We start from the raw sequence: 72,089 nt of genomic DNA on the forward strand, positions 1-72,089 counted from the left end.
CTGAGGCAGCAGAATCACTTGAACTGGGGAGACGGAGGTTGCAGTGAGCCGAGATGGTACCACTGCACTCCAGCCCGGGTGACAGAGTGAGACTCCATCTCAAAAAAAAAAAAAGACATAAGTAAATGAAAGCATATCTTAAATTCATGGACTGGAAGACTTAATATTGTTAAGATGTCAATGGTACCCAAAGTGATCCACAAATTCACTGCATTCTCTATCCAAATCCTTGTGAGGTTTTTGCAGAAATAGAAAGTTCCATTCTAAAATTCATATGGAATCTGAAGGGACTCTGAATAGCCAAAACAATTTTGAGGAAAAAAAAAAAAAAGCTGGAGGACTCATACTTCCTGATTTCAAAACATACTACAAAACAACAGTAACCAAAATAGCATAATACTGGCATAAAGACAGACATATACACCAAAGGAATAGAATGGAGAGCCCAGAAATAAACCCTCTCACATACAGCCAAATTATTTTTGACATAGATGCCAATATTATTCAACAGGGAAAGCACAGTCTTTTTAACAAATAGTGCTAGGAAAACTGGATATCCAGATGTGAAAGAATGAAGTTGGACCCTTATCTAACACCATATAAAAAAGTTAACTCAAATTTGATCAAACACCTGAATATAAGACCTAACACTATAAATCTCTTAGAAGAAAGCCAAAAGCTACATGACATTGGATCTGGCAACAACTTTTTTGGATATGACTCCAAAGGCACAGGCAACAAAAGAAAAAAAACAGACAAATTGAACTTCATGAAAATGTTAAATATGTGTGCATCAAAAGACAGTATTAACAGAGCAAAAAGGCAACCCACAGAATGGGAGAAAATATTTGCAAATCATATATCTGATAAGGGATTAATATCTAAAATATATACAGAATTTCCAAAACTTAACAACAACAAACAACCTGATTTAAAAATTGGGCAAAAAGGCTGGGCACGCCTGTAAAGGTGGCTCATGCCTGTAATCCCACCCCTTTGGGAGAGATCACTTGAGGCCAATGGATCACTTAAGCCAGGAGTTCATGACCAGCCTGGGCAACATGGGAAAACCCCATCTCTAAAAAAAATAGGAAAATGAGCCAGGTGTGTTGGTGCATGCCTATAGTCCCAGCTACCTGGGAGGCTGAGGTAGGAGGATCGCTTGAGCCCAGGAGGTAGAGGCTACAATGAGCAGAGATCAAACCACTGCACTCCAGCCTGAGGAACAGAGTGAGACCCTGTCTCAAAAAAAAAAAGAAAGAAAAAAGAGAAAATGATTTGAATAGACATTTCTCCAAAGAACATATACAAATGGCCAATAAGCACAGGAAAAGATGCTCAACAACACTAATCATTAGGGAAATGAAAATCAAAACTACAAGATACCACCACCTCACACCCATTACAATGACTACTATCAAAAAAAATTGAAAATAACAAGTGTTGGTGATGACATGGAGAAACTGGAAGCCTTGTACACTGGTGGTGGGAATGTATTAGGTTGGCACAAAAGTAATTGCAGTTTTGCCACTGAATGTAATGGCAAAAACTGCAATTACTTTTAATAAAATGGTACAGTGACTAAGTAAAACAGTGTGGTGGTTCCCCTAAAAGTAGAATCACTATGTGATCCAGCAATTCCACTTCTGGGTATATACCCAAAAGAATTGAGTGCAGGATCTCAAAGAGATATTTATACAACCATGTCTATAGCAGCAATATTTGCAATAACTAAAACACGACAGTAACCTGGGTGTCTATCAATGGGTTAACAGATAAACAAAATAGGTTATAGCCATAAAATGGAATATTATTCAGCCTTAAAAAAGAATGAAATTCGGGAGGCTGAGGCAGGAGAATGGCGTAAACCTGGGAGGCGGAGCTTGCAGTGAGCTGAGATCCGGCCACTGCACTCCAGCCTGGGCGAGACTCCGTCTCAAAAAAAAAAAAAAAAAAAAAAAGAAATTCTGACATATACCACACCACAGATGAACTTTGAGGACATTATGCTAAGTAAAGTAATCCTGTCACAAAATGACAAATACTGTATAATTCCACTTATATGAGACACTTAGAGTAGTCAAAATCAGAGAGACAAAGTGAAATGGTGATTGCCAGGGACTGGGGAGAGGGAGGAATGGTGAGCTATTCCTTTTTCTTTTTTTTTTTTTTTTTTTAGACAGTGTCTCACTCTGTCACCCAAGCTGGACTGCAATGACTCAATCACGGCTCACTGCAGCCTCAACCTCCTGGCTCAAGCAATCCTCCCACCTTGGCCTCCCAAAGTGCTGGAATTACAAGCATGAGCCACCATGCCCAGAATATTTTTTAATGAGTATAGAGTTTCAGTTTTACAAGATGAAAAGGGTTCTGAAGATGGATGTTGGTGATGGATATACAATATTATGAATGTATTCAATACCACTGAACTGTACAATTTAAAATGGTTACGATGGTAAATTTTGTGTTATGTGTATTTCAATTGAAAAAGTTGAAAAAAAGAAAACTTTCCTTTTTGTGTGTGAGACAGGGTCTCACTCTGCAGCCCAGGCTGGAGCGCAATGGCACGATCTCAGCTGAATGCAAACTCCATCTCCCAGGCTCAAGAGAAAAGAAACATTTCTTAGACCATAGAGCTTAGTGGTTAAGAGAAAACTTTGGTGTCAGCAGACCTGGGTTTAAATCCTGCTTCTGTGTGACCTCAGGGCCTCTTTAGGGCTCCTTTTCTCTATGCAGAATGAAGATAGCAATTACTATAACATAAGGTTGCGATGAAGACTCAGTGAAACTATGTATGTAAAGTACTTCTGCATGCCCAGAAAAAGAATGATGGCTATGGCAATTATTAATATTATCGTGCCTCTCATTGTTACCCTATTCAGTAGGCAGCCAGCATTTTGTTTTTGTTTTTGTTTGCTTTTCGGTTTTTTTTTTTTTTTAGATGGAGTCTAGATCTGTCGCCCAGGCTGGAGGGCAATGGCACAATCTAGGCTCAGTGCAACCTCTGCCTCCCTGGTTCAAGCGATTCTCCTGCCTCAGCCTCCCTAGTAGCTAGGATTACAGGCACTGCTAATTTTTGTATTTTTGTAGACAGAGTTTTACCATGTTGGTCAGGCTGGCCTTGAACTCCTGCCCTCAGGTGATCTGCCCACCTCGGCCTCCCAAAGTGCTGGGATTACAGGCGTAGCCACCGTGCCCAGCCAGCCGCCAGTATTTTGAATGGAAAGAGAGCATCTTGTTCCCAACACCACAGAGTGGTGTCATCAGTTTCACTTCAGGCCTCTTGGAGCCTCCCTGTCCATGCTAAAACTTGGAGCTCCTGCTCTTCCTTCCTGCCCATCCACCATCAAAAGCAGCCCAGCTCCCTGGGAGCACCTTTGTCTCTGCTCACATTATCTCCCTCCCACCACTCCGAGGGCCCTGAGAGCTTTGATGCTCACGTGGCTGCCTGGCAGGGGCAGGAAGATAAAATCCCACTTGTTCTGTCTCTCCACAATACCACCTTTCTGCAATTTAGAGGGGGACAGAGATAAAAGAGCGGGGTTTTTCTCTTTTTCTTTTCTTTTCTTTCTTTTTTTTTTTTTTTTCAACAACAAATGGTGGTTTCTCTTTACCAGCTGCTACTTCAGAGCCATGCCCGCATCAAAGAGCATGAAATCAGCAGAAACTCAAGCCAGGGGACTTCTGTCCCACCCTGGGAGGGGGTGGAATTTGGCTGTTTACAAAAGAAACAGAAAGTGGAGAGGGGAGGAGGGAGCCGTGTGCAGAGGAACACCCCACTGAGGATGGCAAAAGTTTGTTTTCTTAGCATTTCCCCTATGCCACATTAAGCTTGGCAAACAGATGGGACAGAGACAAGGAGGGACACAGGAAAAAGAAAGCTCAACTTGTCTCACGAATAAATCTTGAGTTGACTTGACATCATCTAGTCCAGAGGGATTAAGGTGGTAACAGTGGGTTGGCCTGTGTATGTGAGTATTCAGGTGGGACTCACAAGTCCGATGACATTCTCTACTCTAAATCCATGTGACTATGTGCAAGGGCAGAAGGAAAAAAAGAAAAGGGTCTGCTTGCATAACTAGGAGGCCTATTGTTTTACGGAGTATGCCCCATGTGCCAGGTCCTGTGCTAAATACCTCACAGGTAGCCACCATGGGGTAGGTAGGCTTACTTTTCCCACTTTACATATGTGAGAACTGAAGTTTAGAGAGCTGAAGTCAGTTGTCCAAAAGAAGAGGCAGGACCTCCACTCAGATCTGCACCAAAATGTGTGTTCTTGGCCAGATGTTATAAAACTGCTTCCCACGGGGATTGAGTGTAACTCTGAAAAGTGCCAAACAAGATACAATTGTAGGGCATCTGTTATTGGTGGGAATGTAACTCCAAAAAAGATACCTTAAAGTCTGAACCCGCAGTCTAGTACCTGTAAATGTGAACGTATTTGGAAACAGGGTCTTTACAGATGTAATCGGGTTAAAATGATTTCTTTGGTTCAGGTGAACCCTAATCCAGTGACTGGTGTTTTTATTCGGAGAGGGAGACTTGGCCATGGATCCTCACAGGAGGAAGATGGCGGAGCGAAGGCGGAGGAGGGAGCTGGAGTTGTGTTGCCTAAGTGAAGGAAGACCAAGGATTGCGCGGCCCCCGGAAGCTGGGAAGAGGCCTGGAAGGGTCCTCCCCTAGAGTCTGTGACAGCGTGTCATGCCAACCCCTTGATTTTGGACTTCTAGCCTTCACAATTGTGAGGGAGTAAGCGTCTGTTGTTTCAAGCCACCCAGTGTGTGGTACTTTGTTATAGCAGCCCTAGCAAACTAACATCACATCTGTCTTTTTGAGTTTGGAGAAAGAGACACCGAGACAGAGAGACAGAGTGTTGTGGGGTGGGAGTAAGGCAAGACTTCAACTTTCAGACAAATAACATAAAGATTATCTCTAGCATAGTGGTCTGAGGAACGAGGAAACAATGCCAGCCACCAGAGAGACACAGAGAGAGAAATTGAGGGGAGCAGCGGGGTGAAAGCAGTGAAACAAAGGGTTTAACTGAAGTAAGGGAGCCAGAAGGAAAGAGAAGGGAGCCGGAACCCAAGTGAGACAGGTCAGCTCCTTGAACACAGGAGAGTCAAAGAAGGTTCCAAGGTCCCTGCCAGGAGGGGAGGTGTTGAGAAACAGCAGGATGCTGCCACCGTCCACCCCTGAGGACGACCTTGCCCATGCCACCGCCCCTGCCTTCTCACACCTCAACAGGGCTCTTGCGTCAGACTCTTCTTCAGTTACTGCACTCAGGGAACATGTATTTAGCACTCACAAAGTGACAGGCACTGAAGCAGGAGGTGGGGAGGACTGCCAGGGTCAAAGAGCGGCACTAAGGACCCAGGGAAGGGGAGAGCCCTATGACGTTTTCAGCCTGGACTGCTCTTCACTTCCCGATCGGCCTAGAAAGTGTCCGCTCAGACTTCTAGGCCCACCTCAACTTGGCTAGGGCCTTCACCACCTTGCTGGGCCCGTGATACCTTCCGTACAACTTTAATGCTTGGTAGCTGTATTGCTTCTTTCTATCTGTATCTAGATCTGGATTTCAAAGAAAGCAGATCCAGAAGCTCACAGTCTAATGGAGAACTCATATATCTCAATCTCTATCTAGACCTACATATAGACCTAGGTCTAGACAGAGACATGCACGTTTTTCTCTTTTGTAAGGGAAAAAAAAAAAAAGGCCAGGCGAAGTGGCTCATGCCTATAATCCCAGCACTTTGGGAGGCCAAGGCACATGGATCACTTGAGCTCAGGAGTTAGAGACCAGCCTGGCCAACATGGTGAAACCTTGTTTCTACTGAAAATACAAAAATTAGCTGGGCATGGTGGTGGGCACCTGCAATCCCAGCTACTTGAGAGACTGAGGCAGGAGGATCACTTGAACCCAGGGGAGCAGAGGTTGCAGTGAGCAGAGATCGCACCAGTGGACTCCAGCCTGGGTGACAGAGCAAGACTTCCTCATTAGACTGTGAGCTTCTGGAAGGTGGGGGCAGCATCCTATTCATCTCCATCTAGTCTGTGCCTTTGTGGAGCCTGGTGCAACATAGTTGATCAGCAAATAGTTGACAAATGAATGTTCTGAGTGTTTTAGAACTCAAACAACAAAAAGTGTAAAATAATTTTTAAAAATAAGCAAGTGACATAAATGCACAATTCATGAAATAAAAGAAATACAAATGGCTCCTAATCGCACGTACTTAGTCACATCGACTCCAGTCATAATAAGAACACAAGTTAAAGCCATGCTGAGAACATATTTTACCTCTTAGCCTGGCAAGTGTGATGACATGTCGTATCAGGAGGCTGGGGAGGGAGTGGGGCACAGGCAGGCTCATACCTGGAGTGTGAAATGATGTGTCCTTTAGGAGGGGAATTTGGCAAAGTCAATCAAAATTACAAATATGTGTATCCTTGGTACAAAAATCTCACTTCTGGGGGATATCTGCAGAATATCTTACATATCTGCAAACATAAAATGTCTGTGTGTATAGGGTTACATTGCTGCATTGCTCGTAACAAGATATTTAAACCAAATAAAAGGCCCTTCTCTAGAGAACTGGGAAGATAACCTGGGTAGGAGCAGGGACCAGGGTGGATAGCTGGCGAGAGAGGAAGAAGATCTCTCAAGGCGTAACTTTCATATCAGCTTTTTTTTTTTTTTTTTTTTTTTTGAGACTGAGTCTTGCTCTGTTGCCCAGGCTGTAGTGCAGTGGCATGATCTCAACTCAATGCAACCTCCATCCCCTGGGTTCCAGTGATTCTCCTGGCTCAGTCTCCCAAGTAGCTGGGATTATGGGCACGCACCATCACACCCAGCTAATTTTTATATTTTTAGTAGAGATGGGGTTTTGCCATGTTGGCCAGGCTGGTTTTGAACTCCTGACCTCAAGTGATCTGCCAACCTCGGCCTCCCAAAGTGCTGGTATTACAGGCATGAGCCATCGCACATGGCTGGGTTGATTCTTGAATTATGTGAATGTATTACGTAGTCAAAAATGATGAATTAGAAATGAAAAACAGGTACATAGTATTAAGCAACAGATCTAAAGATAGGGTTGGAAAAGTCCTACCCCTGTCTTGTCCACTGCAGGAAGGTTCATGGAAAGAAATAAAAATGACTCTCAAACTCAGAATAACTTAAAATTTTTAAAATGGCATTAAAATGTACCTGTCGGTTAACCAATTTTCTAAAAGACTTAATATGGCATCTATTTTCCTTAACAACAACAAAAAAGCATCAGACCAACCAAAAGCCCCTAAGTCATCTGAAGGAAATGCCCCATTGCTCGCTGTGGGAAATTTTATATGCTCAGGACGAAGGGCTGCCTAACCACTCAATTCCCTCATTTTCCTCGGCCAGTTCCATCAGAATTTTATTTAATTCCTACTTTCAACTTTTTCTAGCCATTTTTGACCTCTTTTTCAGAATGCAATATCCTCACATATCTTGGACTTTCCTTTTTTAATTTTTCCCTCTCTGCCACACCAATCTGTCTTGGACTTTTTTTTTTTTTTTTTAATGAAGTTTCACTGTTGTTGCCCAGGCTGGAGTGCAATGGCATAGTCTCGGCTCACTGCAACCTCTGTCTCCTGGGTTCAAGCTATTCTCCTGCCTCAGCCTCCTGAGTAGCTGAGATTACAGGTGCTCCCCACCACGCCCAGCTAATATTTTGTATTTTTAGTAGAGATGGGGTTTCACCCTGTTGGCCAAGCTTTTCTCAAACTCCTGACCTCAGGTGATCCACCCGCCTCAACCTCCCAAAATGCTAGGATTATAGGCATGAGGCACCGCACCCGACCTGTCTTGGACTTTTCTAGCCTCCATGCCATCTATCAAAGTCTTCTAAGATCTCTGACTCAATATAACTTACACATTTATACTCAAAAATCTAGATTGCCTCCTAGGCATATGATGCCCTATCCAAGCCAGGACACAATAAATATCTCATGTAACCCAATAAATATCTCATAACCGTCCTGTAAGATGAAGACCATCACAATCCATCTTCTCAGCATTTTCCAGACTTTTTTTTTTTTTTTTTGAGACTGAGTCTCACTCTGTTGCCAGGCTGGAGTGCAGTGACATGATCTCTGCTCACTGCAACCTCTGCCTCCCGGGTTCAAGTGATTCTCCTGCCTCAACCTCCCGAGTAGCTAGGACTACAGGTGTGTGCCACCACACCCAGCTAATTTTTGTATTTTTAGTAGAGATGGGGTTTCACCATGTTAGCCAGGGTGGTCTCGATCTCTTGACCTCGTGATCTGCCCACCTTGGCCTCCCAAAGTGCTGGGATTACAGGAGTGAGCCACCACACCCAGTCTTTACAGGAATTTTTTTAATGGAGCCTGGAGAGGTCGAGCACTTTGTCCAAGGTTATGCAGTGACAGGAGGTGGGGCCAGGAAGTCATCTTGAGCAGTCTGACTGCAGGGCCCACTATTCACTAGCACTGCCTCCCTAGATGCCCCCAAAATGCTTCTGCCCATAGACCTTTTCTTCTGCTTCTCATCCCTCTATGCTTGTTTACCTTTCATGCATGCATTCATTTGTCCTTAATATCCCTGGCCACTTGCTATATGCCAGGCACTGTGCTAGGTGAGGAGGATGCAAAGATTAAGAAGACAGTAGTCCCTGACAGCAGTCCCTGACTTTGAGAAGCTTACAGTCCACAGAGAATGCACAGAGGTAAAGAGACAACACCATGCATAGGAGGTTCTACAATGTGAGCCTAGGATAGGGCCACCCACACACACTTGTATGCCTTTCTTGTTTTTCCTCCTCTGCTCAAAAAGTCTTCATTTAAGGCCCTGTGTTCATCATGATGGGAAAATCAGCTCAAGAAAACTTCAGGAGGATTCCTCCAGATAAATTAAGTTACCCAAACAGACTAACATGCTAACAACTTTCAGATTTGGAATCTGCTCCTCTGGAGCCTACAGTTTGATGACTGTCGTTTCATATTGAAACAAGAACAAGAGGATTGCTTATGTTTGCTTCTTTCTGCAAGAAACTAGGTTGAAAACAAAATGAAAAGGAAATCTAATCTGAGGACACTTCTCAAGTAGAAGTCAGGGGAAAGAGTAATAAAGAAGCACTCAGAGATCTTACCTGTTACCCTTAAATGTCTTCTTCCTTATCACAGTCCAAAGGACTCATGTTACTAACCATTGTCCTGACAAAGCTAGCAAGGACAGCCTGCTGAGCAAGTATGCAGTCTTCTCTGTGATCTATTCTGTCTTCACAGGCAAGAATGATTGTCCATGTTCCATCCCCCAACAAAGCATCAAAACCACCCACACAGACCAGGGTTCAAAGGCAGACTCTACCATTTACTGAGAGATCATCAGTGTCCTTATCTGGAGAATGGGAATGATCCCTAACAGGTGCAAAGACTCTAGCCTTAGGCATGATCAAATTGAAAGCCTTCTTGGGACACTCTCATAACCAGTCACTGCAGACTTTCACCTGCACAACCATCTAGCTCAGCTCCTATGCTAATATAATATATCAGAGCCCTGGCCCCATCTGCCCAAGGGACTCGTAATTATTTTTGCAGCCATAAGTCTGGCATCTAGTGCTGCAGATGGGTAGGGAGAACAGGTCCTATGACCTGGGAAGAGAGGGAATTGAAAGTAACAAAGAGTATCCCAGCTGCAGTCACACAGGCTGGGGCTCGGATTACACTCCAGACTGAGGATGCAGAGCAAGAGTACAAGGACATCCAGGCAAAAAGAAATGCTGCAAGTCGGAGGGAAGGAAGTGTCCAGGATGCCCCCAGAGACAGACTGAGCCCATAGTTAGACATCAGCAAAGCAGCACCCAAAAAATTACTTCAGAAAGAATTCCCTACTTCCCAAAAAACACTCTGAAAATCACATTGAGGGAAAAAATCTGAACTATGTTGGACTGGCCTGAACTTTTGTATAGTTTAAATATTGTTTTTAGTTTTAATACACAGAAGCCAGGTGAAGGTAGGGATTGGAAGACAGACATCATATTCTTCTCCGTGCAAGGACCACCAAGGTTCCTAATCTGGCCTGGCCTATTAAATACCAATGAGATTTAATGTATGTCTGTCTAGATTGAGGGTCAGAAACCCAAATGCCTACTGAAGTCAGGCAGATTAGATAAACAAGAAACTGTGCTAGGTGGGGGTGTAGAGGCTGGAATACAAATGCTCTGTGGACACAGGCAGTTGTTAATCAGTCGATTGCTGCCACAGAGAAGCATGGCCTGGGTTGCTGGATCGATTTACTTTTACATTCCCACATTTTAATTCTAAACATTATTTTTCCAGCTGTCTTAGTCTATTTGAACTTCTCTAATAAAATGCCATAAGCGGAGTGGTTAATAAACAACAGAAATTTATTTCCCCCAGGTCTGGAGGCTGAGAAGTCCAAGATCAAGGTACTGGCAGATTTTGTGTCTAGTGAGGGCCCACTTCCTAGTTCATAAACTGCTTCCTTTTTGCTATAACCCCACGGGGAAGAAGGGGTGAGGGAGCTTTCTGGGGCCTCTTTCATAAGGGTGCTAATCCCATTCACTATGGCTCTGTCCTCAAAACCTAATCACCTCCCAAAGACCCCACCTTCTTATACTTCACATTGGAGATTAGGTTTCAACATATGAATCTGGGGGAACATAAACATTCAGATCATAACACCAACCTATTTTGGGGTTTGTTTTTTGGGTTTTGGTTTTTTTTGAGACAGAGTCTCACTCTGTCACCCAGGTTGGAGTGCAGTGGCACAATCTCAGCTCACTGTAGCCTCCACCTCCTGGGCTCAAGAGATTCTCCTGTGTCAGCTTCCTAAGTAGCTAGGATTGCAGGTGCCTACCACCATGCCCTGCTAATTTTTGTATTTTTTTAAGTAGAGATGGGGTTTCACCATGTTGGCCAGGCTGGTCTCGAACTCCTGACCTCAAGTGATCTGCTTGCCTCAGCCTCCCAAAGATAGCACCAACCTTTGTTCAATTTATAAAAGATGCTTGAAATTAAAGTTTGATTAATTTCTGTTTTCATTATGGATTACTAATAATATCAGCTAACACTTCCATAAAACTTACATGGCAGGCAGCATTCTAAGCGCTTTATTCACGTTGACCCATTTAATCCTCACAACAGCCATTTGAGGCAAATCTATCATCATCCTCTTTTTGTAAATTAAGAAATTGGGAGTCTCTGAACCTACTCTGGCTCAAGAGGCTGCCCAATAAGAAATTTTTTTTTAATATTTAAAAGAAATTTAAAGAAAAAGAACAAACAAATTAAGAAATAGAAGCATAAAGTATCAAGCAAATTCTCCCAACTCACTCAGATAATTTGTGGCACAGCTGGAGCTGTATGGACAACTAACCCTCGGTTCAAGATGAGTTTAACTTTGAGGCTTCCTGAAAAGACATGAGAGAGCCCTCCTGTAAATGGTGAATGGTGTTCCTTTATCAAAATCTTTATAATAGCTCACTCCCCCAAAACCCTATAAATCAGAGAAGTCAAATCTGGCCCCTTTTTCTGTTAGTCAAAAAGTTTCCTTGGAGCAGAACCATACCTACTCATTTACGTGAGGCTGGCTTCAGTGTATGATCTCGACCATGAGTAGTCATAACAGAGACCATGTGGCTCCCAAAGCCCAGTATGTTTATTATCTGGCCCTTTACAGAAATAGTTTGCTAACTGCTACTCTGAATTTTAAAAAACTTTTTAAAGTTCTTACATTCTATACTTAATTGTACTAGACTCAGATTAAGAAAAATATGTCCTTGAGGCCGGGCATGGTGGCTCATTCCTGTAATCCCAGCCCTTTGGAAGGGCGAGAAGGGCGGGTCACCTGAGGTCAGGAGTTTGAGACCAGCCGGACCAACATGGCAAAACCCCGTCTCTACTAAAAATACAAAAATTAGCCGGGTGTGGTGGCACATGCCTGTAATCACAGCTACTCAGGAGACTGAGGCAAGAGAATCACTTGAACCAGGGAGGCAGAGGTTGCAGTGAGCTGAGATCATGCCATTGCACTCCAACCTGGGCAGAAGAGTGAGATTCTGTCTCAAAAAAGTAAAGAAAAGAAAAATATGTCCTTGAGGCCAGGTGTGGTGGCTCCCACCAGTAATCTCAGCACTTTGGGAGGCTGAGGCAGGCAGATCACTTGAGGTCAGGAGTTCAAGACCAGCCTGGCGAACATGGCAAAACCCCATCTCTACTAAAATTACAAAAACTAGCTGGGTGTGGTGGCAGGCACCTGTAGTCTCAGCTATTTGGCAGGCTGAGGTGGCAGAATCACTTGAACCTGGGAGGCGGAGGTTGCAGTGGGCCGATTGAACCATTGCACTCTAGCCTGGGCAACAGAGTGAGACTCAATCTCAAAAATAAGAAAAACATGTCTTTGAAACTTCAATTAAAAGTATCTTCTCCTAAAGTTGAATTCACAGAAGGAAGAAAGCTTTTTTTTTTTTTTTTTTTTTTTTTTTGAGACGGAGTCTCGCTCTGTCACCCAGGCTGGAGTACAGTGGCCGGATCTCAGCTCACTGCAAGCTCCGCCTCCCGGGTTTACACCATTCTCCTGCCTCAGCCTCCCGAGTAGCTGGGACTACAGGCGCCCGCCACCACGCCCGGCTAATTTTTTTGTATTTTTAGTAGAGACGGAGTTTCACCGTGTTAGCCAGGATGGTCTTGATATCCTGACCTCGTGATCCGCCCCTCTCGGCCTCCCAAAGTGCTGGGATTACAGGCTTGAGCCACCGCGCCCGGCGTGAAGAAAGCTTTTAACTAGAAAGTTCCTTAAAAACACACAGATATGGCCGGGCATGGTGGCTCGCGCCTATAATCCCAACACTTTGGGAGGCTGAGATGGGCGGGTCACCTGAGGTAAGGAGTTCGAAACCAGCCTGGCCAACATGGAGAAACCCTGTATCTACTGAAAACACAAAAATTAGCTGGACATGGTGGTGCACGCCTGTAATCCCAGGTGCTCCAGAGGCTGAGGCAGGAGAATCACTTGAACCCAGGAGGCAGAGGTTGCAGTGAGCCAAGATCATACCATTACACTCCAGCCTGGGCAACAGAGCGAGACTCTGTCTCAAAAAAAAAAAAACAGATACATAAACTTTTATGGAAATTTTCACAGTTTCTTCTATAAAAGCAGAAAAAAAATTCAAACTACCACCTCATTTCTCTAATTATAAAAAATCTGCCAATCGTTTTTTATTCAAAAAGATAACTTTTAGTGGTAAAAGTTTTTTTTTCATGGCAACTGTTCTTGTTTCTATTTTATTTAATGTTTTTTGAATACCTAAAACATACTAGAATTGTGTTTAAGAAGGCTGAGAATACATCTTACTTTTGTGACTAATGACCCTCTTAGACTGAAAACCAATGTTTAAGCAATAAATGTAAAATTTACAGATTACAATAAAATAAAAACAAGTTAGTATACAACCATAATTTGATGAAGTTAAGATGGTATTTTTAAACTAAAAGGTCAAGTTTCTTGTGGAAACAAATAGTGTTTCCAGGTATTTTCTCATTAGTAACTGGTGGAATCATTTATAAACAAACAAGACAAACAACCTTTCCAGGCCTCAATTCTTAAGATAGAGAGAAAGGTCATTTTAAGACTCTAGGAAGTGTCAAACCATCAGGACCTTTCTAAAAATGATTATTTAAATGTACTGAAGATAAATACCTGAAGAAATTAAGTTGACCTTAAAGAAATTAAATTAAGTTGAATCATTGGATTTTGTCCCATACTTTGCAGAACCAGAGATCATTTCGACTTTGCAGACTTCAAGTAGGGTATTTTTCTGCTCAACTGCAGTTGACATTTCTTGCATGGTAGGGAAAAAAAAATAAACAAATGGAGGGATACACTGGGTTCATGGATTGGAAGTCACAATATGTTAAAATATCAGTCCTCCCTAAATAGATCTATAGATTCAATGCAATCGCAATCAAAATTCCACTAGACACTTTTGCAGAAATTGACAAGCTGATTCTAAAATGTATAAGAAAAAGCAAAGGAAGTAGGATAGCCAAAACAATTTTGGAAAAGAATATTAGCTGCCTCATACTACCTGATTTCAAGTTTTTTGTTTTTGTTTTTTTTAATTTTTTTTAGAGACAGAATCTCATTCTATCGTCCAGGCTGGAATGAGTGGCATGATCGTAGCTCACTGCACCTGTGCTCCCGAACTCAGGTGATCTTCCTGCTTCAGCCTCCTGTGTAGCTAGGACTATAGGCACATACAACCACACCTGGCTCTGATTTCAAGTCTTACTATATAGTTAACAATAATCAAGATAGTAAAGAAGGCCGGGCACGGTGGCTCACGCCTATAATCCCAGAACTCTGGGAGACTGAGGCAGGTGGATTACCTGAGGTCAGGAGTACAAGACCAGCCTAGCCAACATGGTGAAATGCCGTCTCTACTAAACAAAAATACAAAAATTATTCGGGCATGGTGGTGTGTTCCTGTAATCCTGGCTATTCAGGAGGCTGAGGCAGGAGAATTGCTTGAACCTGGGAGGTGGAGGTTGCAGTGAGCAGAGATTGTGCCATTGCACTCCAGCCTGGGTGACAAGAGCTAAACTCCATCTTAAAAAAAAAAAAAAAAAAAAAAGATAGTAAAGAATAACTGCTGCAAATCACTTGGGCTTAATGAGGTGGTAGAGATTTTTGTTTTCAGAGTAACTAAAATTTTAAAAACTAACAATATCAGCCAGGAGGGGTGGCTCATGCCTGTAATCCCAGCACCTTGGGAGGCTGAGGTGGCGGGCAAATCACCTGAGGTCAGGAGTTCAAGACCAGCTTGGCCAACATGGCAAAACCCTGTCTTTACTAAAAATATAAAAAGTAGCCGGGCATGGTGGCGCATGCCTATAATCCCAGCTACTTGGGAGGCTGAGGCACTTGGACCTAGGAGACAGAGGTTGCAGTGAGCCAAGACTGTGCCATTGCACTCCAGCCTGGGTGACAGAGTAAGACTCTGTCTCAAAAAATAAATAAATAAATAAAAATACAAAAATTAGCCAGGCATGGTGGCGCACACCTATAATCCCAGCTACTCAGGAGGCTGAACCAGGAGAATCGCTTGAACCTGTGGGGTGGAGGCTACAGTGAGCGGAGATCACACCACTGCATTCCAGCCTGGGGGACAGAGCGAGACTCCGTCTCAAAAAAAAACTAACAATATCAAGTGTTGGTGAAGATGTGGAGCAGCCAGAGCAAACTGGTGTGTACTTAGAGAAATGAAATTAAGTCAAACAAAAGACTTGGGCAAGAGGGTTTATAGCAGATCTATTCATAATAGACCCAAGTGTCCAGCAACAAGAGAATGGATTAAAAAGTGTGATATGTTCATACAATGAGATAACAAACACTCAGCGATAGAAAGGAACAAACTACTGATATGCAGAACATTATGGATACATCTCAAAATCATCAGCTTTGTTGAAAGAACCCAGAAACAAAGGAGTATATTCTATATTATCCCATGTGTATAAAGTTTAGGAACAGGCATAACTAGTGACAGAAACCAGAACAATGGTTGCCTCTGCAAAAGGCAGGTATTGACCACAAAGGGACATGAAGGAACTTTCAAGATGAGGGAAATGTTCTATACATATCTTGACTTGGGTGCGAATCACATGAGTGTATCATTTGTCCAAATTTGTTGACAAATTCGCTTAAAATCGGTGCATTTTCCTGTATGTAAAATATATCTCATTTTTAAAACTTATGTTTCCACATTGGCCAGAAAGATCAACACATGATCTATCTTTTATTCATTGTGCTTTCATTTTTAAGACTAGCTGGCAGAAATCTGAGGCTTTAAACAGGTTGTCTATGATTCTAGTCAGAGGTATCATCAACATCTTAACACAAGACCCTCCTTCTTTCATTCATTCTACAAACAGACTACAAAACAATCAAACACTGTTTTAATACATAATTTATACAAGAACATGGCACTGTTCTGGCTTTTTATATTCATTAGTTAATTTAAATTCTACTTTTTAAAAATATGCAATACAGCCAGGCATGGTGGCTCATGCCTGTAAGGCAGGAGGATTGCCTGAGGCCAGGAATTCAAGACCAGCCTTAAGAACAGAGCAAGATCCCATCTCTACAAAAAAAAATTAAAAATATAAATAAAAAAATTGCTGGGCATGGTGGTGTGCACCTGTAGTCCCAGCTACTCACAAGGCTGAGGCAGGAGGATTGCTCGTACCCAGGAGTTTGAGGCTACAATGAGCCGTGATGGCACCATTGTATCCCAGCCTAGGTGACAGAGCAAGACCTTGCCTTAAGAAAAGAAAAAAAAAAAGTGGGGTAGGAATATTTAACACATGAGAATCAAGGTTCAGAAAGGCCAAGGAACTTCCCCAAGATAAGATAACTAAGGAGTGATGTCACCAAGACTCAAACCCAGATCCTAAGCACACACCCTTTCCTCTCCCCAGTAAACATTCTCACAACGCACACTTGTGTGTGTGTGTGTGTGTGTGTGTGTATGAAATATCCAAATTGCTAGTTGTAGATTTTCCATTCTTTTATCATGCATCTGTGATAACAGTTTTTGTGTGTGTGTGACATTTGAAAATAAGTAATTAAAGCCTTTATAAAGGTCTGGAGCATGTGGAAAGTTTGAAGTTTGAAACCGTAGCCTGATTCACCATACCTGGCTCTCATTCTCAAACCCCTCTTTGCTTTGAATTCTAGGGACTGGAATACTGAGAGTAAAAGAAGGAAACATTTGTAGTGTGTGCCAAAGGGTAAAGGGTGAGTTTCTCTTGCTTTGTTTAGGTGTAAAACATAATTCTCTATTATCCTGCACAACGAAGTGTCGCCAGCATCTTTAGAAGGGAGGCAGACATACTGTTTGCATTTTCAAATTTTAAAATTGAGGTGGAGGCTCACGCCTGTAATCCTAGCACTTTGGGAGGCTGAGGAGGGCGGATCACCTGAGATCAGGAGTTAGAGAACAGCCTGGCCAACATGGGGAAACCCCATCTCTACTAAAAATACAAAAATGAGCTGGGCATGATGGCAGGTTCCTGTAATTCCAGCTACTTAGGAGGCTGAGGCAGGAAAATTGCTTGAAGCCAGGAATTAGGGGTTGCAGTGAGCTGAGACCACACCATTGCACTCCAGCCTGAGCAACAAGAGCAAAACTTAGTCTCAAAAAATGAAATAAAATAAAATAAAATGGAAAGCAATTAGCAGGAAAAGATAAATTAGCTTCCTCGTCTGCAACCACTGACTGCTCTTCCAAGCCATGGTCCCTAGGATATGGTTTCTTACTGAATTTTTTGCTCTCATTAGTGGTTTTTAACAGTGAATTTCTAACTACCCAAGTCTATACCAAAGCCATAATTGTTTAATTCTGATCTGTTAGAAACTTTCTAAGAATCCACCCAAAAATGCCAGAAAAATTTAAATGACTGTCATATATATAGTGAGATTAGTATTCCACGGAAATGCCTCATTAATGTCAAAATAATTCACTTAAACCTTATCCTAGCAAAGCATAAAACAGCCATGAAAAAGAATAACATCATGTAGATACCAAGACAGAAACAAGCTCAATAGCTGGTAATGTTTCTAGATGAGCAATCAATTAACTGATGAAGAAAAAAAAATCACTATTGAAAAAGCAGACTTCGCAGGGCACAGTGGCTCACACCTGTAATCCCAGCACTTTGGGAGGCCAAGGCGGGGAGATCACAAGGTCAGGAAATTGAAACCATCCTGGCTAACACGGTGAAACCCCATCTCTACTAAAAATACAAACATTAGCCGGGTGTGGTGGCGGGCACCTGTGGTCCCAGCTACTCGGGAGGCTGAGGCAGGAGAATGGTGTGAACCCGGGAGGTGGAGCTTACAGTGAACCGAGATCGCACCACTGCACTCCAGCCTGGGCAACACAGCGAGACTCCATCTCAAAAAAAAAGAAAAAAGAAAAAGAAAAAGCAGGCTTCTAGTCTTATATAGTTCCATAATACTAATGCTCTAAAAGTCATTTTGTATCATCCACAGAAAGCTCCCACATATCTGGCCAACAAAATTGGAAGTTGGTTTCCAATCTGTTTTCAAGTCCTAATCTTAATTTCCTTAAAAAACAGTTTGCCCTTTAAAGAGCCCAGGACAATGATTCCCCTGGAGACAATTTACTTTTGTGGCTGGCTTGTCATTCTAGATATAAACCATCTTAGGCATCAGCTATAAGCTAAAAAGTCTTATTCCTCTCCTTGGCTTGTGAAGCATGGAAATAATAAAAGTGTCTCCCCAGATCTTACAGCCTTCTGAGTTCCAAGCAGCGGTGAATATGATTCCCAGGACTGTAAATAGTCTTATAAATCTTGCCTTCCCTGACAGGTTTAACTTTTCATTTTTCTTAGATATTAGCAATAAAAGTACTGTGTGTAAATATCCTTAAGATTTGGGCAAAGCTATCACAGGATTCAAAACACCCAGTCCCTATAAACAGATGACTTTTCATACAGCTAACAGTGGAGAAGCAATTCCAGGAATGTGCTGGGAATAAAGAGGAAAGATTCTAAATAATAGAGGTGAGGTAGTATCATAAAGGAAAAAACGTTAACTTTAAAACACGTAATTTTTGTTCTGCAGGCAGTTTCAAATTGGGTCTTTCAAGCCAAGGTGTTTTTTGACTTTGGTTCTCCCTAGGGAAAAGCGCACAGTAGCAAAGGATAATGAAAAGGGCTGGAGAGCTTGGATACAGACGGTCTGGGATTTCAATCCCACTTTGACTCTCCCAAGACAAGAAACTTGAACAATAATAAATTGATAATAACAGCCAACAGTTATTGAAACTTAAGGTGTGGCAGGCTGTCCTAAGTGTTTTGTTTTTGTTTTTACTTTTGTTTTTGAGACGGAGTCTCTGTCACTCAGGCTGGAGTACAGTGGTGCGATCTCGGCTCACTGAAACATCCACCTCCCGGGTTCAAGCAATTCTTCTGCCTCAGCCTCCTGAGTAGCTGGAATTACAGGTGTGCACCACCACGCCCAGCTAATTTTTGTATTTTTAGTAGAGCCTGGGTTTCACCATGTTGGCCAGGCTGTTCTCAAAATCCTAACGTCAAGTGATCCACCTGCCTCAGCCTCCCAAAGTACTGGGATTACAGGCATGAGCCACTGTGCTCAGCCTTATCCTAAGTGTTTTGTGTACATTAACTCATTTAATTCTATGAGTTTGTGAAGTGTTTAGGAGGATAAGTTCCGGAGCTACACTGTTTGAGTTCAAAAACTTTCCCATTTGCTAACTATATCATCCTGGGCAAATTCCTCTTCTGTATAATGATGCTTCAATGGCATCTACCTCCTAGGTTATGTATCAGAATTAACGAGCTAATACTAACCATAAGCACTTAGAATCGTGTTTGGCACAATGTCGGTGCTTAATCGTTTGCCATTCTTATTTTCATTTTACATTAGGAAACTGAGACATAGAAAGTCTGTTTGCTAGAGATGCAGTAATTAATATCTAATGAACCTGTAATATCTGGTACTTTGTAAATATTTTACACGTGATAGTTATTTTTTATTCTATAATAAGCAAAGAGGTTGAAAGGTTCTTGTATCGGTTCAAACCCCGAGAGAACACCAACAGACAACCATCCTCATTTGGTGCTGATGCCATTTTAGGCCTCAGCCTGCCTGCACCCAGGCGCTCATTGCTACCTGGAGACTTCATCTACATAATAAGAACCTTGATCTCCACAACCCCTTGTCTTAACCCAGACATTCCTTTTGATTGATTCCAGCTCTTTAGATAATGACTTAATTCCTTCAATTGCCAGTCAGAAAATCTTTGAATCCACCTACGACCTGGAATCACTCCACTCTGTTTCAAGTTGTCCCACCTCTCTGGACCAACCAATGTACACTTTACATGTATTGATTGATGTCTGCCTGTAACTCCTGTCCCCCTAAAGTGTAAAAAATCAAGCTGTAACCCAGCCACCATGAGCACATGTTCTCAGGATCTCTTGAGACTGGGTCTCCAGCCTTGGTCACTTATATTTGGCTCAGAATAAAACAAAACCTCTACATATTTTACAGAGTTTAACACTTTTTGTCAACACCTAAACTGATCATAAAAAGTTCCAACTATAGATTTCTAATACAAATTTTTTTTCTTTTTTTTTCTGAGATATAGTTTTGCTCTTATTGCCCAGGCTGGAGTGCAATGGTGCAATCTCAGCTCACTGCAACCTCCGCCTTCCAGGTTCAAGCAATTCTCCTGCCTCAGCCTCCTGAGCAGCTGGGATTACAGGTGCATGCCACCACACCCAGCTAATTTTTGTATTTTTAGTAGAGATGGGGTTTCACCATGTTGGCCAGGCTGGTCTCAAAATCCTGACCTCAGGTGATCCACCCGCCTTGGCCTCCCAAAGTGCTGGGGTTACAGTCATGAGCCACTGCACCTGGCCATACAAAACATTTAAATACTAGTCCATTACTATCATCCCCTTCTTGCATTCCTGGTAATAAATCCAGAGCACATTAAAATTCCACAGATTGGAGATATTCTGCAATAACTATTATATTAAATCATCTTTCCAATAGCAGTCAGTTTACTGATCTGTAAAATGGGAAACCAACACTAGTCCCCACAGCAGGGCACTTTAGGGTGAATTATCCACTATCCACATTGTGTCCCACACACTGGACAGCCTTGGAAGCTTAAGTAGAGAACACAGCCATCTCTCCGGGACAAACTCCCCTTGACCAGGCTCATCATCAAGGCCCATATATAAAACTAAAATGTCAAATTATTTTTCTTTTTATTTTTTATAGAAATGGGATCTTACTTTGTTGCCCTAGCTGGTCTCGAACTCCTGGCTTTAAGCAGTTCTCCTGCTTTGGCCTCCCAAACAGAACGCTGAATTATTAATTTATAAGGAGATATAGCCCACCAAGCAGGCCTGAGACTAGATTAGTTGATGGCTATATTTGCTCCCTGGAGGCCAGAGTATAATTAGGTTGCTTGATGAATGCAGAGCCAGAAAGCAAGCAGAGTCAGCCACCTCCAGAGGAATTGGAATTGAAGAGTTTGTACTGGGGCCTGATGAGGCGGGGCCTTTGCTCTGTAGCCAACCCCCCTTAGGCACAGTTTAGTTTGCCCTCCTCTCAGGCGAATTAATTTCCTTTCTGAAGGGCACATTCTTTCTTTGTCTCTGTGAATAACTTCAAGCCTATTAGTCAAGTCTTGGGACCTAGAAGCCATTCCATCCTTTAAGGTAATTTGCCTATATAATCTGATTGCTTTTATGTTTGTTTTGCAATTTAGCTCTCTCTGAAGGCAATCTCCTTGCTGAAGTTCAAAGCCCATAGGGAAGTACATCCCTGTTTTTTCCATACACCAACAGTAAGATAATCACCTAGTCTAGCACCAAACAAATGCTCCAGAAATGTAATCCACTTTCTTAATGCCCTTCTTCCAAAAGGTTAACAACAGTTTTACCTACCGGTGGAACTTTAGAAGTGCTCGCTGGGGACACTGGCAGATCTAAGGGTGAGTTCATTCATTCATTCATTAATTCATCTTCTGTTTTCTAGCTTTATGTGCCAAGGGCTGAGAAATGTGCTATGAGTCAACAGGATGTGAAAAAGACATGGACCATGCCAGCCTGAATCCCTAAGGTCTTTGAAGCAAATATCAACAAATTAAGCTACATTGTAATCCTGCCAGAGAAGGCAAAATTATAACCTGAGAAAAGTACTCTGAAGAAGAAAAGAAATACAATTCTTTGAGAAAACAAATGATCAGGCCAGGCACAGTGGCTCACACCTGCAATCCCAGCACTTTGAGAGGCCGAGGCTGGTAGATCACGAGGTTAGGAGTTCGAGACCAACCTGGCCAACAAGGTGAAACCCCGTCTTTACTAAAAATATAAAAATTAGCCAGGTGTGGTGGTGCACACCTGTAATCCCAGCTACTCGGGAGGCTGAGGCAGGAGAATCACTTGAGTCCGGGAGGCGGAGGTTGCAGTGAGCCAAGATCACACCAGTGCACTCCAGCCCAGGCGACAGAGCAAGACTCTGTCTCAGGGGGAAAAAAAAAAAAGAAAACAAATGATCAGACCCAACCCAGGGGGTTGAAAAGACTTTCCTGAAGAAATGAGATGTTTGTTGAGGTTAAGAGGAGAGAAGTAGATGTTAGCTGGCAGGGCAGAGAGTGGGTGAGTGGGCTTAGGAAGAGGAAAGCCTTTTATCTGAAGGAAACTGCACTTGCAAAAATCTTAAGACTTGCAACAGTGAGAAGCAAATGCATAAGAAGAACCTAAGAGAGGCCAGCCAAGCAGGAGAGCAAAGAACCATTGAGCAAAGCAGTGATAAGACAGGTGGCATAGGCCAGGCATGGTGGTTCATGCCTATAATCCCAGCCCTTTGGGAGGCCAAGGCAGGCAGATCACTTGAGGACAGGAGTTAAAAGACCAGCCTGGCCAATATGGTGAAACCCCATCTCTACTAAAACCACAGAAATTAACCAGGCGTGGTGGTGGAGTGTGCCTGTAATCCCAGCTACTAGGGAGGCTGAGGCAGGAGAATTGCTTGAAGCTAGCTGGGAGGCGGAGGTTGCAGATCATGCCACTGCACTCCAACCTGGGTAACAGTGAGATTGTGTCTCAGAAAAAAAAAAAAAAAAAGACTCTGAAGAAGAAAAGAAGGTACCATAGGTAGGAAGTGGCTGGCCCATGCAGGGTCTGGCTGGCCAAAATATAGATTTTGATCTTTATACCAGGAAGGAGAGTTTTAGGGCAAGTTGAAGATTCTTGAGCAGTTGTGTACTTCTAAAGATCACTCTGCCTGCATAGTGGAGAGTAAGTTGAAAGGGGCTAAAGAGGAGGCTGGGAGACCAACTTAAGAGGATCTGCAGTTGTCCAGGTGAGGGATGCTGGTTCCCTTAGTGGAGATGAAGAGAAATTGACAGGGCTGAGATACTGGGAAAATAAATGCCTATTAATAAGCAAAGGTTAAGAAAAATTGTCCATACCATGGTGTCAACCTAAAGGAAAAAACTGAGGCAAAATTTGTATAAGTATAGAGTTTATTTGGGCCAAATTTGAGGACTGCAATCCGGAAGGATAGATTCAAGTAGCACTGAATATACACTCCAAATAGACTCAATGCAATAATGGGACAGAAACTTAGGGGAATAGCCAACGAGAATGGCCAGGAAAGAGCACTATGGAAACTTGGGAGGTGAAATCTTGTGTTGGTGGTTACATGAATATAAACTTTTTTTTTTTTTGAGACGGAGTGTTGCTCTGTCACCCAGGCTGGAATGCAGTGGTGCAATCTACAACCTCTGCCTCCTGGGCTCAAGCAATTCTCTCACCTCAGCCTCCCGAGTAGCTGGGATTACAGGTACCTGCCATCATGTCCAGCTAATTTTTGTATTTTTGTAGAGATGGGGTTTCACCATGTCGGCCAGGCTGGTCTCGAACTCCCCATCTCAGGTGATCTGCCCACCTCAGCCTCCCAATGTGCTGGGATTTCAGGCATGAGCCACCATGCCAGGCCATAAACATTTTTTTAATTCATACAAATATATGTTTAAATGATTGTTTAATTGTATGTAAAGTATACCTCAATAAGGTTAATATTTTAAAAAATCAGTTTAGCTTAATTATTAACAGCAAGTACATGGATTTTGGAAGTGTACAGACATGCCTTTGAATCCTAGCTTTACCATTAGTAATTGTCCACTCTCTAAGAAAGTCAATTAGCCAATGTAAGCTTTAAGTCTTATCACTGGTGAAATGGGGCAGGAGGATAGCTGTTTTGAAGACCAAATTGCCTAGCTTAGCAGATTGCCAAATACAAAGGCAAGAGCAAGGGAGCTTTTCATTCAAATTTTATTCCTTGCCACAGAGGAAGCATTAGGTGAAGAATTAATGTTTCTTGAGTGCTTCCTTGTTTTCTTTTTCTTTTTTTTTTCTTTTTTTTTTTTTTTTTTTTTTTTGAGACAGGGTCTCATTCTGTCACCCAGGCTGGAATGCAGTGGCGTGATCACGGCTCACAGCAGCCTCAACCTCCTGTGCTCAAGCAATCTTCCCACCTTTGCCTCCCAAGTAGCTAGGACTACAGGCGCATACTCCCACATCTGGCTAATTTTTTTAAGTTTTTTGGATTAAAAATAACTATGTTACCCAGGCTGGTCTCAAACCCCTGGGCTCAAGTAATCCTCCCAAAGTTCTGCGATAACAGGCATGAGCCAGCAGACCCGGCCCATTTCTTGAGGGCTTCCTATTATTAGGCCTATGGTAGGCCCTTTACAGGTATTGTCTCATTTGATCTTAATGGAAACTCTAAGAGATGGTCATTGCTCCTATAGCTTAGAAACTTCCCAGGAACCAGTAAGTTGGTTAAGGTCATTCACAGAGAGAACACGGAGCCAAAGGTCCTTGCCACAGTGAGAGAATGCTGCCTTCGCCCCACCCTCTGTGACTGGGGAGGAAACCTGAGGGTCGTCACAGGGATTTTCCAAAAAAGAGTTTAACCCCAAGTGGTCTGAAAGATGATTCTAAATGGCACACAGTTGGTCATTTATTATTTTGCTTTTATTGTATTCAGTTAACTTCTATTTCACAGTAGTCTTCCATTTATGATAATTAATTTAATCTCCTTTTAAAATAAGCTTATTTAAGTTTTTTAAGTGAGTCAAATTAAATAAAATTATGAAAGAATTGATAGTGTGGGCATTACTTGTATATTTTTCAAAATTGTGAAGAGGATTGGGAAATGACTGCAGCTTGAGAAAGGATGCGCCAGCCCAGGCAGAGACGTGTTAAGGCCCCGAGATGCCAGAAAGAAGGCCCAAGGAGAGGGGGAGGATTCTGGCTGGCTTATGACTCTAGAACACCTGAGAAGAGGATAGAGGGTCAGAAAGGGGGTGATCCCTTTCCTCACCATCACAGGGGTTACAGCTGACACCTATAACAAGAGACAGGTCAACAAGAGAAAAAAAGCCTAACACATTTATTTGATCACAGTTTTATGTGACACAAGAGCCTTCAGAATAAAGACCCAGAGATACAAGGAAAACTGTCCATTTTTATGGCTTAGGTTCAGTGAAGAATGGACAGCCATGTAGAACTGTGGTTGGACAGAAAAGGAATAATCGAAAGGAAATAGACTGTGTGGGGAAAACTATGAAGCCCTGTGGACTCAGATTTTTCCTGGCCTCTCTGCAGCATTTCTTTCTTCCCAGTATGGAGCCGGACCCTTTCTGCAACGGGAGTCTTATGACCTATTACCAAACAAGGTAGGTCAGAGAATTTCTTTATGGCCCCTCTTACACAGAAAGGCCTGGGAAGGTTAAAGTAGTAGTTTTAACTCTTCCGGCTGACTTTGGGGAAGAGCAGTTATGGTTTCTATGACCTCCCTTGCGGAAGGATTCTAGCTTCTATGGCTAGCCTCAAGGGAGAATAAAGGGTGAGAGACAGGAAGGCAGGGGAAAGTCAGAGAAAAACTTTGCTTCTGTGGCTGCTTCTGATACCTTCACTTTGGGGTATTCTTTTCCAAGCCCCACTGAGGGCTTATGCTCACATTACTATTGCCTCCTATTTGAGTAGCTTCAAGACATCTAGGGACAATACCCGGACCCCAGAGAAGGAATAAAGATGGGGAAGGAAGACATGGGAGGAGGAGAGTAGGAGGAGGATGGAAGGAAGCTAAAGCAAGTGACCCAGATAGAGTAGCTCTCAGATCCAGGCTGGGTTCCAGTACCATCATCTGTCCACCCCAGCTAGGACAGCTGTCTGGGGAAAGCCAAAACAGCTCAAAGCTTTCAAGAGCCCTATTTACCCTTATGAACCAGGGAGAACCCAGCTGTAAACTGATCATTTTCAAAAACAAAGAATTAAAATAATGAATCCTCTTGCAGTTTCAGCTTTGCTCCGTCACTGTCACAGGTGGCCTTTGGAGATGAGGCAAGAGATAAAAGGGTAATTATTCCTAGAAAAAGACAGTGATGGTCTGCAAATTTAAATCCAGAGCTTCTTACACCAGGTGTTGTGTTTTCCAAGCAAGAGCTTTGCAGGGCAACTGAATGGCACACAAGATACATTCTTCTCAGAAGCCAGAACTGCTTGGGTTTTTCCTAATCTTTAGGGGATTTTTTTAAATGCTTATAGAATTTATTCTATGCCTTGTTTCCGCTCCTGTTTTTCTGCTACCAGCAGGGTGTAGCATTGGATTTGGTCAAATTAACTTTTAAATAAAGCCCCTAAATTCTACTCCTGATACCCTTACCAGGATCATCTCCCAAAACACACACTGTCTATGCCCAGGCTCTCAAAAGAGATGTCCTGGAAGCTTATTCACCTACAAAGGGAGCAAGAGCAACAGAAATTAAGAAGCTTCTTTAAAACTGCAAATCAGTTTGCACCAAAAAAAGAGCAGGAAAATAGGAGTGAGTGGCCAGACTTCAGTGTTAGACAAAGTCTAGACCCAGGAGAAAGAACATCAAACCTACACACTATGAGTGGAACTTTGTGGGGGTTGAAGAAAAGGATTATAAGCCAGACGCTGGCTAATGCAGGAGGATCACTTGAACCCAAGCATTCAAGACCAGCCTGGTCAACATAGCAAGACCTCGTCTTGAAATAAACAGCCAGCACAGAAAGACAAACTTCACATGTTCTCACTTATTTGTGGGAGCTGAAAATTAAATAATTGAACTTGTGGAGACAGAGAGTAGAAGGATAGTTACCAGAGGCTGGGAAGGGTACGTGGGGGTGAGGGGATAGCAAGGATGGTTACAAAAAAATACAAAGAATGAAAAAGATCTAGCATTTGCTAGCACAACAGGAAGACAAATATAATTTAATTGTACATTTTAATTTAATTGTCAAATATAATTTAATTGTACATTTTAAAATAACTAAAAGAGCATAATTGGATTGTTTGTAACACAAAGGATAAATACTGGAGGTGATGGATACCCCGATGTGTTTATTACACATTGCACGCTTATATCAAAATATTTCATGTAACCCATAAGTACATACACCTACTATGTACCCACAAAAATTAAAAATTAAAAAAATTAATAAAAAGAAAAAAAGGGGGCTTGCGGGTTCACAAGAGATCATTTGGGAGAAGGCCTGGTTCAAAACGAACACTGAATGTTTGCAGACTGAATCAATAAAAGCATGAGTGACTGGCTAAGCTAGCGGGCCCATGGCAAGCCCAGGAAAGAGAAGACAGGGAGCGGACCACCAGAAGCTTATTCTTATGCTTCTCTAGTCTGTCAAATTTGGGTCAAAAAAAGAGAGGACACATCTAGGTACCTTAGGGCCCCTTTGTCCAGACCTGTGCATTGGAACAATAGGAGAATCAGCACCTCCCCACCTATATTTCACAATAAAGATCATAAGAGTTTTCTCAATTAATTGTTCACAGTCAGTTACAGTTGGAACTGCTTGTTCTCCTCTTTCTCCCCTCCTTACAACTGCACTTGACTAGTCTTATTTTTTTTTCTTTAAAAAGCTCATATAAGCTCCTAGGCCTAAGATTTAAAAAGCTGAAACTCACTAAGGGGAAGAGAACTGTGAACATGTTGCATGATAACTTCCATATGAACTGGTAAAACTTCCCTAAACATGTAGTTATTATCATAGAAAGTATCATTGTTTCAGGGAGCATTTACTGAAAGGCTGCTACGTACCTACATACCTCATGGTCGATGCAGGACAGGTGTTTGATCCTGAATGGTGGTGACAGTTCACGTAGACAGAGAGCACTGGGTGAAGAGTCAGGAAATATGAATTCCAGTCCTGGCTCAGACACTAAGTGGCTTTAGGAAAAGGCATTCCAAGCAGAGAATAACTTGTGAGCCATCACAGACTGACAAGAAAAAGCATGTGAGATCAAGAAACTATAAGCAGCACGGTGTTCAGTAGAATCGCTGGGCAGGAGTGGCTAATACACAGTGAGTGCTCAGTAAATAGTTGTTGAATGAATGAATGAGGGAGAGGAAGACACAGATCACAGAGGACCTTATGTTCATTCTATCCTAAGAAACCTGAATGTCTCAGCCGGGAATGGTGGCTCACACCTGTAATCCCAGCACTTTGGGAGGCCGAGGCAGGCGGATCACCTGAGGTCAGGAGTTTGAGAGCAGCCTGGACAACACGGTGAAACCCCACCTCTACTAAAAATACAAAAATTAGCCAGGCGTGGTGGCGGGTGCCTGTAATCCCAGCTACGCAAGAGGCTGAGGCTGGAGAATCGCTTGAACCCGGGAAGCAGAGGTTGTAGTGAGCTGAGATCGCACCATTGCACTCCAGCCTGGGCAACAAGAGCAGAACTCTGTCTCAAAAAAAAAAAAAAAAAAGAAAAGTAAAGAAAAGAAACATGAATGTCTCTTGGAGGCAATAGAGAACCACTGAGGACAGAGGACTTCATTCAGACTTAGGTTGTAGCTAGGGGCTATGCTACATAAGGAGTTAATTTAGGAGAACAAGGAATTACACAGAAAGACCCATTAAGGCCGGTCGTGGTGGCTCGTGCCTGTAATCCTAGCACTTTGGGAGGTGGAGGCAGGAGGATCACTTGAGGCCAGGAGTTCGAGACTAGCTTGACCAACATAGCGAAATCCCGTCTCTACTAAAAATACAACAAAAAATTAGCCGGGTGCGGAAGCACATGCCTGTAGTCCCAGCTACTCGGGAGGCTGAGGCAGGAGGATCACTTGAATGCGGGAGGCGGAGATGGAGGCAGAGGTTGTAGTGAGCTGAGATAGCGCCACTGCACTCCAGCCTGAGCGACAGAGTGAGACTCCATCAAAAAGAAAAGAAAAGAAAGACCAGTGAAGAACCAATGATCAAAGAGAGGGAGAAGAGCAAATGGCTTGGAGAAACCAGACCTGAAACAGACAGCACTTGCTGGGTGATTAGATGAGGGAGGTAAGTGGAAGAAAAATTGAATCATGGGCTTTTAGGGTAATAAAGTTCTTGATAGTAACACTAGTTTATATAGAAAGTGCATAAAGTGCAAGTAACTGATAACTTCGGTTTGGAATGTTGAGTGGAACATCCAGGTGGAAATAAACCACAGCTAACATTTACTGAGCCTTTCCTATATGCCAAAACCTGTTTCAAGTCCCCCACAAATGTGAACTTGTGTAATCCTGCAACAGCCCAATGAGATAGATACCATTATTAGTGTCCCTTTTTTAGACAAGGAAAACAAGGTACAGGGAGTTTAAGTAACTTCTCAAGGTCACACAGCTGGTAAGTGGCAGAGTCAGATTCAAACTCAGACAATGGACTCCAAATCCCACTTTCTGAACCTCCGTGTAAATGGATATTTGCCATATAGTGAGGGCACAAAGCCATCACTCTCTCTCTTCTTGGAGAAGTAAAAAACAAAAAATAATCAAATCAGAGATTTACATTTTTTAAGCACACGAAATGCAAGAATTCCAACCATCAGATTGTGAATGCCATTATTTTTGGTGCTGTAAAATATATTAATAGTTAAATCTAAATCTACATTTTAATATACATATGGTCTCCAAAGCAAACAAGATGTAATGTGATTTTTTTATATGCACTTGTCAAGTCCTGCTTTATTTATTTATTTATTTATTTTTTGAGACACAGTCTTGCTCTGTCACCCAGGCTGGAGTGCAGTGGTGGAATCTTGGCTCACTGCAACCTCTGCCTCGTGGGCTCAAACCTCAGTTTCCCAAATAGCTGGGACCACAGATGCATGCCACCACATCAGCTGTTTTTTTGTATTTTTAGTAGAGACGGGGTCTCACCATGTTGCCCAGGCTGATCTCAAACTCCTGAGCTCAAGTAATCCGCCAGCCTTGGCCTCCCAAAGTGCTGGGATTACAGGTATGAGCCACTGCGCCCGGCCCTAAATGATGCTTCTTTATGTAATCTATTTAGAGTAAATTAAGTAGCATATGTCATTCGTTTAAGGAAAAGTTAAAGCTGGTGTTTATATGCATTATAAGTATTATTACAGAACATATTAAGGCATACTTCAATATAATCTTTAAAAACATAATTCTCATAAGTTGATTTTTTTTTTTTTGAGACAAAATTTCACTGTCTTGCCCAGTGAAGCGGCATGATCATAGCTCACTACAGCCTCAACCTCCTGGGCCTAAGCAATCCTCCTGCCTCAGGCACCTGAGTAGCTGGGACTATAGGTGTCCATCATCACGTCAGGCTAATTTTTTAAAAAAAATTTTTTTTCTGAGATGGTGTCTTGCTCTGTTGCCCAGGCTGGAGTACAGTGGTGAGATCTCAGCTCACTACAACCTCTGCCTCCCAGGTTCAAGTGATTATCCTACCTCAGCCTCTTGAGTAGCTGGGACTACAGGCGCCTGCCACCATATTTGGCTATTTTTTTTTGTATTTTTAGTAGAGATGGGGTTTCACTATGTTGGCCAGGTTAGTCTCAAACTCTTGACCCCAGGTGATCTGCCCATCTCGGCCTCCCAAAGTTTTGGGATTACAGGCATGAGCCACCGCGCCAGGCCTTAATTTTTTTTTTTTTTTTTTTTGTAGAGATGAGGTCTCCCTATGTTGCCCAGGCTGGTCTTGAACTCCTGACCTCAACTAATTTCCCACCTCAGCCTCCCAAAGTGCTAGGGTTATAGAAATGAGCCACTGTACCCAGCATTAAGTTGATTTTTTAAAACTAAAATCATTTCTTTATTTTCTAACTACTTCGCAGAAATAACATAATGACTTTAGTTCCTTAGAGGGGGTCATAACATTTATTTATTACTGTAAAATAGATCTGAGTTTGGTTTTTTTGTTTTTTTTTTTTTTTTTGAGACAGAGTCTCACTCTGTTGCCCAGGCTGGAGTGCAGTGGCATGATCTCGTCTCACTGCAAGCTCCGCCTCCCAAGTTCACGCCATTCTCATGCCTCAGCCTCCCAAGTAGCTGGGACTACAGGTGCCTGCCACCACACTCAGCTAACTTTTTGTATTTTTAGTAGAGACAGGGTTTCACCGTGTAATCCAGGATGGTCTCGAACTCCTGACCTCGTGATCCACCCGCCTTGGCCTCCCAAAGTGCTGGGATTACAGGCGTGAGCCACCACGCCCGGCCTAGATTTGAGTTTTAAAAGATCAGGAACTACTGCTTGGCACCGAGGTATAATTTCTGCCATTTTGAGACATATTCCATAACCCAGTGATCCCCATGAACAACTACGACAAGAATAAATGTGAGGGCCTTTCCATTCCAGGGTTTGTGGTAGAGGGTTTAGCTTTGACTTGGACCCCTTACTGAGTGACTAACCATTACATACACAGAGCTTGTGACCTCATGGACATGCTCAGCTGGTGAGCTATTCTGCCAGGAGCTCAGTGCTATTTTCATTTGGCTTTAATCTTTCCTAGATCAAGACATAGCCTTCTTTGAAAAGCCAGGTTTAGTAAGATACACACATGATGTATTCTCAGAAATGAAAGAAAACACTTTTAGCTTCCTTCCCTGGTTACCAAAACTCTAGAACTTACTGTAACCTTAATAGCAGCCAAAAAAGAAGGTCTTTTCTCTTGACCCTTGGCTGACCCTTCTTCCACTTCCACGAATTTTCTCCCTCTTTCTGGCTATGGCATAAGTTTTGTTCCCCTTGAGATTCAGCCCTTAACAGAAATAATTCAGGCAGGGTAACAGAATGTTCTAGAGCACTCAGCCATGACTACTGAGCACTCAAAATATAGCTACAGTGACAGAGAAAGGAGATTGTAATTAATTTAAACTTTAATTTGAAAACTTAGACCAGATTTAGTTATTGAAGAACTTCTACATAATTTAGTTATCGGAGAACTTCTGCATATGTTTGGAATAACTTTGATATGTAAATCTACTTTTTCAACTGTAAATTTTGTGAAATCTAAATTTTATAAAATCTAATTTTATGAAATTTTATGAAATCTAAATACAGACCAAATATTTCCAATGAAAATTTAGTCTCCAAACCAATATGTGCTATGTGTTACATCCACACCAGATTTCAAAGACTTCGCACAAAAAAAGTAACTGTCTCATTAATAATTTTTATATTGATTGCATGTTGAAATGATAATATTTTGGCTATATTGGGTTAAAGGAAATACATTATTAAAATTAATCTCACATGGTCCTTTTTACTTTTTAATGTGGCTATTAGAACATTTTAAATAATATATGTGGCTCACATTATTTCTATCAGATGGTGATGGTCTACAGCATGGGTGATAGTGTCACAGAGACTAAGCTCCCCCAACTTGCTGGCTGTGTGACTTTAAGCCATCTACTTAACCTCTTTTTTTATTTTATTTTATTTATTTTATTATTTTATTTTATTTTATTTTATTTTATTTTATTTTATTTTATTTTATTTTATTTTTGAGACAGAGTCTCACTCTGTTACCCTGGTTAGAGTGCAGTGGCACAGTCTTGGCTCACTGCAACCTCTGCCTCCCGAGTTCAAGCGATTCTCGTGCCTCAGCCACTCGAGTAGCTGGGATTACAAGCATCTGCCTCTACGCCTGGCTAATTTTTGTATTTTTAGTAGAGAGGGGGTTTTGCCATGTTGCCCAGACTGGTCTCGAACTCCTAGCCTCAGGTGATCCACACACCTAGGCCTCCCAAAGCGCTGGGATTACAGGTGTCAGCCACCGTGCCTGGTCTACTTAACCTCTTTAAACTACTGTTTACTCATGTGTAAACTGAAGAAAATATTGGCCGGGTGCGGTGGCTCATGCCTGTAATCCCAACACTTTGGGAGGCCAAGGCAGGCGGATCATCTGAGGTTGGGGGTCTGAGACCAGCCTGACCAACATGGAGAAACCCTGTCTATACTAAAAACACAAAATTAGCTGGGCCAGGTGGCGCATGCCTGTAATCCTAGCTACTTGGGAGGATGAGGCAGGAGAATCACTTGAACCTGGGAGGTGGAGGTTGTGGTGAGCCGAGATCAAACCACTGCACTCCAGCCTGGGTAACAAGAGTGAGACTCCATCTCAAAAAAAAGAAAAGAAAAGAAAATATTACAATATTCTGAATAGGCATACAGTGAATTTTACATGAGACAGTGAATATAAACTCACCATTGTACCTGATTTATAGTAAAATATTCTTCAAATATTCACTTTTATTATCATTGTTATTATTCTCTAACAATCATCCAGATGTTTAGCAAAAGAATGCCTCAAAATAATTATTATGGGTTGCCTCTTGTATCTCAGGACTAAAGTAACCTCATTTTCCAAAATGAAAAAAAAAAGGGGGACTTGAGGTCAGATACAGGTTTTTCTCATATCTGTCAGTTTTTTAATATTTAAAATACCACATTTTTTTAGTTGATGAAATGTCTTTTTGGGGAGGTTAAAATAATGAAATTATTTAAAACCCAAACTTCCCTGAAAAATCTAGGGCATGAGGTTTACTCCTAAGAAAGAGTGAGTCTCAATGTCTCAAATAATCCAAACTCAACAATTCTTCTATTTAGGTTCAATTTTGGCCAGGTGCGGAGGTTCACACCTGTGATTCCAGCATTTGGGGAGGCTGAGACGGAAGGATTATTTGAACCCAGGAGTTCAAGACCAGCCTGGGCAACATAGTAAGACTCCATCTCTACTAAAAATAAAACATTAGCTGGGCATGGTGATGTATGCCTGTGGTCCCAGCTATTCAGGGGGCTGAGGTGGGAAAATGGCTTCAGCCTGGGGGTCATGCCACTGCACTCCAGCCTGAGTGACAGAGGGAGACCCTGTCTCAATAATAATAATTAGATTCAATTTGGAAGACAAAAGTTTCATTAATATCCACATTTTTTTGGGGGGGGGCCGAATTAAAGAGACTTCTAAATAAATGGGCTGGATATACATTAGGGGCTTTTGCTTTGAGAAAAATGGAGAAGTACATTTCCCTATTCCTTCTGCAAAGTACAACTAAAAATCCTAGACCTTATATATAAAGGTGGAAAGAAGAATGCAGACTACTAGGTATCTCAGGACCCAAAGAATGACATAGCAGTGAATTCTCTGCGCTTCTTTATTGCCTCCTATATCCCAAACTGTGCTGGAGTTGGAGAAGGTAGATGCACAGAATGCCAATGGATATAGACAAAGAAAGTCCAAAAAAAACCTGAAGTCTCTAGCCAAAGGACCAGGAAAAGAGAAGTCTAGCCAAACAGCAAGACAGAAAACTTTTCAGTAATAACCACTCTACTGCAGCCAAACATCATAGAAAAAACTTTGACTCCACCTCCATCCATGCCAGCAAAGGTGAAGGAGGGAGTCTGGACTGCCACTTCTGTTAATGGGGCACCCTTCCCCTTCTCCACTGGGATGGTGTCACAGGAGCTCTAGTGGAGATAAGAAGACTTTTTCCAGTGCTCAAAAGTAACAAGGCCACTCCAGTGCTTGTAGTATCAGTGGAGGCAACATGGGGAGCCAGAATTCTCACCCACATCCGGCACTAATAAGGAGCCCTTTCTGTCCTGAGGATGCTGAGCGGGGAACCTGGATTTCTACCCCACCTGGCATTAATAAAGAGGTGATTCCCTCATCCCCAGCCAGAGTAGTATTAGAGGAAGCCAGGTAAAACAGAAGGCTTAAATAAGATCCAGAGTCCCATAACACAATACCCAAATGTCCAGGTTTTGATAAAAAAAAATCATTCATCGTAGTAAGAACAAGAAAATTCTTAACTTATTTAAAAATATAACCAATAGGTGCCAACAGTGACATCACAGAGACATTAGAATTATCTAACAAATATTTGTAAACAGCTATTATAAATATGTTTCAATTAGCTATAATAACCATATTTAAACAAATGAAAAAAATAGAAAATCTCAGCAAAGAAATAGAAGATTTAAAGAATCAAATGGAAATTTGGAACTGAAAAGTACAACAATAAAAGTTAAAAACTCAGTGGACGAGCTCAACAGCAGAATGGAAGAGACAATAGAAATAAACAGTGAACTTGAAGATAGATAACCAGAAATTATCCAGTCTGAACAACAGAAAGAAAATAGATACCCCACCTCCCAAATATTAATAAAGCAATAGGGATCTATAGATTATTTTAAAATCTAACATTAATATCATTGGAGTCCCAGAAGAAAAGAAAGAGGATGGAGCTGAAAAAGTATTTGAAGAAATAATGGCTAAATATCTCAAGTCTGGCAAAAGATGTAAATCTAGAGATTTAAGAAGCTCAATGCACCTCAACAGGAAAAACCAAATGAAATCCATGCCAAGACACATCATAGTCAAACTTGAGAAAACTAAAGACAAAGAAAAAATTATTAAATTAAGTCTCATCCACGGTTTGTGACAAAAAAAAAAAAAAAAAAGTATTGAAAGCAGTAAAACAGAAATAACACCTTACACATAGGAGAAAACAATTCTAATGACAACAGGCTTCTCATCAGAAATCATGGAAGCCCGAAGGAAGTGGCACAGTGTTTGTCAAGTGCTGGAAGGAAAGAACTATCAATCCAGAATTCTATATCCAGAGAAAATATCTTCAGGAATAAAGGGAAAATTTAGACATTCTCAGATGTAAGAAAACTAAGAGAATTTGTCACCATCAGACATAAGCTAAAAGAAGGGCTAGGCCAGGCGCAGTGGCTCATGCTTGTAATCCCAGCACTTTGGGAGGCCGAGGTGGGCAGATCACGAGGTCAGGAGTTCGAGACCAGCCTGGAACATAGTGAAACCCTGTCTCTACTAAAAATACAAAAAAAATAGCCAGGTGTGGTGGCACACGTCTGTAGTCCCAGCTACTCAGGAGGCTGAAGTGAGAGAACCACTTGAACCCAGGAGGCAGAGGTTGCAGTGAGCTGAGACCATGCCATTGTACTCCAGCCTAGGTGACAGAGTGAGACTCCGTCACAAAAAAAAAAAAAAAAAAAAAAAAAAAAATGATAAAAGCAGTAATCTTGGAACATCAGGAAGAAACAGTAAAATTATGAGAAAAAGAATGTATTTTTCTTCTCCACTTAAGTTTTCCAGATTTTTTTAAATAGCTAAAGCAAACATAACAGTGATGTGGTTATAAATGCATATAGATGGACTATTTAAAAGTTATGGGCTGGGTGCGGTGGCTCACGCCTGTAATACCAGCACTTTGTGATACCGGGGCAGATGGATTGCTTGAGCCCAAGAATTCAAGACCAGCCTAGGCAACATGGCAAAACCCCATCTTTATTAAAAACAAAAAAATTAGCCAGACACCGTGAGTCACATCTGTAATCCCAGCTACTGAGAGGCTAAGGCAGGAGGATCACCTGAGCCTTGGGAGGTAGAGGCTGCAGTAAGCCATGATTGCACCACTGCACTTCAGCCTAGGTGACAGAGTGATACCCTGTCTCACAAAAAAAAAAGAAAAAAAAAAAAAAACTTATAAATATAGAGAGTAAAAAGACATAAGGAGAAGTAAGGTTTCTATGCTTCACTGAAACTGCCAAAATCTCAATACCAGTAGACTGTGATAAGTTATACATGTATAACCATATATAACCACTGAAAATACTATGCAAAGATATACTTAAATGCACTAAGTTTTTTTTGTTTGTTTTTTGGTTTTGTTTTTGTTTTTTTGAGACAGAGTCTCGCACTGTTGCCCAGGCTGGAGTGCAGTGGCGCAATCTCGGCTCACTGCAAGCTCCACCTCCCAGGTTCATGCCATTCTCCTGCCTCAGCCTCCCGAGTAACTGGGACTGCAGGCACCCGCCACCACACCTGGCTAATTTTTTTTTTTTTTTTTTTTTTTTTGTATTTTTAGTAGAGATGGGGTTTCACCGTGTTAGCCAGGATGGTCTCGATCTCCTGATTTTGTGATCCACCCACCTTGGCCTTCCAAAATGCTGGGATTACAGGTGTGAGCCACTGTGCCCAGCCTAAATGCACTAAGTTTTAATCACCCATAGGAAGTTAGAAAAAAAAACAGAAACATAAAACTGAGAGAAAACAAAAGATATAGAAAACAAAAAATAAAATGTCAGGCACAAGTCCTACCACATCAATAATTATATCAAATGTAAACGACCTAACACACCAATTAAAAGACAGAGATTCGCAAAGTAGATGAAAAAACATGACCCAACTATACATGTGTCTACAAGAAATTCCAATCATAATTAGATAGGTAGATTCAAAGTAAACAAATAGAAAAAATATATCTCATCTAAACATTAATCAATAGAAAGCAGGAGTTGCCATATTAATATTAAACAAAGTAGACCACTGAGTAAAGAAAATTACCAGAGATGGGGCAAAACATTCCATAATGATAAAAGGGTTAGTCCATCCAGAAGACATAGCTTCCTAAATGTGTGTGCAACAAACAACAGAGCCGCAAAATGTGAAACACAAACTGATAGAACTGAAAGAATAAATAGACAAATCCAAACTAATACTCATAAACTTCAATGCCTTCTCTCAACAACTGATAGAACAAGTAGACAGAAAATTGGCAGGGATGTAGAAGAACTCGGGAATACTTTTTTTGTTTGTTTCCTTGCGACAGGGTCTCACTCTGTCACCCAGGCTGGAGTGCAGTGGCATGATCACAGCTCTCTGCAGCCTCGACCTCTCAGGTGCAAGTGTTCCTCCCACCTCAACCTCCCTTGTAGCTGGAACTACAGGCACCTGTCACCACACCTGGCTAATTTATGTTATCTTATTTTTTGTAGAGATAGGGGCCTCACTATGTTGTCCAGGCTGGCCTCAAACTGCTGGGCTCAAGCAATCCTCCTGCCTTGGCCTCCCCCAGTGCTGGGATTAAAGGTGTGGCCCACTGCTTCCAGCCTAATAATACTATTAACCAATAGGACCTAATCTACATTTATAGACTATTCCACCCAACAATAGCAGAAAACACATTATTTTCAAGTGCCCATGGAACACATCCCAAAATAGACTATATCTTGGGCCATAAAACCAACTTCAACAAATTTAGAAGACTTAACGTTGGGCGCGGTTGCTCACGCCTGTAATCCCAGCACTTTGGGAGGCCAAGGGGAGTGCAGATCACTTAAACTCAGGAGTTTGAGACCAGCCTGGCCAACATGGTGAAACCCTGTCTCCACTAAAATATAAAAATTAACCAGGCATGGTGGCGGGTCCCTGTAATCCCAGCTACTCAGGAGGCTAAGACAGAAGAATCACTTGAACCTGGGAGGCAGAAGTTGTAGTGAACCAAGATCGAGCCACTGCACTCCAGCCTGGGCGACAAAGAGAGACTCTGTCTCAAAAAAAAAAAAAAAAAAAAAAAAAAAGGTATAAATAAAACAGCCATATTTAAGAAAAATATTGTTGCAAGTTGGGTTTCCAGGGAAACAGACTCAGAGATGGAGGCTTACACCCAGGAGGTTTATTGGGAAGTGATCTTGGGATCAACACCTGTGGGGATACCAAAGTTGTTGATTAAGGCAGAGGGAGAAGTTGGGCGGCAACACAGTCACAGCAAGGTCCTCTGCCCATCTCCTGGGGAGCCCTTGAGCTAGGATGGCCTTACAGAAATATCCCAAAATAAAGCAAGGGGGCTGGACCTTTAGACCTCACATCATGATGTGAAGGGAAATGACCTTGGACAGGTGGCTTCTCATCACTAGGGTTGTAGGAGAGCAGGAGGAGACAGGTGTGAGCTGTCAGCCAATCAGACTGCCAGTTTCAGCCCTGAAGTGGGAGATCTGGGCAGCACACCCAGTGCTTATTCTAAGTGTGAATCACCTACTCATTCACTCTTACTAGGGAAACCTTTATGTAGACACAATAGACAGTAAGGCTACCTTCTAAAGAAAGAGCAGGCTGTTAGAAAAAGATAATCATAGCTATAGAACTTTTTCTTACCAGAGGTAAGATGGCTTGTCACCACCAAGGTAATGCAGCATCTTATGCTCAGCACAAGACTGATCCCAGCTTCCTTGTCCCATGTAAAGGCCGCCCAGCAGTGAACCTCATGCCAGTGACCCACTCTTCTCTTCCCCTTGCCAGCACTGACAGTATCTTACCAAACGCCAGTGACTGACACATGAAATGCATTCCATCCCAGACAGCCTCCTGCATGTTACTTTTTTCATGAATGGACAGGGAGAAAACTTTTATGTGGAAATCGTTATGACAGAAAAATGGTCTATGGCTGAGTGAATACTTTCAGCAGAGCTCAAAGGTCAAACCTTCAGTCTGATCATACAGTTTTCATGCTTTCTGCCTGCTGGAGATTCCCCAGAAGAATTTTGCAATAGAAGAAAGAAAGAAAAATCATTAGAACCAGAAAGAATGTCCGCCTGTCATACTCAATGTTAAAAAATCATGTGACTCAGCTGGGCACGGTGGCTCATGCCTGTAATCCCAGCACTTTGGGAGGCCGAGGTGGGTGGATCGCCTGAGGTCAGGAGTTCGAGACCAGCCTGGCCAACACAGTAAAACCCTGCCTCTACTAAAAATACAAATATTAGCCAGATGTGGTGGCAGGTGTCTGTAATCCCAGCTATTCGAGAAGCTGAGGCAGGAGAATTGCTTGAACCTGAGAGACAGAGGTGGCAGAGAGTTGAGATGGTGCCATTGCACTCACTCCAGCCTGGGTGGCAAGACTGAAACACAGTCTCAAAAAAAAAAAAAAAAATGACTCTTTAAAACAAGGAAACTCATCCTTTTGCCCACTTATGGTATGATCATTTAAAATAACATTTTTTAAAATGTGTAGTATAAACTTGGGGGAGGGTGTGGGGAGAAAGAAGGAAGCCTTTCTTCTCGGCACTTTCCAAAAGCAGACAGATGAAATATAGACCTAGCACTAGGATAATGACTTCAGATGAAGTCCTGTGAAAGCAAGTTGTGTCTGTCTCTCTGCCTGTCTGATGTGACATCAGTGGTCAAATCCTGGAATAATGGCTAGAGGGCAAAATCTATTTTAGGTGTTCTCTCAATCCCCTTAGCCTTGCCAATCCACTTGTCCCAGGTTTATCAAATCCATGCTAGAACCTAGCCATACTGCTAAGTCTAAATCTCCAGGAAATATAACATTTGAAAAAGAAAAGACCGGGCCAGGCCCAGTGGCTCACGCCTGTAATCCCAACACTTTGGGAGGCCGAGGCAGACAGATCACCTAAAGTCAGGAGTTCGAGACCAGCCTGGCCAACATGGTGAAACCGTCTCTACTAAAAATACAAAATTAGCCGGGCGTGGTGGTAGGTACCTGTAATCCCAGCTACTCAGGAGGCTGAAGCAGAAGAATCGCTTGAACCCAGGAGGCGGAGGTTGCAGTGAGCTGAGATCGCGCCATTGCACTCCAGCCTGGGCAAAAAGAGTGAAACTCCGTCTCAAAAATAAATAAAAGACTTAAATACAGATGAAACACAAAGGTAGGGGCAGTAAACCTACTTAGCAAATAATCAAGGTTAAGCATTTCCTTTTCCCTTTGGTATGAGTGCAATAATCTTGTCCTCAGTCTAGGGCTCTTCTTGTATTTCCAATCAATTCCTTCTAGGGACCCCGCCTAATCCTTTGTACATGGTCCCAGTTGTCTGCCTTCCTGAGGTAAACACATCCCTAAAACATTCTGTGTGAAGATGTTCACAGTACAAATAATACTTTTCCACTGACTTTAATTCCGATTCCCTAGTATTTTTATCATGGTTTCTAATCTATCTCTTGGCTACAACAAGTGAGTCATTTGTAAAGTGAAGAATTTATTTTAAAGTGAGCAATCATACCACCCATTTTCTGTTTTCATCCAGAGAGGCATCTAAAAATGACTTTCCCCTTGCAGTCCCAAAGTTCTGAAATCTACACTCACCTCTTTGCCCGAAGCTTCCAGCCTCAACTATGCTAAGGTCTCTCTCTGCCTGGCTTAGAGCCCCACCCTGGCTGTGATAGTTTTCTAGAGATGCCCAACCAAGTATCACAGAGTTGCGAAAGAACAGGAATTTATTCTTCCGCAGGTCTGGAAGCTAGAAGTCCAAGATCAAGGTGTCAGCAGGGTTGGTGTCTTCTAGGGCCTCTCTCCTCAGCTTGTAGATGGTTTTCTCTCTGTACCTGTCTATACCCACATTTCTTCTTGTAAGGTCATATTGGATTAGGGCCCACCCATAATTTAATTTTAACCACTTCTTTAAAGACCCTATTTCCAAATACAGTCACATTCTGGGGCCCCCTGCCTTAAGGGACAACATCCACCACATATGCTAAAAGGAAGCATTAACTTCGAAAGAAATGGAATTATACTTCTTTGTGCCAATTGCCATAAGAAGCAAGGCAGAAAGACCAAGAGAAGCATGTCTTCATTTTCTCAACTCTCTACTCCACCGTCTACGTCCTTGATTTAAATGATTTCATGACACAAGTAGGAACAGATCCTTTGGACAAATCAGCAGCTAAGCCAACATCACCTTAAGCAAAATGTTAGACATGAAAATGTCACATTACATAGAAAACAGGGTTAAGAGATCACAGCTACAATAAGAAGACTGTGTGTATTTTTTTTTTCTCTTACATTGTTTGTGTAACTAGGATTCCTGTACATAATTTCTTTGTATGTATATATACCCATATATTATATATAACATTTATTGAGATCCAGCCATGTACCAGGCACTGCTTTAAAAGCATTATGTGTACTAGCTCACTTAATCCTCATGATAGCCCCATGAGGTAGCTTGCTACTTTTATCATCCCCATTTTACGGACAAGGTGCTGCAGCACAAAAGTTAAGCCGCTGCCCAAGGACTCACAGCTGGTAAGTGTTGGAGGTGAGATTTGACCCTGGAAGTCTGGCTTTGGCATCTTATGCATCGCCGTTAGCAGTCTACTGCTTATTTTGATCAAGTATTTTCTATTTCTAATATGCAATTAACATATAAAACACTGTTAGTTCCATTGAAAAACCCACTGCAGGCATTTCAGAAGGGGCTGCAAACCCCTTTGAGCAGGCTCCCATCAGGCTACCTCTCCTGGGTGGTCAGCAGCTGCTTTGCTCCTCTGTGAACTTTTTCCTAAATAGCAAAGTGGCCTCAAGAAGACCTCTAGCCTCAAGAAGCTCCCCACTCTTGGACTGGCAACTGGCAATACAGTGTACAAATGTACACTGCTTCAACTGGTCCTAGACAACCTGGGAACAAATGCATCCCCACAAGGAAATATTAGAGTTGGGGACCAGGTGAAATCAGTCATACCTTCAGGACCCTCCATATATACTTTCCTTATTTAGCACATACTCAGTACTAAGAACTTGTTTAAGTTATTTACACATATTAGCTCACTTTAGCCTAGAAGAAGCCTACAAGAAGATACTAATGTTCATCATTAAGAACAATGTATACAAAAATATAAACTGCAAAATGTGTTAAAAATCTTAAGCTTTAATAAGCTGGAGTTAAAAGAGAAATTAAATTCAATCACACTATCCTTACTCAAGTTCGAAACCATATATATTTTCAAAAATTATTTTGTGTAGAAATGTGGCCTCACTGTTACCCAGGCTAGTTTGGAACTCCTGGGCTCAAACAATTTTCCCATCCCAGCCTCCCAAAGTGCTGGGATTACAGGCACAAGCCACCTCAGCCAGTCCAAAAATATTTTTCTTAAATCATACTCTCACCAAAATGTTTTGTCTCACTCCACTTCCAAAGTGACCCATGGAAGCCATGAAAACCAGAACCAATAATAGTAATGGGATTAAAAACAAACAGAATTTATTAAATACCTACTGTGTCCCAAAATGGCATGTGTTTCTTTTCTTCTTTTTTTTTTTTTTTTTTTTTTTGTAGAAATAGGGGTCTCACTATCTTTGCCCAGGTTGGTCTGGAACTCTTGGTCTCAAGCAATCCTCCGGCCTCAGCCTCCCAATGCACTGGGATTACAAGCATGTGCCGTCCAAAGGTGTTTCCTGGACTCACACTGCTTTGATGTCTCAGGTCTGCATCTACAAACTACTGGATGTTGAGAAAGTCCTGTAACTTTCCCATGCCTCAGTTTCCTCATCTGTAAGTGGGATGACAAACGTACCTATCTTGTAGGGTTGCTGTGAGGATGAATGGAGGTGGCATATGTAAAACACTCAGTAAAACACCTAGCATGTTGTAAGAATGTAGAAGTGCGTGCGGCTATCATCAAAATCTCGCAACCTTGGTAATACACATTTTTACATCTGCAGAAAACATCTGAGGCTTAGACCTAAACTTGCCCCAGGTAACTCACTAGAATGTGGCTGGAGCGGGGGACGGTGGTGAAAGTTCCAACCTAGGTGTGGCGGATTCGACAGCCTGCGGTCTGAACCAGCCCCTAGTGACCTTTACCCCTAGAGCGGAAGAAAGGCAAACAGGCGGAAGCCCACAGCCAAAGCCACTGCGCTGCGCATGATCCGTGGCAACCCTCCTTTCCTGACCTTTGCCCACTGGAAAATCCAATCGCAAGGAAGCCTGGGGTAAGGGGGCGGAGCCTTGTGGTTGGCATAGCAACAGAAAAGGGTCAAACTCACCTGGGAGTTAGGGCGGGGTTGTTTGTCACAAAGGAATCATTGCTGAATGACACTACAGTGGAGAACCAGAGCCCTGGGCTTTTGTAAACAAACAGCCCTGGTCACTGCTGGATGCAAAGTGTACCGCCGGGGCCGAGCGCGGTGGCTCATGCCTGTAATCCCAGCACTTTCGGAGGCTGAGGCGGGCGGATCACGAGGTCAGGAGATCGAGACCATCCTGGCCAAAATGGTGAAACCCTGTCTCTACTAAAAATAGAAAAATTAGCTGGGCGTGATGGCGGGCGCCTGTAATTCCAGCTACTCAGGAGGCTGAGGCAGGAGAATCACTTGAACCCGGGAGTCGGAGGTTACAGTGAGCCAAGATCGTGCCACTGCACTCCAGCCTGGCGACAGAGCAAGACTCCGTCTGAAAAAAAAAATTGCACCACCGGACCCATCTGCCTCAGCAAGCAATGCTGGTCAGCGCTCTCGGGCAAACCAACTACCTCCGGCATCCGGGAACTTACCCTCCAGGCGGAAGGAAAGAATGCGGGAACAGAGACCTGTCTTGGGAAAAGCTCCTTAGGAGATGAAGGAGCACCGAATGATGCCTGACGTTTTTACGACTCCTCTTTGACTTGTGTGTCCCATCTCTTTTCAGAAGAATTAGCCATGTTTTGTGAATTCCAGGTGCCATCTTCAAAAATACCCTTGGATCCTAGCCAGTCACCAAAATGGCAGAGACAGCCACCTGAGACCAATTAGAACATCCACACCAGTGGAAGAGAGCTCCAGTGGTAAATTTCCTAGAGGTACAACGATTGATTTCATGATGTATTGTTCCATAAGGTGACTTTAAAACAGGACAAGGCCAGGCGCAGTGACTCACGCCTGTAATCCCAGCACTTTAGGAGGCCGAGGCGGGTGGATCATGAGGTCAGGAGATCGAGACCATCCTGGCTAACACGGTGAAACCCCGTCTCTACTAAAAAATACAAAAAATTAGCCGGACGTGGTGGCGGGCGCCTGTAGTCCCAGCTACTCGGGAGACTGAGGCAGGAGAATGGCGTGAACCTGGGAGGCGGAGCTTGCAGTGAGCTGAGATCGCGCCACTGCCCTCCAGCCTGGGTGACACAGCGAGACTCCATCTCAAAAAAAAAAAAAAAAAAGAAAGGACAAAAGTCTTGAGTCGTATCTTTATTTCATCTTGTCGTTAATATTATATCAGGTTATTTTCTTGAAAAAATAAGCACTTTTACAAATTTGTATGCATTCATAAGTACTTCATTGTAACTTTAATAGTAAATAAATTTTGGGTTTATTAGGGTGTAGGAGAGAAAATCCTACAAACAGAAATAAAACAATTGTGATTAATCATTCTTTCATTAATCCCTGGGAGAAGCAGAGTGGGCTTACTGTGGGCTGAGGCCCACTAAGAAGGACCTGGATTCACATCCTAGCTTTGTCCCTTGTATGTAGCCTTGGGCAGGTCTCATAAGCCGCATGCAAAATGAAGATAATAATATCTACTTCTGAGAGCTGTTTTCAGAGGATGAAAGTGCATGACAAGTGCCTTATCTTACACATGGCCCAGTCTTGGCTCAAAAATGTTACTTTTCTTTCTTGAATATCCCCACTTCCTCTTGAACAGCCGCCTCCAAGGCAGTTAGTTGCTCGTCTTTCTTCCTAATCCCCATATAATTTGTTCTGAGCAGAACAAATTTTATCCCGGTAGCTTAGAACAGTGGCCAGCCCACAGCAGGTACTTGGTAAGTGTCTGTTCATCTGGCCTTGGTTGTGCTATAATTTATGTGCTGGCTGAGAGCTCCCAGGGATAGAAACTGCGTCAGCTAGCATCTAGCATAGTACCTAGTACATAGTGCCTACTACACAGGCTACGCTCAGTAACATAGTTGTGTTACTACGCATTGCACTTCTCATTTTTGCAAGGTACACAAACATATCTGTCTTCAGCAGCCAGGCAGGAGAATTAAGATAAAAGCGATAAAGTCTATGACAAACTAGAGGCATTCCCATTCAACTAAACAAAAAACACTTTTCTGACCAAACACAACAATCTGTCCACAGGATTTACCCCTCTACGATAAAACTGCCACCATAAATAAAGCTTTGTAATTAACAAGCTCTTTTTTTTTTTTTTTTTTTTTTTGGCAGGGTGTCAATCTGTCTCCCAGGCTGGAAGGCAGGAGTGAAGTGACATGTGGTTCACGGTAGCTTCAACCTCCTGGGCTCAAGTGATCCTCTCATCTCAGCCTCCCAAGTAGCTGGGACCACAATCACATGCCACCATGCTAGGCTATGTTTTTTATTTTTTGTAGAGATGAGGTCTTGCCATGTTACCCAGGCTGGTCTTGAACTCATGGCCTCAAGCGATCCTCCCACTCCAGCCTCCCAAAGTATTGGGATTATAGGTGTGAGCCACCATGCCCAGCCCACAATTACTTTCTTATACGATCTTGGCTCAATGCAACCTCTGCCCCAGCTTCAAGCGATTCTCCTGCCTCAGCCTCCAGGGTAGCTGGGATTACAGGTGCCCGCCTCCATGCCTGGCTAATTTTTTTTTTTTTTTTTTTTTTTTTTTTGTAGTAGAGACAGGGTTTCACCATGTTGGCCAGGCTGGTCATTTAATACTTGGGCAATTTTCTGAAGAAAGCATTTTTGAGTTCATTTTATAGGCATCTGATAGAGAAACTGAGGCTCAAATACAGTGATTTGTCCAAATCAAACTTAGTTAGTTAATAGCCAGCCAGGGATTTGCATTCATGTCTTCTAACATCGACCCAGGACTCCCGCTTCTCTTTACACCATAAGCTGTTCTTTATGTGCCACTGTTTTTCTCCTTTATAGTTTTTCTGGGACAAAAACCAAGCTCCATCAGAAGGTTAAACCTGTGTCAGGTTTACAGTCCAGTGACTGCCATGGGTCATAATCCATCTAGAGCTATGAGACAGGTGCCTTTAGAAACAATGCCTTCTTTGCAACCAGAGGAGCGTGTTTTCCTCGAGTCATCAGCATAGAGTCTTGTTGGCAGCAAGGTATGATGAGCATGATGAGTGGGCTAATAGGAAGAACTCTGCACCCAAATGGCAAATGAGGAAGCAGGCTCCTTGTATCAATGTGAAGAATCTTTAAAGGAACTTGAGTTTGTAAAGAGAGCAAGAAAAACAAGATAGAGTCTCTTAGCAACTAGAGAAAGCAAGCATCTCATTTCTGTAGGCCGGTGTTGTCCAACAGAAACAAAATGTGAGCTACATATAACTTTAAATTTTCTAAATAGTAACACTAAAAAAGTAAAAAGAAACAAAAGAAATTAATTTTAATACATTATATTTAACCTAATATATCAATATATTTTTTCAACATGTGATCAATATAAAAATTATTACTGAGCTATTTTACCTTTTTTTTTTTTTTTTTTTTTTTTTGGAGACAGAGTCTCACTCTGTCGCCCAGGCTGTAGTGCAGTGGCTCGATCTCGGCTCACTGCAACCTTGCCTCCTGGGTTCAAGCGATTCTCCTGCCTCAGCCACCTGAGTAGCTGGGATTAATTAGCATGTGCCACCATGTCCGGCTAATTTTTGTATGTTTGGTAGAGACGGTTTCACCACATTGGCCAGGCTGGTTTTGAACTCCTGACCTCAAATGATCTGCCTTCCTCAGCCTACCAAAGTGCGTGAGCCACTGCGCCTATCATTCTCTTTTTGATTTACATTTCTTTATTTCTTTTTTTTTTTTTTTCTTGGACAAAGTCTTTGAAACCCAGTGTGCATTTTACATTTACACTCAGTGGCACTGACCATATTTCAAGTACTCAGTAGCAGCTGGGTGCAGTGGCTCACACCTGTAATCCCAGCACTTTGGTAGGCTGAGGCGGGTGGATCACCTGAGGTCAGGAGTTCGAGACCAGCCTGGCCAACATGGTGAAACTCTGTCTCTACTATTAAAAAAAAAAAAATTAGTCGGGCATGGTGGCGGGTGCCTATAATCCCAGCTACTCGGGAGGCTGAGGCAGGAGAATCACTTGAACCTGGGACAGAGGTTGCATTGAGCCAAGATCGTGCCACTGCACTCCAGGCTGGGCGACAGAGCCAGACTCTGTCAAAAAAAAAAAAAGAAGTACTCAGTAGCCACATGTGGCTAGTGGCTGCCATCTTGGACAGCACAGATCTAGGCCAAAGAAATTCCTAAAGGTCTATATGTCTGGCATAGTGGAAATGAGTGACATGGCTCTCTTCAAGGCCACTGAGAGCTCTCATTTCCAATCCTACTAGTCCAGTTTGAAGACTGATCTTTTAGGGCCAACTTCAAACTTTGCCACCATTTTGGGGGCAGCCGTGTCAATTTCCAGCCAGTTGCTCTGCAAAGCCAATCAGAGCCCATTATGTTAGGCTCTCTGTTTTTGCCTTGCAAGAGTGCAGTCCTCAGCATGTCCCCTTTCAAACACCTATTATTCTGGTGCTGTCTTCAGTGATGCCATGACTGGCAGTGATTAGGGTGACATTTTTTATGTGCCTGAGTTCACAGAGCAAATTACATAGTGTGAGTGGCATGGTGATTAAGTGGCTGTGTGTAAAGACTAAAATCGCTACATTTGCATGTCTCTGAATAATGAGATTCTTATCTCCATTATATGGCAATGAGGTCGAAATTGATAGCGCTATTAACTGTTTACACAGTAAGCACAATTTTCTATTCTCTCTCTTCTCTCTCACTGGTTTCAAAGCAGCCGAAAGCTACCCCACTGAGCCCCCTAGCAACCCTCCCAAGTAAGTTTTCCATAATAAGAGATTTCCACAACCCCCTCAATAAATTTTCTGGCTGCCTTCCAGAGCCCACAGATAATCCAATCCACCCTCTTGATTTCACAGGGAAGAAGCTGCAGTGTAGAGAGGTGAGATTTGTCCAAGGTCACACAGAAAGAAAGAGGGCTGGAAAACAGAGGACTCCAACAATACCCATTCCTTCTCTGATTTGTGCCCTTTGGTGCCTGGCTGCAGCTTTGGAATAATGAAGTCCCACCTTCCAGCCTACATACATAGTGTGCATTCTGGTCACACACCCATTTTTCTGCTGAAGAGATGATGAAACTGGCTGAAATTATAATTTGATTCTCCAAACACAAAGACCTTTTCAGTTGACCCTAGAGATGAGCCCTAACTAGACTTTGAATCAGCAAACATCAATTTTCACAGCAATGAAATAAATATATGGAGAGATAGTTACAGTGGGTTATAAAACAGGGCAAGGGAAAGCTGTGATTGTTTATTTGGCTCTGCTCCTAGCAATGAAGTATTTATCCATCAGCCATGTGGCAGTGACATTTTTGATATGAAGTGCAAGTTTGAGTTGAATAACTAAAGAGACCATTTTTTAAAGTAGATCATCAGCATAGCAACCCAAAAATGCTTCTGAGAAAGTGCTTCACTATCAGTATCACAAAACATGAGAAGGAAAAAAACTCTCTCCAATTAAATTCTAACTCACCGGTGCTTTAGCAGTGGAACAAACAACCACAACAGCATGAAGGTTAACTGCCTCAGCATAAAAGAGGAGACCAAGTAACGGGATTTGTCAGTAGATCGTGGCATCAGCTTAACATTTGTGGGAGTTAAATGAATGCGTGAACAGTTGTAATGCTGAGTTCCATTAATAAATATGATGGTGAAATGGCTGGAGTGAAGCATTATTATTTATTATGAACTAAAACGGACTATTTGTTTGTGATATACCTTAAAAGTACTGAGTGCCTTAAAATCACTAGAAGGATTACCTCTGTATCCCATCAATAACCAAAGATCTTGTCCTAGGAGTCAAAACTGAAGGAGATTCCAGGTAGCATAAAGCACAAGAAAACTGGTTCCTATTTAGCAGTGGGTAAAGGAGTTGTGAAATCCTTCAGGACTCCACTTAAACTTTGCTAGGTTGAAAGAGACCCTCCCTGGAACCCATAGACTAAATTCTAAATTACCCTTCTTTGGTATAAGTCACCATATTTCTTCTTCTTTTTTTTTTTTTTTTTGAGATGGAGTTTCACTCTTGTCGCCCAGGCTGGAGTGCAATGGTGCAATCTCGGCTCACTGCAACTTCCGCCTCCCGGGTTCAAGCGATTCTCCTGTCCCAGCCTCCCAAGTAGATGACATTACAGGCAAGTGCCACCACGCCCGGCTAATTTTGTGTTTTTAGTAGAGACGGGGTTTTGCCATGTTGGCCAGGCTGGTCTCCAACTTCAGACTTAAAGTGATCTGCCCATGTTGGCCTCCCAAAGTGCTGGGATTACAGGTGTGAGCCACCACGCCCAGCTAAGTCACCATGTTTCTACATGCACTATTTCATTTGTTGTATTTGTTACACAAAGGTACTTACTACGTGTCTTCTCCACAAAGTCTGTGAACTCTAGCACAGGTGCCTGTGCATCTAACAGCATATTCATCCATTCGAAATGTACCTACAGAGCACCTGCTAAGAGTTAGGCAACATAATGCTGCCCTCGTGTAGTTTACATCCAGATAGGGGGACCTGGACCATAAACAATTAAACAAGAGAGTTGATTTGCTTTTTTTTTTTTTTTTTTTTTTTTTGGCATGTTCTCACTCTATTGCCCAGGCTGAAGTACAGTGGCATGAACATAGTTTGGTGCAACCTCAAATGCCTGGGCTCAAGCAATTCTCCTGCCTCAGCTTTGCAAGTACTTGAGACTACAGACTCACCATCACACCCAGCTAATTTATTTATTTATTTTATTATTTTTTTTTGGAGACAGAGTCTCGCTGTGTTGCCAGGCTAGAGTGCTGTGACATGATCTCGGCTCACTGCAACCTCCAACTCCCTAGTTCAAGGGATTCTCCTGCCTCCGCCTCACAAGTAGCTGGGATTACAGGCATGCACCACCACACCTGGCTAATTTTTGTATTTTTAGTAGAGATGGGGTTTCACTATGTTGGTCAGGATGGTCTCGATCTCCTGACCTTGTGATCCACCCACCTTGGCCTCCCAAAGTGCTGGGATTACAGGCATGAGCCACGAAGCCCAGCCTTTTTTTTTTTTTTTTTTTTTTTAAGATGGCATCTCACTCTGTTGCCAGGCTGGAGTTCAATGGCGTGATCTTGGCTCATGGCAACCTCCACCTCCCGGGTTCAAGCGATTCTTCTGCCTCAGCCTCCTGAGCATGTGTGACTACAGGTGCTCACCACCATACCCAGCTAATTTTTGTATTTTTAGTAGAGACGGAGTTTCACCATGTTGGCCAGGATGGTCTCCATCTATTGATCTCGTGATCTGCCCTCCTCGGCCTCCCAAAGTGCTGGGATTACAGGTGTGAGCCACCCTGCCCAGCCATACCCAGCTAATTTTTATATATATATATGGTTTGTTTGTTTGTTTGTTTGTTTGTTTAGAGACAGGGTCTTGCTATGTAGCCCAGATTGGTCTCAAACTTCTGGCTTCAATCCTCCTGCCTTGGACCCCCAAAGCATTAGATTACATTTGTGAGCCACCACACCTGGCTTTATTTTAGATAATAATATGGGAGACTGATCACAGAAGGTTTCCCTGAGGAAATGAGATTAAGGAAACCTGATATTGAAAGTTCTGGGCTGGACATAGCAGCTCATGCCTGTAAGCCCAATATTTTGGGAGATCGAGGTGGGCAAATCACTTGAGCTCAGGAGTTCAAGACCAGTCCAGGCAACATGGCGAAACCCTGTCTCTACTAAAAATACAAAAATTAGCCAGGTGTGGTGTTGCATGTCTGTAGTCCCAACTACTCGGGAGGCTGAGGTGGGAGGATGGCTTGAGCCTGGTAGGCGAAGGTTGCACTGAGCCAAGATCACACCACTACACTCCAGCCTTGATAACAGAGTGAGACCCCGTCTCAAAAAATAAAAATAAAAATAAGTTCTGGATAGATATGAGCTGAGAGGAGTGAAAAATAAAAATAAAAGAAAAACAATTTTTTGAAAAGAAGAAAGTTCTGGGTAAGGGGCATTCCAGGCAACCAGAAGAGCAGGTGGAAGGGCCCCAAGGTGGAAACAAGTGACTATGGCTGGAACCTCATGGACGAGGAGAAGATGAAGTCAAGGAGGCAGATTGGGGCTGGATTATGTGCTTGGCACAGAGTAAACATATGTTTCATCAACAAGTGGGCACATGTCAGGTATAAGTGCAGGTGGAACGTAATTCTTGCTACCCTGCAGGTGACAGAAATACAAAAGTAAAGCGTAGATGTTAAGTGTTGTCTCCACAAAAATGACTACATGGTGTATACTGCATTTGTTAATTAGCTAGATTTAACCATTCCATAGTGTATATACACTTCAAAACATCATGTTGTACACAATAAACATATACAATTTTATCTGTCAATTTAAAGAAATAGTGGTTGTTCTAGGGTTTACAATGTTCATATTTTATTTACAATAGTCTGCCTTCAAAGAATATTACACTACTGCACTTACAGTTTAAGAACCTTATGATAGTATAGTTACAATTCCCCCACCCTTTGGTCTTTTAATCCTCACAATACACTTACTGTATATTTGTTTACACTGTTAAATATCATTGATTGATTTTTTTTTTTAATCCTCTGTTAAAAAAAAAAAAAAAAGGCTTGGGAACAGTGTTTCTCATGTCTGTAATCCCTGTAATCCCAGATTTGAGAGGCTGGGGCAAAAGGATCGCTTGAGCCCAGGAGTTTGAGGCTGCAGTGAGCTATGATTGCGCCATTGCACTCTGGCCTGGGCAACAGAGCTAGGCCCTGTCTCTTAAAAAAAAAAAAAAAAAAAAGAGAGAGAGAGAGAAAGGTAGAGGCTAGAAACTTGAAATTTCAAGAGGACCACAACAGGTAAATAAGATGAGTCCTGGGGACTCAGAGAAAATGAAAATGAGATATTCGAGGCAGCCTACAATAAACCCCAAATTGCTGCAGAGGAAGTCAGGGCAAGGGAGCTAAACGCAGGCTGACATCATATGGGGCAGGTTCCTGAAGGCAGGATGTGAACTGGGCCTTGAATCACACACAGGAATTTATTCGGTAGAACAAATAAGGAAGGTAGGGCACTCCAGGAAAATCAGTCTCATCACATTATCCCAGTGGAACTACCACATTTATTTCTAGGATGTTATGTAAATCCATACTACACTCGTTACACAAAGGGACAATTGATTATGTGCATGGAGTATAGAAGTTGGATCAAATTTATTGGCGGAGCACGGTAGCTCACACCTGTAATCCCAGTACTTTAGGAGACCAAGGCAGGCGGATCACCAGGTTAGGAGATCGAGATCATCCTGGCCAACATGGTGAAATCCCATCTCTACTAAAAATACAAAAATTAGCCGGGTGTGGTGGCGCACGCCTGTAGTCCCAGCTACTCGGGAGGCTTGAACCCGAAGGCGGAGGTTGCAGTGAGCCAAGATTGCACCACTGTACTCCAGCCTGGTGACAGAGTAAGACTCTGTTTAAAAAAAAAAAAAAGAAAAAAAAAAAGAAGGTTAATCAAATTTGTTTTCAGTTTTAGGCTTAAATTGTCCCCCTTGAAATTCATAGACTCCTCAACTAGTGGAGAATTGCCTATCTTGAGCTCATCCATAGTGAAATTTATGAGTTACGGATCTGTAAGGGATGTTCTAATTTTCTCATTTGCTGGAAACTCACTAGCCTGCTATTCTTGTTGTGGTGGTTTAGTTCTTTTTAGCACTTTGTTAATCAAACTGTGTTGGAGATGGTGCCAGGGTGATCCAACCTCCTATTATAAGGTCTGTGAGACATGAGTCACAGCGCCACCACGCAACCAAGAGGACTCACCAGAAACTAGGGTGGCATCCTTGACACCACCCTTTCTCTCATGACCCGCAGTCAATCTAACCAGTGAAGTGCTATCAATTCTACCTCTCAAGTAACTCTCAAATCTGTCATGTTTGCTCTTTGCTTGCCACACTGCCTTATTCAGCTCCTTAACATTTCTTACCTAAATCCCACCCTTTAATTTCCACCTCGCCTCCAGCTATTTTTAAACATTCCCTTCCAATCCCCATAACCTCCCTGTGACTGCCTGAGCACTCACCATAATATATGTACACACCCTTCACGATTTGCCTACTTTTTCATCCTCATCTTACTCCATGCCTCCCAAACAGCCTGAGTTCAAGAAAACTGGTTCCCCCAAAGCCACATGCTGCTGGTAGTCTCCACCCCTTTGTGCTTGCAATTTCCTCTGCCTAGAATGTCCTTGCCCAGCCCTATGTGGACTCTTGTTATTCGTCCTTTAAGACTCAGCTTGGGCCAGGCATGGTGGCTTACACCTGTAATCCCAGCACTTTGGGAGGTCGAGGCAGGCAGATCACCTGAGGTCAGGTATTTGAGACCAACCTGGACAATATGGTGAAACCCCAACTCTACTAAAAATACAAAATTAGCCAGGCGTGATGGTGCATGCCTGTAGTCCCAGCTACTCTAGAGGCTGATGCAGGAGAATCACTTGAACCTGGGAGGTGGAGGTTGCAGTGAGCCGAGATCATGCCACTGCTCTCCAGCCTGGACAACAGAGCAAGATTCCATCTGATTTCTATGAGCAAGATTAGGGGTTTTTCTTAATTTTCTTTTTTCTTTTTTTTTTTTCCCCAAGACAGTCTTGCTTTATTGCCCAGGCTGGAGTGCAATGGCGTGATCTTAGCTCACTACTAAGGGTTTTTCTTCTGTAGGTTCTGTAGAATCTCAGGTAAAATCCTATTTTAGCATTCCTATATTGCTGTAATTAATACTAGACATATCCATCTCACCTGACATGGGTAGGAACTATGTACCAGCCATATTTTTATCCCTTTTTTTTTCTCTCTCTCTCTCTCTTTTTTAAGAGGCAAGACCTCGCTCTGTCACCCAGGCTGGAGTACAGTGGCATGATTGTAACTCACTGTAGCCTTGAACTCCTAGGCTCAAGGGATCTTCCTGCTTTACCACCTAAGTATCTGGAACTACAGGTGTGTACCACCACACTATGCTAATTGTTTTATGTTTGTGTAGAGACAGTCTTGCTATGTTCCTGAGACTGGTCTCAAACTCCTGGTCTCAAATGATTCTCCTGCCTTGGCCTCAAAGAACTCTGGGATTACAGGTGTAGGTCACCCTGCCCAGCCTATTCCCATTCATAGTACACCATCAGTAAATACTTGTCAAAGTAATGACTAAGTAAATGTATTTTTAGGACACTATTATACATGCCTAGTCCTTACAGCCACTACTAGACCCAGGAATTATTGTTAGCATCCCAGGAAAGAAATAAAGTTAGAGTACAGGCTGGGTGCAGTGACGCGCACCTGTAATCCCAGCAATTTGGGAGGCTGAGACAGGAGGATCACTTGAGGCTAGGAATTTGAGACGAGCCTGGGCAACATAGGGAGACTCCTCTCTACAAAACATTTAAAAATTATCTGGACGTCATGGCGTGTGCCTCTGGTCCCAGCTAGTCGGAAGGCTAAGGTAGGAGTATCACTTGACTCTGGGGGTTTGAGGCTGCAGTGAGCCATGATCACGCCACTACACTACAGTCTGAATGACAGAACAAGACTCCATCTCAAAAAAAAAAAAAAAAAGAATTAGAGTACAAAGAAGCCATCAACCCAACTGCCCGCTGAGATACTACAAATGCCAAGGTTCACTTGGAACCTTTGCCACTTGGTTTATGGGGCACAAAAGATGGCTTGGCTCCCTTAAGCCTTCTTTGGCAGTAATTGAATGGCCCTGCTTATGACTATCCCAGCTCCTACAGCCACTGACCAGAAGGCAGTTCCTGACAGCTGTCTGGACTTACGCATCACTCTGTGACTCACCTATTCATAAGCATCTCGGGAACTTGCCTTCAAGTATGTGTGGTGTAGTAACACTCAAGAGAACATAATTCCAAGCATGTGTCATAAACTAATTAGAACAAATTCCTCCCTTTAGTTATTTATTTATTTTCAAGACAGAGTCTCGCTCTGTCACCCAGGCTAGAGTGCAGTGGCACGATCTCAGCTCACTGCAACCTCCGCCTCCCGGGTTCAAGCAATTCTCTTGCCTAAGCCTCCCAAGTAGCTGAGATTATAGGCGCCCGCCACCATGCCAGGCTAATTTTTTGTATTTTTAGTAGAGACAGGATTTCACCATGTTGGTCAGGCTGGTCTCAGACTCCTGACCTCGTGATCCACCCGCCTCGGCCTCCCAAAGTGCTGGGATTACAGGCTTGAGCTACTACGCCTAACTCCTCCCATTATTTTAAAACCCAGGACTCAAGGTGTGAAGGGCAAGAAACCATCAATAGCCCAAACAACGTAATTTCATTCTAGAACAAAGAGGTTACTAGTATTTAGTAAGATGGGCTATGCACTAATGATTTTGTTAATAGCTATAACTTTGCAAGAATTTAATATGTTGCAGGCATTATTCTAGGGTTGTTTATGTGTATCATCTTATTTCATCCTCAAAATAGCCGTTCAAGGTAAGTACTATATTTTAGACACATTTTCCAGATGGAGGGAGTGCGCAGAGACACAAAGATTAGGTAACAAGTTAAAGAAACAGTTCTAGCCGGGCGCGGTGGCTCAAGCCTGTAATCCCAGCACTTTGGGAGGCTGAGACGGGCGGATCACAAGGTCAGGAGATCGAGACCATCCTGGCTAACACGGTGAAACCCCGTCTCTACTAAAAAATACAAAAAACTAGCCGGGCGAAGTGGCGGGCGCCTGTAGTCCCAGCTACACGGGAGGCTGAGGCCGGAGAATGGCGTGAACCCGGGAGGCGGAGCTTGCAGTGAGCTGAGATCCGGCCACTGCACTCCAGCCTGGGCGACAGAGCCAGACTCAGTCTCAAAAAAAAAAAAAAAAGAAGAAAGAAACAGTTCTGTGGAGCTTCAAAACCAGACAATCTGATTCTAAAGCTCACAGTGTTAGCTGGAGCACCCCCCAGCACACAGCCCCCTCAGAACACCCCAGAATTATAGGAGTAAATGAGGGAGCTCTCAGAATACGCTTCTATTTCTATCACATCTCACAAGGCTCTTTGTGACCTGCATTCCCATACCCTGTCTATCACCCCCACCCCAGCTCTTCTCTTCCAGCCTCTCCTCTGTACTCTCCCCACCTGCATTCCACACTCCAGCCAAGCTGAACATCTCTCTGTTCCATCAACATTTCTTGCCTGCAGGCCTTATACATGGTGTCTTCTCCTCCAGGCCCTCTCTCCCCTCTTACCCCTCTGCACCTGTCCAACTAAAAACACTCTAGTTTCCACTATCACAGACCTGTCACACTGTAGGGTAATTGCTTGTCTTAATGACCTGTCTTTCAACCGTGCCCTCCATGTGATCATATTTAATACTCATCACCTAGCACAATGTCTGACATATGGTAGATACCTAATAAATATATGATAGAAGGAAAAATGAAAAAAATGAATGAATTTAATAAAGAATGCTGTTCATCACTGGCTCCTTTTTTATTTTCTTTTTGAGACAGAGTCTTACTCTGTCGCCCAAGCTGGAGTGCAATGGCTCAATCTTGGCTCACTGCAACCTCCACCTCCCGGATTCAAGTGATTCTCCTGCCTCAGCCTCCCGAGTAGCTGGGATTACAGGGGCCCACCACCACACCTGGCTAATTTTTATATTTTTAGTAGAGATGGGATTTTGCCATGTTGGTCAGGCTGGTCTCAAACTCCTGACTTCGTGATCTGCCAACCTCGGCCTCCCAAAGTGCTGGGATTACAGGCATGAGCCACCGCACCCAGACAATGGGACACTTTTAAGAGAGTCTCAAATGAATCTCTAAGATTTGGCCAGACTTGGTGGCTCACGCCTGTAATCCCTGCACTTTGGGAGGCCAAGGCGGGTGGATGAACTGAGGTCAGGAGTTCAAGACCAGCCTAGCCTACATGATGAAACCCTGTCTCTACTAAAAATACAAAAAATTAACTGGGCGTGGTGGTGTGCGCCTGTAATCCCAGCTACTCGGGAGGCTGAGGCAGGAGAATCGCTTCAACCTGGGAGGCGGAGGTGGCAGTGAGCCGAGATCACGTCACTGCACTCCAGCCTCGGCAACAAGAGCAAAACTCTGTCTCAAAAAAAAAAAAAAAAAAACTATAGGATTTCATCAAAAATTGATGCCCCTATGACATCTTCTCCCCCAGCAAATTAAGGAGGCCCCTAGACTTCTCTAACTAAACTAAGAGGCTCTAAGGACCAAGCACGAATTACCTCTGAAGTTTTCCTTTTTCTCACTTTCCTGGCTCTCAGCCCAAATGCTAGTTATCAAGTTATCAAATGGTACCTGGGTAACTTTCGGAGATATTTAAAGCTTCTAAAGCAAGACTCTTGACACTGTTCTAAGATGAACTTAATCATGATGCACTTTTTAAAACAATGTCTGGGTGTGGTCCAGCTTTGGGTTTATAAACATGCTGTCTATTTTTCTTCATATTTTTATAAGTAATTCTGCATCATTGCTAAACCATGCAAATGAGCTTCTCATGATTCCTAATGAGCAGCCTCTTAGTCACAGCACAAGACATCCCTCATGATAACAAATATGGAAGGAACTTGTTTCCATCTTGAATACAGACCTTCTTTCTGTCCTAGGACAGAAAGTGGAAAATCAGAGAAACATGCTTTGTGTAATGTTCCATTTATTCTTCTTTCTGAAAGAGAGAAGGTAGGAACTACATTAGATGCATTCTGAGGTTTCCAACTTGGCAATACCAAACAAATGTTATAGGCTAAATTGTGTTCCCCAAAATCCATATGTTGAAGTCCTAACCCCCAGTACTTCAAAGTGTGACATTATTTGGAGATGTGGCCTTTAAACAGGTGATCAAGTTAAAATGACATCCCTTAGGGTGGGTCATAATCCAACCTTACTGATATCCTTATAAGAAGAGGAGATCAGGACCCAGACTGGACACAAAGGGAAGACCATGTGAGGACACACCGAGATGGTGGCAAGCCAGGGAGAAGGGCCTCAGCAGAAACCAGGCCTACGGACATCTTCACCTTCCATTCCAGCCCCCACAACCATCAGAAAATAAATTTCTGTTGTTCAAGCCGACGAGCCTCTGGTATATTGTTATAGCTGCCGGTAGTATATTGTTATGGCAGCCTGGCAAACTAATACAACGAATGATTTTTAAATGTTAGAGCAATTTTACAATCCTAGTGCGTGATGTATTTTGTTTGTTTGTTTGTTTGGGTTTTTGTTTTTTGTTTTGTTTCGTTTTGTTGAAACAGGGTCTCATTCTGTTGCCCAGGCTGGACTGCAGTGGCATGATTTCAGCTCACTGTAACCTCTGCCTCCCCAGCTCAGGCGATCCTCTTGCCTCAAGCCTCTTGAGTAGCTGGGACTACAGGTATGTGCCACCATGCTCAGCTACTTTTTAAATTTTTTGCAGAGATGAGGTGTCACTATATTGACTAGGCCAATCTCAGACTCCTAAACTCAAGCGATCCTCCTGCCTCGGCCTCCCAAAGTGCTCAGATTACAGAAGTGAGCCCAGCCATGATGTGTTTTATCTGCCATTTTGGCTAAGAATGTTTTGACTCAATATCTATAATACAAATATTTTAAGTAAAATAACACCAACACTAATTAATTTGGGTTAAGAAATAATTTTTTGTGTGAATGCCATTAAGCCAATTTAAATTTTTAGTCCATCTTCTATGGAGAACAACAAAACCATTTGTTGTTCTTATTCAGCCACAGTAATTGTCACTGAATCAATGTTTATGAACATATATTTCATGACAAAGATATGATTCATCAGTGAATGTTTTGCCCAAATAGAATTTGATCAATTGTGGCCTTTTATAATCTTTCTGCTGCAGTTAGTATTTATATTATATGGAAAAATTTATCAAATTTTTCAGGTCAAATTTTATAGGCAAAATTATATTCTTTGGTCATTTTTTAAAAATAATAGTTGTACTGAGACGTAATTCCCTAACCATAAAGTTTATTCTTTTCAAATGTACAGCTAACTGGTTTTAAGTATATACAAAGGTTCACCCATCACCACTATCGAATTCCAGAATATTTTCTTTTTCTTTTTCTTTTTTTTTTTTTTTTTTGAGACAGAGTCTCACTCTGTTGCCCAGGTTGGAATACAGTGGTGCAATCTCAGCTCACTGCAACCTCCACCTGCTGGGTTCAAGCGATTCTTCTGCCTCAGCCTCTGGAGTAGTTGGGACTACAGGCACACACCAGCACTCCCGGCTAATTTTTGTATTTTTAGTAGAGATGGAGTTTCACCATATTGACCAGGCTAGTCTTGAACTCCTGACCTCAAGTGATCCACCCACTTCGGCCTCCCAAAGTGCTTGAATTACAGGCGTCAGCCACTGCACCCAGCCAAATTCCAGAACATTTTCATCATTCCTAAAACATACTTCCCATTTCTCCCTCCATGTCTCCCAGCCTCTGGCAACTACCAGTCTACTCTCTATGGACTCACCTATTCTGGGCACCGCACATTCAGTCATGTGTTACTTAACAACAGGGAAACCTTCAGAGAAATGTGTCGCCAGGTGGTTTTTGTTGTTGTGTGAACATCATAGGTGCGTTTTTACAAACCTAGAAGAAATAGTCTACTGCATACCTAGGCTATTGTAACACAAAGGTAAGTATTTGCGTATCTAAACATATCTACACATAGAAAAGATGTACTGAAAATGGCCAGGCACGGTGGCTCACGCCTGTAATCTCAACGCCTGTATTTTTTGTAGAGATACAACGCCTGTATTTTTTGTAGATATAATGTTTCACCTTGTTGCCCAGACTGGTCTTCCACTCCTGGGCTCAAGTGATCCACCTGCCTTGGCCTCCCAAATTGCTGGGATTACATCCCAATAAGCCACTATACTCAGCCCATAAATACAGTTCAAAGACCTAACTTCAGGTATATAAAGTACAGCTCATGAATTGATGCAAGTAATGTGTAGAAGTTTCCATTCTGACATCCTGCGCAGAATCCCACCCCAATCCCAAACAACTTTTACAAAAAACAAAATTTTTTCAGAGTGAATCTCCCGAAGTCTGTGGTAGCCCCTTATTAGGAAGGTCCCAGGCATTGTGGGGGTGGCAGAAACACTGAGTGGCTGTCTGAGGAATGACCCTCTTCATTCTTACATACTAGCACAATATTCAGGGTAACTGGAAGACATAGCTGAATCAGAAAATGTCTGTGTCTCCGTGAACCTTGCTGCCTTGTTGCCTGACTATATTCTTCCTTGAGCCTGGAATAAATCTTTTTTTTTTTTTTTTTTTTTTTGAGACGGAGTCTCGCTCTGTCGCCCAGGCTGGAGTGCAGTGGTGCAATCTCAGCTCACTACAACTTCCGCCTCCCAGGTTCAAGCGATTCTCCTGCCTCAGCCTCCCAAATGGCTGGGAGCACAGGTGCACACCACTATGTCTGGCTAATTTTTGTATTTTTAATAGAGATGGGGTTTTGCCATGTTGGCCAGGCTAGTCTCCAACTCCTGGCCTCAAGGGATCCGCCCACCTCAGCCTCCCAAAGTGCTAGGATTACAGGCGTGAGCCACTGCAAGCCCAGAATAAACCTTCCCCCAGTCTCTGCCTACTGAGAACTAGACATCCTTCAAGAACATCTATGTCTTCACTTCACTTATTTATTTATAGTGTCACAGTCACTAACGTTCCAGGAAGTCACAGAATCATAGATGTGAATGCTAGAAAGAACCATAGAGAGAGTCGAATCCAAGGGCTGCAAACTCAAAGGCCTATAGTAGCTGCACAGGTGATTTGATAGAAAGAAGACTGCCAGATGGGGGCTGGGGAGAACAGCAAAGAATAGAGCCATCCAGAGAGGGCAGATACTCAGCTCAAGTGGACTGTTGCCAACTGGTACATGCGGCCCAATATGCTAGATTTGTTTTAATATATTTTTTAAGTTGACTATTCAGGTTTTCATGAGTTACCGCTCTTTATTTTTAATTGTGGTAAAATACACATAACATAAAAATTTACCATCTAACAAGGGTGTACAGCTGAGAAGCGTTAAGTACAATCACATTGCTGTGCAACATTTTAATCTTGCAAAACTGAAACTCTATACCCACTGAACAATAATTCCCCCTCTTCCCCTCCATCCCTGGCATCCACCTTTCCATTTTCTCTTTCTGATTTTAACTCTTCTAGGTACCTCATAAAAATGAAATCAGGTCAGGCACAGTCGCTCATGCCTGTAATCCTAGCACTTTGGGAGGCTGAGGTGGGAGGACCACTGGAGCCCAGGGGTTTGAGACCAGCTTGGGCAACATAGTGAGACCCCATCTCTACAAAAAATAATAATAACATTAAAAATAAATTAGTATTGGGCATAGTGTCACATGCCTATAGTCCTAACTACTTTGGAGGCCTGAGGCAGGAGGATGACCTGAGGCCAGGATTTCAAGGCTGCTGCAGTGAGCCATAATCTTATCACAGCACTCCAGAAGAAAGAAAGTGGAATCATACAGAATTTGTCTTTTTATGACTGGCTATTTCATTCTGTGTAATGTCCTCAAGACTCATTCATGTTGTAGCATGTGTCTGAATTTCCTTTTTTTTGAGACAGGGTCTCACTCTGTCACCTAGGCTGGAGTGCACTGGCACAATCTCAACTCACTGCAGCCTCAACTTCCAGGGCTTTGACAATCCTCCCACCTCAGCCTCCCAAGTAGCTGGGACCATAGGTATTGCTCCATCACTCCTGGCTGATTTTTGTATTTTTGGTAGAGATGGTGTTTTGCCATGTTGCCTAGGTTGGTCTCCAACTCCTGACCTCAGGTTATCCACCCACCTCAGCTTCCCAAAGTGCTGGAGTTACAGGTATGAGCCACCATGCCCAGCCTCCATCCTTTTTAAGGCTGAATAATATTCTATTGTATATATAGTCCACATTTTTTTTCCATTCATCCACCAATAGACACTTGCTTGCTTCTACCTTTGGCTGTGTGAATGATGCTGCTATGAACATGAGTATACAAATAATATATCTTTTTCTTTTTTTTTTTTTTTTTTTGAGACGGAGTTTTGCTCTTGTTGCCCCGGCTGCAGTGCGATGGCACGATCTCGGCTCACAGCAACCTCTGTTTCCCGGGTTCAAGCGATTCTCCTGCCTCAGCCTCCCAAGTAGTTGGGGTTATAGGCATGCACCACCACACCCAGCTAATTTTGTATTTTTAGTAGAGATGGGGTTTCTCCATGTTGGTCAGGCTGGTCTTGAACTCCCGACCTCAGGTGATCTGCCCACCTCGGCCTTCCAAGGTGCTGGGATTGCAGGTGTGAGCCACCGTGCCCAGCGAAGTATACAAATAATATATCTTTTGAGTTCCTGCTTTCAATTCTTTTGGGCGTATATCCAGAAGTGGAATTGTTGGATCATGTGGTGATTCTGTTTTTACTTTTTTTTAGGAACCACCATACTGTTTTCCACAGGAGCTTTCCACCATTTCACATTAATACCAACAGTACACAGTGTTCCAATTTTTCCACATCCTCACCAGCATTTGTCATTTTTTGTTCTTTTGGTAACACCCATCCTATTGAGTATGAGGCAGTAGTATCTCATTGCGGTTTTGATTTGTATTTCTCTAACGATTAGTGATGTCAAGCATATTTTGATGTGCTTGTTGGCCATTTTAAAAATTAGATTGTTTAACTATTATTGAGTCCGTTTTTAAATGATGAACACCAGTTCAAATTTTATAAAAACAAACAAAAAGTCTAGGTGCAGTGGCTCACACCTGCAATCCTAGCACTTTGGGAGGCTGACATGGGCAGATCTTTTGAGTTCAGGAGTTTGAGACCAGCCTGAGCGACATGGGAAAACCTCATCTCTTAAAAAAAAAAAAAAAAACGCATAAATCAGCCAGTTTAGTGAGTGGCACACGCCTGTAGTCCCAGCTACTCAGGAGACTGAGGTGGGAAGATCACTTGAGCCCAGAAGGCAGAGGTTGCAATAAGCAGAGATCGTGCCACAGCACTCCAGCCTGGGTTACAGAGCAAGACCCTGTCTCAAACAACAACGAAAAACAAACAAACAAGAAAACCACCGTAATACCATAGGGACAAAATACATGCAGTATATGGCCCAGAGACCTCCATTTGGTGACCTCATCTAGGCCCAACAAACTCATTTTCCCAACAAGGAAACCAAAGCCCAGATCATGAAGCCAATAGTTGCACATGGCTATCTGATATCTGAGCCAGCATTAGATCTGAGGCCCTCTAGTGCACAGGCCATTGAGACATTTCTTAGAACACTCACCAGAACCAGCACTTTGGATTTGTACGGGGTTGCAATTTGCTAAAAATTCATAACTGGGCTTAATGATTTGTGGGTGAAAGTGCAAAAGGCAGGCAAGGCGCAGTGGCTTGTGCCTGTAGTCCCAGCAGTTCGGGAAGCTGAGTGGGTGGATCACTTGAGCTCAGGAGTTCGAGACCAGCCTGGGCAACATGACGAAACCCCATCTCTACCAAAAATACAAAAAAATTAGCTGGGCGTGAAGGCACGCGCCGTAATTCCAGCTACTCAGGGTGCTGAGGTAAGAGGATCGCTTGAGCCCAGGAGGTCGAGGCTTCAGTGAGCCATGCTGGCGCCACTGCCCTCCAGCCTGGGCGACAGAGAGAGACCCTGTCTCAAGGAGGAAAAAAAAAAAAAAAGAAAGAAAGAAAGAAAGAAAATGCAAAAGGCAGCAGCACAAGACAGAGTCAGGAACTTTCTGAGAGGAGCTCTCTCTGGCAGCTGCTTCATTCATCTTTCTCTAGAGGTAGTAAGAGGAGGCTGGAGATCTATTCATTAGCTTTTAACAATGGACAAAGGGAAGCCTGTCTGCTGCATGAGTCATTGCCTGGAGGTCCCCGGCTTCTGCTTCCACTACTGCTCTCTACCCCCAAAGTGACTTGACTTTGATGCTATTTATAAAATGGAATGTGACCCTCCAGCTAGGCAGGGCTGGGGGCATGGGGCGGGGGGACATGAGTGAGATATTAAAACCCTATTTCTGCCTGGGTCTGGTATGTGGCTTCTCAAGAGTACATGTGGCAATGAGAAACTGGAATGATTGTTATTTGGGGTATAGCCCTCTCGGGAGGAAAATGGAGCAACCTTCTTGAGAAGGAATAGTGAACGTGTGAAGGTGTCCAATTTAGAAAAGGGGATGGGCTTCCTCTTTCTGGGAGACTCAGCCCTGACTTCTGCAGTACTCAAGGAATGGAGTATTTCTGTCTCTAACTTGCTGTGCATCCTAAAGTGAGATCCTGTACTTCCTTCTACCTCAATTTCTCTCTTCATAATATTGAGGAAAAGTTACATAAATGCAGGGTTTCCTGCCTTGCTGACTGTGGCACTTAATCACACTAAAGAGACAGAAGTCGCATATCCATGCCATCCTGCCTTGACTGGTGTCTCCTGCTCAGCTGGCCCCTTGACCAACTTCAGCTGCCTTTGGTAGTTCAAGAATTGAGAGGTTGAGGAGGCATAAGAGCAACTGTAATAAACTGAGGGACCTCATTCAAACTTCTGTTGCTAAAGACCATCTTAAAATTTCTGGTCACCTGGAGCAAATCATCAGCCAGCAACTCCCGGATCTGATCATATTTGCTGTTGCTGTGAGAATTGCCACTCCCCACTTCCATAGTGGTTGGAGGCCAGGAATGTGCAGGGGAATGTCTAAAGTGGTAGCTGATATTTGAAAATGCATTTGGGGGATCCAGACCGGGCACGGTGGCTCACGCCTGTAATCCCAGCACTTTGGGAGGCTGAGGCGGGTGGGTCACGGGGTCAGGAGTTCGAGAAGAGCCTGGCCAACATGGTGAAACTCCATCTCTACTAAAAATACAAAAATTAGCTGGGCGTAGAGGCGTGCGCCTGTAATCCCAGATACTTGGGAGGCTAAGGCAGGAGTATAGCTTGAACCCAGGAGGCGGAGGTTGCAGTGAGCTGAGATTGTGCCATTGCACTCCAGTGTAGGTGACAGGGCGAGACTTCATCTCAAAAAAAAAAAGAAAAAGAAAATGCATTTGGGGATCCTCAGAAAAAACTGCTAACTACATCTAGCGGCCGGCAACCACCCGTGTTATCCACATTGTAGGGTTGAGTGTCATGACACAATCATAGTTTAAGACCATCTGGGCTGGGCACAGTGCCTCACGCCTATTCTCCCAGCACTTTGGGAGGCCAAGGCAGAAGGATCACTTGAGCCTAGGAGTTGGAGATCAACCTGGGCAATGTAGGGAGACTCCATCTCCACAAAAATTAAAAATAAATTAGCCAGGCATAGTGGCACACGCCTGTAGACCCAGTTTGAAGACCAGCCTGGGCAACATAGTGAGGTCAAGATGGGATCATAGACTGTACCTGTCATTGCACCACAGCACTCCAGCCTGGGCAACAGAGCAAGACCCTGTTTCAAGAAAAAAAGAAGACCATTTGAATGACGCCTTTTTATACCAGGACTGGAACTTGCGAGCTCGGTTGTCTACTTCTGTAACCTCCAAATTCCATAGTATAAGCTCAAGAGACTAGGTTTAACAAATGTTTGACATAGGCAGTAAATGGCCCAGTGTGGAGCACCGTTAATTGAAGAAGTGCGCCCAGGTTGTGAGTGCATTAATATACACTGCCTGATAAGATTACATGCTATCTGGATTTAGCCAGAAATTAGGCTTTATTATAATCTCCTATAATCCCCTTTTCAGGGCAAAGGCCGTGTCTTACTCATTTTTGTATCCCCAGCACCTATAATAGTACAAGGCCTGGCCCAGAGTAGAGCCTCTCAACCCCTAATTAACTCCGAATCATCCTGCAGTTCATTCACTCAAGTTTGAATGTTGATTGAGTGCACGTGTGCAAGCCATTGTCCTGGGAACTGGGGGACAGCAGCACATGACAGCAAGGTCCCTCCCTCAGGGCACTGGCAGCCTAGAGGAGCTTCACCTCCTGCAGGAAGCTTCCCTTTCCCCCCATCCCTCCTGGATGCTCCCCAAAGACCCTGCACCTATCCCAAAAACCACACTTACTATAGGGCACTATAATTACCTGTATGGACTTCATTAGTACAGGGCTGTGAATTATTAATCCTTGGAACCTCAAGTCTAGAACTAAGCACAGTTCTCTGTAGATGCTGCTCAAATGCTCATTAATCACTGAATCCACACCTCCCCTCTGGCTTCCAAGACAGCAGAAGGACGCTCAGAGTGGAATGTGCAATGCTGCTCTGTTGGCTTATTCCTCATGCTAACCAGCTGCTTTGTAACTGCCCACTTACTAACCTGGTTGCCCCACTAGAGTGTAAGTTCCCCAAGACCGAGGGTCATACCTTATTTACCGTTGTATGCCAACATGCAGCACAAGTAGGCGCTCCATAAATGTTTGTTAGATCATTGAATAAACAAGTGAATTATGGATAAAACGAAAGAGGCTTAGATATAAAAATGATACCCAGTCATACTTATAATGATAGAGCCCTAAAGAGTAAAATAAGACTATTCTGTTTTTGTTTTTGTTTTTGTTTTTGAGACAGGGTCTTGCTCTGCAGCCAGGCTGGAGTGCAGTGGCACGATCATGACTCATTTCTGCCTCAATCTCCTGGGCTCGGGTGATCCTCTCATCTCAGCCTCCTGAGTAGCTGGGACTACAGATGTGCACTACCATGCCCAGCAAATTAACTTTTTTGGTAGAGATGGGATCTCACTGTGTAGCCCAGGCTGGTCTCAAACTGCTGGGCTTAATTCTCCTGCCTCTGACTCCCCAAATGCTGGGATTACAGGCATGAGCCACCAAGCCCAGTCTATTCTGGTATTTCTAACCTGTTATTGGAGACCCATTAGGTTTGCTCCTTACTTGGAACAAAATCTAACCGGCTGGGCGCAGTGGCTCGTGCCTGTAATCCCAGCAGTTTGAGGGGCCGAGGCAGGCAGATCACCTGAGGTCGGGAGTTTGAGACCAGTCTGACCAACATGGAGAAATCCCCTCTCTACTAAAAATACAAAATTAGCTGGGCATGGTGGCGCATGCCTGTAATCCCAGCTACTCCAGAGGCTGAGGCAGGAGAATAGCTTGAATGCAGGAGGCAGAGGTTGCGGTGAGCTGAGATCGCGCCATTGCAAGCCAGCCTGGGCAACAGGAGCAAAACTCCGTCTCAAAAACAAAACAAAACAAAACAAAAAACAAACAAACAAACAAAAAAACCCAGCGTAACCCGAAGTTAGACAGAAATCTGTCAACAGTTGAACTATTATGGATTCTATTATCGGATCATGCAATGGAAACACTTCAACCCTTCTTCACTTAACCAACTCACTCAATTAATATAGGTCTGTGTTTCCTCTCTAAAACACACTGACCTGTCACCAGACACTCACTGAAGGGGTGCAGCGGGAAGGGTCTTCATTTGCATGTCTGAGTGCTTCTGTTCCTACCTGCTGGACTGTATGCTTTCCAGTAACAGTGGAGATTGTGTCCACTCCCATTGATGTCCATTGTTATTGTTATTATCATTTTACAATTTAATTAAATATTACATAAGTGATGAAATAGGAATGCAAAATAAGAGTTGTTATTTTTGTAAAAATTAAGTTGAATGTTTTGGGGAAAGTTGACAGAATAAGTCATTAAAAATATTGTCATACTGGTGCAAGCTAGTCAACTCTAAAAGTTTGGGGCAGAAAAGCCTACGAAGATTCTGCCCTCAAAACCGGAAAATGTCCGCTGGGCGCGGTGGCTCATGACTGTAATCCCAGCACTTTGGGAAGCCAAGGTAGGCAGATCACTTGAGGTCAGGAGTCTGAGACCGGCCTGGCCAACATGGCAAAATCCATCTCTACTAAAAGCACAAAAATTAGCTGGGCGTGGTGGTGGGCGCCTTTAATCCCAGCTACTCGTGAGGCTGAAGCGGGAGAATCGCGCGAACCTGAAAGGCAGAGGTTGCAGCGATCTCCAGCCTAGGTGATAAAGCAAGACTCAGTCTCAAATAAATAAATAAATAAATAAATAAATAAATAAATAAAATTTTTTTAAAATTGGGAAATGTGGATAATATTTTATGAAAATAGTTTGTGCCAAAAAAAAGACAGAGTAGAACCTGAATCAGCAGCTCTATCTTGAAAGGAAAAGCCTTGAGGCCTAAACCAAAAATAGACAAATGAATCTATAGTATATGCTGTGAATTGTATAAAAATATTTAAGACTTATATGTATCATATCATATATATATATATATATATATTTTTTTTTTTGGTCTCACTCTGTCACCCAGACTGGAGTGCAGTGGCACAATATCGGCTCCCTGCAGCCTCTATATCCTGGGCCCAAGTGATCCTCCCACCACAGCCTCCCGAGTAGCTGGGACTACAGGCATGCACCACCATGCCCAGCTAATTGTGTGTGTGTGTGTGTGTGTGTGTGTGTGTGTGTGGAGATGGGGGTTTCACCATGTTGTCCAGGCTGCTCTCAAACTCCTGGACTGAAGCAGTCCTCCACCCTGGCCTCCCAAAGTGCTGGAATTCAGGCATGAGCCACTGTGCCCAGCTTGTCATATCATTCTTTATGATTATAAACACATCCAGAGATTTTTTTCAGTTTACTAATTTACTGGTTCCTGGTCTATGGATCTGGCAGATTTTCTACTGTACATTGGATTATTCAAAGTCTCCATCTGAAAATAGTATCTCTCCAGGAAGGTCCCTGTAATTCCATCCTCCTGGCCGCCTACCCGACTAATTAGAGTGATACGGGATGGCCATAGCTACATTTCCATCTTGCCATTTTTTCTAACGTCACGTCCTGAGTAAGGTAGGAGAGGCTAACTAACTGTAAGGCATTTAGATATCCATCATCATATCTTTCTAAAAGGAAATTTACTTTAACGTTACAGTGAAAACAAGAAACTCTTTTCTGAGACAGAAGCCCTCTCTAGAGAATTTATTTTCAGAATGGTAAAATGGGGAACTAACTTTAGTTAACTATCTTCTGAGAGCAGATGCTTTCATGTCTAATTTTCTGTAATCTTTCCAAACATTATGTGAGTTCAGAATCACTGGCCCCATTTTATAGATGAGGAAACTGAGCCCCAGAGAGCTTAAGCAAGATCACATAGCCAGCACCAGAGAGGTGGCATATGACCCATTGTGAGCCAATATACTTCCCAAGTCACCAAATTACATCTGATGATTTGCCCCAAATGTGACATCCCAGTTTTTTCCAGAAGGAAAGTAGTATGGCGGCTATGCATTATGTTTCTTAAGTTCCAGCTACTTCAAAGGGATCGCTCTTGTTTCATTATTGGCATGTGTCCAAACTGAGCAGCTCCCCTGCCCTCCTTCAACACTGGCTGAGGATGCAGAGGCCCTATAAAAAGCCCTTGTGCTATGCTATGCTCTGCTCTAGTTATTCTAGAAATTCTCCAGGCTATCTCCCACCCCTCTACTTTCAACTCTCTCTCTGTCTCTCTCCCTCTGTCTCTCTTTTTCCTCTCTCTCTCTCTGTTATGGGTTAGTTTCTCCCCAAAAGGCATTGAAATCCTCTGACTATGACCTTATTTGGAAATAGGCCCTTGTAAGTGATCATGTTAAAACGGGTCCTGGCCAGGTGTGGTGGCTCACGCCTATAATCCCAGCACTTTGGGAGGTCGAGGTTGACGGATCACTTGAAGTCAGGAGTTGAGACTAGCCTGGCCAACATGATGAAACGCCATCTCTACTAAAAGTACAAAAATTAGCCAGGTGTAGTGGCACATGCCTAGCTACTCAGGAGGCTGAGGTAAAAGGATAGCTTTAGCCTGGGAAGCAGAGGTTGCAGTGAGCCAAGATCACGCCATTGCACTCCAGCCTGGGTGATGGAGTGAGACCCTGTCTCAAAGAGATAGACACAAAAGGAAGATGATGTGAGGACACAGGAAGGGAGGATACCGCCTACAAGCCAAAGATACCAGAGGCCAGGATGGAAGCAAGGAAGAGATTCTCCCTCACAGCCCTTAGAAGGAACCTCTGCAGACACCTCAATTTTGTACATTTTTTTTTTTCTTTGAGATGGAGTCTCACTCTGTCACCCAGGCTGGAGTGCACTGGTGCAATCTTGGCTCACTGCAACCTCCACCTCCTGGGTTCAAGCAATTATCTTGCCTCAGCCTCCCGAGCAGCTGGGATTATAGGCATGCACTGCCAGGCCTTGCTAATTTTTTGTATTTTTAATAGAGACGGGATTTCACCATGTTGGCCGGGCTGGTTTTGAACTCCTGAACTCAAGTAATCCACCTGCCTTGGCCTCCCAAAGTGTTAGGATTATAGGCATGAGCCACCATGCCCAGCCAGGGAAGAGCACTTTAATGAATTTAATTTCCTTGGGAATCCCCAAATTTAATTGTGCCCTTATCAGTAATGTTCATTTTGTCAATGTAAAAGAAATATATACACCCTGCAGAAAATATAGAAATTAGAGGAACTATAAAGAGTAAAAGGCCAGGAGGTGGCTCACACCTGTAATCCCAGCACTTTGGGAGGCCAAGGCGGGCAGATAATCTGAGGTCAGGAGTTCAAGACCAGCCTGGTCAACATGGCAAAACCCTGTCTGTACTAAAAATACAAAAATTAGCTTGGTGTGGTAGCACACGCCTATAAGCTCAGTTACTCAGGAGGCTGAAGGAGGAGAATTGCTTGAACCCAGGTGTCGTAGGTTATAGTGAGCTGGGATCACACCACTGCACTCCAGCCTGGGCTACAGAGCGAGACTTCATCTCAAAAGCAAAAAAAAAAGAGAGAGAGAGTAAAATTCAATGACAGTAAATCAATCATGTAGCGAGAACTATTGTGAATATTCTGGAGTATTTCCTTCTTGTCTTTTTTTCTATGAGCACACACAGACACACACATATGAATTCATATACTCAGCACCCTCTGCAGTGTCTGAAATATCTATGTGCTCAATAAAGTTCAAAGAATAAATGAGTGAATAAAGAAAATTTTATTTTTACACATAGTCATACTTACGTACAGTAGGAAATTTCGTTTTTAAAAATCTTACTCAACACATTATGTGTATTTTTCTATGTATTATATAGATTTTTAAAGCATTTTTTTATGAAAGCATAAGTGCTACAGAATAATGCTGACCTAAACAACATCCAGTACATAATCCTACATTTGTATCTCTGAAGATTCCCTTAAGCTAAATTCTTTTTTTTTTTGTTTTGGTGAGGCAGAGATTTACTCTTGTTGCCCAAGCTGGAGTGCAATGGCACGATCTTGGCTCACCGCATCCTCCACCTCCCAGGTTCAAGGGATTCTCCTGCCTCAGCCTCCCAAGTAGCTGGGATTACAGGCATGTGCCACAATGCCTGGCTAATTTTGTATTTTTAGTAGAGATGGGGTTTCACCGTGTTGCCCAGGCTGATCTCGAACTCCTGACCTCAGGTGATCTGCCTGCCTCTGCCTCCCACAGTGCTGGGATTACAGGGATGAGCCACGGCACCTGGCCAACCCTTAGGCTAAATTCTTAGCCATGAAATTAATAGGCGAAAAACAACAAACCATTTAAGGTTATTGGTGTCATTCAGTGTTCAC

At 43.0% G+C, this 72,089-nt stretch overlaps 1 long non-coding RNA gene across 1 annotated transcript; it reads left to right on the forward strand.

Moving 5' to 3' along the window:
• Nucleotides 1–42,997: 42,997 nt before the first annotated feature.
• Nucleotides 42,998–49,185, forward strand: LOC110740739. Its single transcript, XR_002515775.2, has 2 exons — nucleotides 42,998–44,305; nucleotides 48,383–49,185. It is a non-coding gene; the product is annotated as an uncharacterized LOC110740739 (long non-coding RNA).
• Nucleotides 49,186–72,089: the final 22,904 nt, after the last annotated feature.

The sequence above is a fragment of the Papio anubis genome, chromosome 9 (genome assembly GCF_008728515.1).
Source record: "Papio anubis isolate 15944 chromosome 9, Panubis1.0, whole genome shotgun sequence".
In the NCBI taxonomy this organism is placed as follows: domain Eukaryota; kingdom Metazoa; phylum Chordata; class Mammalia; order Primates; family Cercopithecidae; genus Papio; species Papio anubis.